We start from the raw sequence: 67,245 nt of genomic DNA, 5'->3' as shown, positions 1-67,245 counted from the left end.
CTGGGGGCTGACGGCCACCTGGTGAGGGGTCCCGGGCCGCGACCACCCACCGCAGCTGAGACCAGCCTCACCCACAAGCCGTCACCTGCTCGAAGCTCCTGACACTTTCCTGGCCTCTGGAAGTCCCTTCTTGTGTCCCACTTGGGGCTCGCCTCTCCTCTCTGAGGGCTGATAAATGACAAGGTCTTCCTGCCCTCCGCTGGCCCCACAGAAGGACAAAGGCCGGCGGTGCCAGTTCTAGAAGCACCCAGCCACGGGAGCCCAAGCCCAGACAGGTGCCGCCTTCCCCAGGTTGGGGACACGAGCCCCAGGGACCTCGAGGGGCAGCCCCTGGTCACCGTGGACTGCGGCTCCCCATGTCCAGGTGGGGGCCCTGAGACCTGCAAGGGGCAGCCTCTCGGGAGGTGGCCAGGCTGACAGAGCGTCGCCCTCGTCCTCGGGTCAGACTGGCCCAGGGCAGAGGCCCAGGGTGAGCACAGGCCCGATGCCCACAGGCAGCAGCTCAGGGCGGGGACGGAGACCACAGCCCGCCCAGTCCTGTGGGACAGGAGGCCGGGACAGGAGGCTCGGAGGACAGTGGGGGACTCCCAGGCGTAGCCCAGGTGGCCCAGGTGGCCCAGGTGTGGCCCAGGTGACCCAGGTGTGGCCCAGGTGGCCCAGGTGACCCAGGTGTGGCCCAGGTGTGGCCCAGGTGACCCAGGCGTGGCAGAGGTGATGGAGGTGGCCCCTCAGGGCAGCAGGGAGCGGCGGGAGCACTGGAGCGGGCAGGACGGGGGACAGGGGAGGGAGGACCGAGGGAGCAGGCCGTTGCCTGGACCCTGAACTCGGAGGCAGGGAGGCAGTGGAGCTGGACCCGAGATGGGGACAGGGCGGAAGAGCAGATGGGTGGACGGATGGGTGGACGGATGGGTGGACGGATGGGTGGACGGATGGGTGGACGGATGGGTGGATGGATGGGTGGATGGATGGGTGGACGGATGGGTGGACGGATGGGTGGATGGATGGGTGGATGGACAGGTGGGTGGGTGGACAGGTGGGTGGGTGGACGGATGGGTGGACGGATGGGTGGACGGATGGGTGGACGGATGGGTGGATGGATGGGTGGATGGACAGATGGGTGGGTGGACGGATGGGTGGACGGATGGGTGGATGGATGGGTGGACGGATGGGTGGACGGATGGGTGGATGGATGGATGGATGGATGGGTGGACGGATGGGTGGATGGATGGGTGGATGGATGGGTGGATGGACAGGTGGGTGGGTGGACAGGTGGGTGGGTGGACGGATGGGTGGACGGATGGGTGGACGGATGGGTGGACGGATGGGTGGATGGATGGGTGGATGGACGGATGGGTGGGTGGACGGATGGGTGGACGGATGGGTGGATGGATGGGTGGACGGATGGGTGGACGGATGGGTGGACGGATGGGTGGATGGATGGATGGATGGATGGGTGGACGGATGGGTGGATGGATGGGTGGATGGATGGGTGGATGGACAGGTGGGTGGGTGGACGGATGGGTGGACGGATGGGTGGATGGATGGGTGGACGGATGGGTGGATGGATGGGTGGATGGACAGGTGGGTGGGTGGACGGATGGGTGGATGGACAGGTGGATGAGTGGATGGATGGATGGGTGGATGGACAGGTGGGTGGATGGCTGGGTGGACAGATGGGTGGACAGATGGGTGGATGGATGGGTGGATGGACAGGTGGGTGGATAGACAGGTGGGTGGATGGCTGGGTGGACAGATGGGTGGACGGATGGGTGGATGGACAAGTGGGTGGATGGATGGGTGGACAGATGGGTGGACAGATGGGTGGATGGACAGGTGGATGAGTGGATGGATGGGTGGGTGGATGGACAGGTGGGTGGATGGCTGGGTGGACAGATGGGTGGATGGACGGGCGGGTGGCTGGGTGGGTGGTGGCGGCTCAGACAGTGGCATCCTCCCGTGTCCTTCAAGGCAAGGGGCCCAGCTCAGCCCTGGGGAGGCCCACTCCAGGACCAGGTAGAGGACTTTGAGGAGCTGACCCCTTCCTGCCTCCCCCGCCCAGTCCTGTCCCCTGCCGCCCGCCTGGCACCCGGCCCTGGGCCCACACAGGCTGAGCTCCGGGACCCACCGCAGACAAATCAGTGGAAAATTAAAGCGGTGCCTGTGCTCTGTGGCCGCCGCTGGCTTAATGACCCCTCTCTGCGGATTGTTCCCAGCTGGAGGCCGCTGGGGGCCGGGTCGCGCGGAGCCACCCACTCTGGTGGCCGGTCTCGGGGACAGGGGGCTCCGGGGTGGAGCAAGGTGGTGGCAGTCGGGGAGGGATTGGGCCAGGAGAACAGTGACCGCAGCTCTCGGGAGGGACACTGGGCCCTTGCCCCCGGTGGCTGCCGCCCGGGCCCTGGCCATGCAGTCCCCTCCCTGGGCAGCTGTCTCCCCTCAGGGCGCCCGTGGCTCCCGCCAGGCCTCGTCCTCAGGACGCCACCTCCACGGAGCCCTGCCCAGACGAGGCCACCCTCAGCGGCTCAGCGGTGCCCCGGCTCCCTGCGCGGTCCGCTCACCTGTGGGGGACAGTGACCCCGCCCCGGGGCCTGTGGCCTGCGGGTGGCTGGTGGTCACCGTGCTGGCCACTGGGACTAGTGCCCCCAGGAAGCCGTAGCGCTGGCCAGGCGTCCACCCCCTTCAGGGCGGGGTCACCGAGGCCCCAGGAGGGAGAGGAGCTGGTCTGGATGCTGGGCGCCTGCTGCCTGGTGCCGCGTCTGCTCCCCTGACCCCCGCGTCAGCCGCCAGGGGGCGCCGGTGGGCACCGTCCTCACCCATGGCCCCAGGTCCCGCCCTCCCCCAGCCCACAACCCGAGTGACCTGCGGGTCCCCTGCCTGCTCTCCCTCTCCCCCTCGCTCGCCTGCTTCAGTCACCCGGGTCCCTCGCTGCGTCCCCACAGGCCAGGCTCAGTCCTGCCCCAGGTCCTCTGTGGGAGCTGCCCCTCCCCAGTGGCCTGGCACCCGGACACCTGTCCAGTCCTGGGGAAGGCCATCCTCGGCTCTGGTGGCACCGGGGCCTGCTCCTCGTGTGACAGGGACGTGGGCTCCCTGTGAGCCCCGCGCACACAGTGGCCCGGAGGGGCTGCGACTTCTCTCCTCCTGTGGTCCCCAGCGCTCAGTCTCAGAGGGCGGGGTAGACCCTGGGCGCCAAATAAAGGAGCCCGTGAGGGGAGGACGGCTGACTCTCCGGGGACAGGCGTGTGGCCGTGGCTGGGCGGGGACCCGGCTCTCCAGGGCACTCGGGTGATGGAGAAACGCCGGCTCAGGCCCGAGTCTCAGGGCCCCGACTTGGAGAAAAGTCAGAGAGTCCGGCCCCAGAGAATCCCTGTCGCCGGCCGCGGCCCAGGCGGACCTCTGGGGCGCCTTCCGCTCAGCTGAGATGCAGCGGAACTGACGGGCGGGAGGCTGGGGCAGGAGGACGAGGTCAAAGCCAGCCTCGGCCACAGCGAGGCCCTGAGCAACTCCGTGAGGCCCTGTCCCTGATGAAATCTGCAACACGACGGGGTGGCCGGTGGTCAGGCGCCCCCACGTGCAGCCCCGGGCCCTAGACGTGTAGACTGTCCTGCGTCCCCCGACCAAGGCCCACGGCACTGGCTACCATTAACTGAGGTCACGTCAGCCTGGACTCCACCTCGAGTCTTCACTGAGTTTTGTCATGAGTTGAGCTTCTCCACCCGCGTCCCCTTGTGGCATTGACGTCCCCGCGGGCTCCTCTGGGCTGGGCCCGGGGACCGGGGTTTGGGAAGGGCACGTGGCGGGGGACGCCCTGCTCCTCACCCTGACCGCGGTGCCTGGCCCCCGGGCGCCCTGGGGACCTCAGGCCCTCCACTGCACAGCGGCTCTCGGCCTCTCTGTCCAGTAGGTCCCCGGTCAGCGCAGCCTGGAGGGCAGCATTCGAACCCCTGAAACCCGGGAGGGACGTCCCCCAGGGTCATCTGAAACCCCTGCTGAAGGGTCTTTTCCTGCTCTTTCCCGTTCCCTGCCCACGCCTACGGTCATGTGGCTCCGTGGACACTGGTGTCACCGTCCCACGCCGCCCTCTGTGCTCTGAGTTCCCAGCCGTGGGTACGAAAAGCCTAGCTTCTCCCCGGGGGACCCGTCTTCCCCCCGTCGGCATCACCAAAGGGCGAAGGGGCCAGCAGTGGACACGGTCCAGGGAGCCGGGCCTGAAAGGTCGAACTCCAAGCCCTGGAAGAAACCCCGGGGGGTGAGGGTGAGGAGGGAGGGGGCCTTGGTAGCCAGCGCAGAGCCCAACAGCCATAAGACAGGAAGGTCTGACCAGGGAAAGCCGGGCTTGTCTGTGAGGCAGAGGCCCAGACCCGGGGCGGACCTGAGAGGGGGATCGGGGATGTACTTGCAGATTTTTTTTTCTGGTCAGCAAATATGTAAAGATCGTCTACAAATCAACAAGAAAAGACCAACTGAAACGACTCAAAGGACATGAGCAAACCCTCCCAGAAAAGAAAGAAAAATGGTTTGAAAAAACTGAGAAACGGAGTCTGACTTTACCCACAGAAAAGGAAAGTCCGACTGGAGCTGCACCCTGCTGCCAAGGGCCGACGGCCTCTCCTGCACTGTGCTGGGGGCGGAGACCACTCCACCAGGATGACCGTGACCACACAGGGGACACTGGGTGGTGTCCAGGGGCATTGTCCAGGACACTTGGGGGGCTGCGGGTAGGGTGGGGCCAGGGACGCCGCCCTTGGTGAGGACAGTCGGCAGGCAGACCGTGGGGCCCCTCGTGGGCACCTGGTCTTTCTGAGTGAGTTGGTGACGATGGCCGCTCTTTGGCCTCAGCGGCGAGACCTTGGGTCCAGGCTGCGAGTGTGCAGGAGGCTCGGCTGGGCCTGTGGCGCGGGGACTGGGGAGGAGCAGGACGGCCATCCCGCGGAGCTGCTCAGGGCCTCGCTGTGGCTGAGGCTGGCTTTGAACTCAGTCCTCCTGCCTCGGCCTCCGGAGCTGCTGGGACGAAGGCGTGGCCACCCGCCTGGCTGGAGGGGGCTTTTAATTGGCCACCGTCCTGTGGTGGCCCACTGCAGCCCCAAGGTCTGGTCGCCGTGGACAGCCAGGCGTGATGCCTGTGGGCCCCACCAGAGGGCAGCGCGTGACCAGGAGATGGGCCTCCAGGCCCAGGGCTGCTTTCCCAAGTCACCTGTCACCTGTCCCTGGGCTCCCGGGCCCCTCGGGCCCCTCCAGCGTCACGCTGACTCCTGGAGAATCACTTCTCTGTCCCCGTGCGTGTGGCCAAGAGGGGCCCCGGCTCCCCTCCCAGGTGCGTCCTGGTGCCCGGCGCTGGCTCAGGAGCCCAGAGAACTGTCACCAGCCAGAGCCGTGAGGGCAGGAAGTGACGTCCCACTTCCCCAGCAGCCCCCCAGGCCCCTCGGGCTCCTACCCAGCCCAGGCCCGTCCCAAGCTCAGCTCGGCTTCCGCTCGGTGCCGGGAGGCAGGCCCCAGGTGCCCAGCTCCGCTCCCTCCAGGCCTGGGAGGCCCCTCGGGCGTGGTGCGAGGCCACTGGACAGGGGTGGGCGGACAGTGCCCATGATGCCCCTCCTGGAGCAGAACCAACTGGTCCTGTGGGGGACTGAGCCCATGAGCGCTTAGCCACCGAGCTGTGCCACTGGGCCCTTTTCATTTTTCATTTTAGGACAGGGTCTCATTAAGTTGCTGAGGCTGGCCTCAAACCTGCATCCTCCTGCCTCAGCCTCCCACCTGGGCCAGAGTGACTGGGATCCGATGTGGCTGCACCTGGCTGGACTGCGTTCCTCTGGACGCTGCCCAGTGTCCACGCAGCACCTCTGGCTGTGCATTTGTGTCTGGATTTCCCATTGAAGGCCAGGTCCTGTGGGGTCAGGGCCCACCCTAATGACCTTGCTTTAATGTGATGACCTCTGTAAAGACCCTGCCACGCTCTGAGGTCTCAGGGATTGGCACCCAAACACCGCATTGGTGGGGTACCACCACCCACACACCTGCTGGACCTGGAGGTGGCCCTTCTTCCTGGCTGAGTGATATTCCACCCATGAGCCACCTGGGTTTCCGTGCACTCCGTCCCCTCTGCAGCCTGGGAGTCACCTGTCCTCGGTCCCCTCTGTTGTGTGTGAGGTCACTGCTGTGGTTTGTGCGGCCACTGGGCCGAGGGCTCCTTGCTGCTGGCCTGGGGCTCCCCCGCGGTGCTGTGGCCTCACATCTGCTGGCCTGGGTGCGGGCCTGGGGCGGGACCCCCGTGTTGTGCCCTCTGGGGCCACTTCCCGGGCCTCTGGTGGTTCTGCTGGACTGGACCGAGGATGGCGTCCTCCCTGGGCCGCGGCCAGCCTCTGCCTCCCCAGCTCAGGGCCAGCTCCAGCCGCGCAGGCAGCAGCTCCGAGCTCCAGAGGCGTTTGGTGGCCGTGGTCACCCTCCTGCCAGATGCCGTGGGTGAGGCTGGACCCTCCCTCCACTGAGAAGGGAGACTGAGGCCCAGGCCACGTGCCAGGGGCTGCCCGAGCCAGGCCCACGTGCCAGGGGCTGCCCGAGCCAGGCTGGGGGCCGGGGGCTGGGACGGGGTGGCTGGCCGGTCGCTGGCCGCGGGACTAACGCGTCGGGGGAAGAGGTGGGCAGCTGGGTGGCAGGGCCCCGCGCATCCCCGACCTGGCTGCAGAGACGGGGGTGTCCACCCCACACAGCGCAGCTGCCCACGGCCGGTGGCAGGGCAGTTTCCGCCCCCGCTGCTCCACGCCACCCGGGACTGCTGCAGGGGGCCGGAGGGGAGCTGGTGTGGCCATCCTCGGTGGCCTTGTCCCCAGGCTCACAAATGCCAGCGTCACTCCAGGAGGGCCACCTTCAATCTCAGCTCTGGGGACCCCGGGCCTTGGTCTCCCCGGGGTTTGGGACAATGAACCCCTCTGGGGGCTGTTTCTCCAAGCAGTGGGGGCGCTGTCCCGCGGGCCACTCTCCCGCAGGCCACTCTCCCGCAGGCCACTCTCCCGCAGGCCACTCTCCCGAGGGCCACTCTCCCGAGGGCCACTCTCCCGAGGGCCACTCTCCCGCGGGCCACTCTCCCGCAGGTCACTCTCCCGAGGGCCACTCTCCCGAGGGCCACTCTCCCGAGGGCCACTCTCCTGCAGGTCACTCTCCCGAGGGCCACTCTCCCGCGGGCCACTCTCACGTCCCCACCCCTCCCTGGGTACGCTCCGGCCATCCTGGGGGTGGAGACCCGGTGGCACCTGTCCCTGCCTTGCCGGGATCCCAGGGAGGGAGACAGGGCACAAAGCAGGGTCACAGGGAGGAGCGGTGGGCACCAGGCGAGCGCTGCCACCCAGCCCCCGCCCAGCCCCTGCTGCCCACCCCGAGTGGCCCAGCCCTTTCCACTTGAGACAGGATCTCTCTAAGCTGCTGAGGCTGGCCTCCAACTTGCCATCCTCGGGCCTCAGCCTCCGGAGCGGCTGGCATCCCAGTGTGGCCACCGTGGCTCACTGGTCGCTCTTACCATCAGGATGGCCGGGTCTGACTCCCCACTGACAGTCTGTGGAGCCCTGATTCCAGCTCCTGAAGCCCAACCGCGGCATGCGATTACTGCACACCAACTGTGTACCAGACTCCAAACTCGTAGCCTCACAGACCCATTTCCCGGAGAGAGCCGAGGTCTGGAGCTGGCCTGCGGTGGTTAGCTGCTGGGGGGCCGAGGGCATTCTGCCAGCTGGTTCCCAGACTGACCCACCTGCCCCCGCCCAGCGGACGCCCTCTGAGCTGGATCCAGCCGGGGGTGGGGGCTGCGGCTGACAGGGAGGAGCCTCGGGGACCCAGGGCCCACTCAGGAGGACGCTTGGTCCTGGAGACCGCCTCTCCTTGTCCCACCTCTCTGGCCTTACCCCAGCGGTCACTCTGTAGTGGACCCGCCACTGGGACTGGGTGGGGGGCTCCAGAGGATGTGGGGTCTGCGACCAAGCCACCTGCAGCCCGGCCACCCCTGTGCCCACCAAGCAGGGCCTGGAGCCACGGCACAGGCCGAGTCCAGCTGCAGGCCGGGCTGACCCGGCTCCTGACCGGGGACCCGCAGGGCAGGGAGGCCCCCCATGCCCTGGCCCTGAGCCCAGTGTCCTCCTCCCCAAACTGAGGGCCTGGACCCACCCCCAGGTTGTGGGAAACAGCCCCAGGGGTGCTGCAGGGCCCGTGGGTCCCTGGGTGGTCCTGGGTGGGCTCTGGGTGGTCCTGGGTGGTCCTGGATGGGCTCCAGGTGGTCCTGGGTGGTCCTGGGTGGCCCCGGGTGGTCCTGGGTGGTCCTGGATGGGCTCCAGGTGGTCCTGGGTGGTCCTGGGTGGCCACAGGGTGGTCCTGGGTGGGCTCCAGGTGGTCCTGGGTGGTCCTGGGTGGGCTCCAGGTGGTCCTGGGTGGTCCTGGGTGGCCACAGGGTGGTCCTGGGTGGGCTCCAGGTGGTCCTGGGTGGCCACAGGGTGGTCCTGGGTGGGCTCCAGGTGGTCCTGGGTGGTCCTGGGTGGGCTCCGGGTGGTCCTGGGTGGTCCTGGGTGGGCTCCAGGTGGTCCTGGGTGGTCCCCGGGTGGTCGGGTGGTCCCGAGGCAGTCCTGGGGTGGTCCTGGGTGGGCCCCGGGTGGTCGCTGGGTGGTCCTGAGGCAGTCCAGAGTGGCCCTGGGTGGTCCTGGGTGATCTCAAGGTGGTCCTGGGTGGCCCTGGGTGGTCCCCAGGTGGTCGGGTGGTCCCGAGGCAGTCCTGGGTGGCCCTGGGTGGGCCCCGGGTGGTCGGGTGGTCCCGAGGCAGTCCTGGGTGGCCCTGGGTGGTCCCCGGGTGGCACACAGGGGAGGGCACCGTCGGCCTGCTCTGCCCCAGCCGCCTGCTGCTGCCCGAACTCCCAGCTGTGGTGCAGGGAGCCACCGACTCCGCCTCGGCCAGCGGCATGGCCCCTGGTGGCCCAAGGGTGACAACCTCGCTGTCACCAGCAGCGCTAGCCACCTGCCTCATCTCCTGTCAACAGTGTCCCCAAGTCCCAAGAGGGGCAGATGCACTGGTCCCTACAGAGCGCTGGGGACAGGCCCCGGGCAGGTCCGCAGAGGGGTGCAGATGCGCAGGACTGAGCCACGGGAGGTGGCCGTGCCGGTGCGACAGAGGCAGCGCCTGGCCCCTGTCCCCTCAGGGGCCGCAGAGGCGGGCGGTGGGGATGGTGGCGCCGGGGAGCGTCTGCTTCCCGGGACCGGTGTGGCACAGGGTGGCACCGGGTGGGGGTGGCACAGGGGCCAGACCCTCCCCCACTCACCCACGGCTGCCGGAAGTCCTGCCCCGTCTCCACCCGCAGGCGCTTCCTGTCCCGCGCCCCCAGCGTCCCCCACCCTCCTGCCGCCCCGCCCCGGAGGCAGAGCCCCTGTCCCCAGCCAGGCCCGTCCCCAGGGAGGGCCACCACCCCAGCTGCCCACTGGATGGCCTGTGTTGGTCCCCCTGCTGCGTGCCCAGCTGCCTGCTGCTGTCCCCACCCAGGCTGGGGTCCGGAGGGCAGGGGAAGGCCAGGAGACCCACTGTGCGCGGAGCCCTCGGCGCAGCCAGCAGGGTGGGGCTGCCCAGGGCGACTGCCCTGAAGGAGAACGAGGGGTGCAGGTCCCCAGGGTCCCTCACCAGCCGGGGTCACACAGCCGCCCAGGTGCCCGCCCAGGTGCCCGCCCAGGAGCCCGGCAGGGCATGACCCAGGGCACCCCTGCGGCAGGCGGGGAGTCACCATGCTGGCTGGGCCACAGGAGCTGGCAGAGGCCCAGGGCATGCCCGGCGCACAACCTGGGACTGGCACGCTGGCATGCCCGGGCAGTGCCACGGCCTGGCCCCGAGGGGGCCGCCAAGGAGGAAGAGCAGCTCGGCCGGGCACCAGGACCACTGACGGGTCCCCGCCAGGTGGCCGTGGGACGAAAGGCCCAGCTGGACGCGTCCCCGCCAACGGGAGGTCCCAGTGGGTCATAGCGCTCCCAGGACAAAGCGCGACGGGCCCAGAGACGGGCGAGGGTCGGTCCCCCGGCCCAGAGCTCCCTCCCCGACCCGCCTCCCTCCGCCTCGGTCCCCACCCGGTCGGGGCCAGGTCACGCCTGCACGTCCAGGGGGCGTCTCGATGGCCAGCTGCTGAGCACCTGCCGCGTGTGGGCGCCGAGGGCGAGGGTGGACGGCACCCAGGGGCACCGAGAAGCGCAGCCTCCAGCCTAGAGGACAGCCCCTGGCGTGCTGGGGCTGAGGCAGAGGAGAGGGGGCGGGAGGGGACAGGGGGGCCGGGCGGGGCCTGTGGCCACAGGGAGGGCGTCCGAGGGCAGCAGGAGGCCGGCAGGACAGGGATGTGAGCGGGTGGGAGCCAGCCTCGCCTCTGGAGCCCCGGCCTCCTCACAGGGGCCGTGAGGCCGCCTGGCAGGGGGCCGGGCTGAGGGAGGTGGCCAGGCTTGCCCCTGGTCCAGTCCAGGCGGCCTGGTCCCCTGCCCTCTGGCCTCCCGCTGCCTGTCCTCCCGCCGCCGCCAGAGGGCGCCTGGGAGCACCCACCAGCGCCGGCCTCCCTCCTGCCGCCTCCCTCCGTGGTCCCTCCGTGGTCCCGGGGGTCAGAGCCAGGTCCTCCCTGCAGCCCACAGGGCCCGGCCTGACCTGCCCGGCCCCTCGCTCTCCCCCGCTCCAGCCGCGGGCTCCTCGCTGGCCTCTGAGGCCAGGCTCCTCCTGCCCCAGGCCCTGCCTCCCAGAGCCCTGGGCCTCCCTGTCCTCCCTCAGTTCTGGCCACCACCCAGCACTGGGCCTCCACGCCCTGACCCCGTCCCCAGTGCCTGGCACGCAGCAGGTGCTCAATAAATGCTGACAAACAGCTTCACAAAAAGTCCCTCTGATTACCGAGGTCCCTGTCCCAGAGTTGCAGCGCAGGCCTCCCCCTCCCCCGCCCCTCCCGGGAGCCCGGGGCACTGCTCTTGCTGGGCCGGGGACAGAGGCCGAGCCCCAGAGGGGGAGACACAGTCGGTGGCACAGACTTGTGGGGCCCTGGTCCTCCCCGGCCCGAGGACAGGCCCAGGACCCTCCCGTTGGCTGGGCCTCTCCTGGCACCAGAGCCCAGCAGACGCCAGGGGGCAGGCCGTGAGCCGAGCCTCCAGGACCTCCCCGCCCGGGGCCTCCCCACGGGGAAACTGAGGCAAGGCGCGGGGCTGGGCGGGGCCGCCACCCTCTGCGGGTCCCGTCTGGCCACGTCAGGCTTGGCAGGGACCGCGGGGCGAGGTCGGGCGTGGGCCGCTGCCAGGCCATTCCTCCCGGGGGCGGGGGAGGGACAGCTGGGGGCAGGAAGGGGGCTGTGGGGCCTGGGCGGGGAGGGGAGGAGGGGAGGCCGGGAGGACAGGCCCCTGGACCCAACTCTGTGCTCCTAGAAGAGAGGGGCAGCCTCTTCCCTTGGAGGCCTGTGTGGAGGCCCAGCCTCTGCCTCGGGCCTCCACAGCTCCCCACCCAGTCAGGAGCCCCCCGGGACCAGGCTGTGGTCCCAGAGCTGAGGCCGAAGGTGCCCAGCCACCTCAGCCCGTCCTTGTTGAAACGCGGGTTTTCTGGGTGACTCTCCAGAGGCGGTGTCAGAGGTCTGCCCTCCCGAGCCGGTGGGCGCAGTGCCCGTCCAGCCTGGGCGAGGCCCGGGTTCCACCCCCAGCCACAAGACAACCATAAGAGTCAACAGTCTCGCCTCCCGAGGAGGCTGAGGCAGGAGGACGGCAAGGTCGAGGCCAGCCTGGGCCACCGAGGGAGACCCTGTGTCAAAGTGAGAAAGACTGGCGGTGCCACCCAGCGGGAGCAGCCTACACGACGATGACGATGACAGGACTTCCCTCAAGGGGAGCTCCAAGGGCACCCTCCCTGCGGATCCCGGATCCGCTTGTGCCAGCCCCATGCCAGGCGAGGGTTGGCAGATGCCCTGAGGAGACCCACCCCAGCCAGGCCAGAGCAGAGGCGGGGAGCAAGGATGTGCCCGATCGCCGAGCTCGGGAAACCCCACCCTCCTCCACTGGCTCCGGAAACTTCTGCTCCAACCGGGAAAGGCCTGCTGTTAGGCTCAGGCCACTGGGGCCTCCAGCTCCTCTTCTATAACACGGACACGGTGACGCTACTGCTGGCCTCCCAGGATCGGGACCAGTGGGGGTCACCAGGAAGCACCAGGTTGGTGGCAGCGGCTGGAGGACCCCCTGCCCCCATCCATCACAGTCGCTCCCGACAGAGGCCAGGAGGAGCAGAGCAGGAGAGCCACGTGCCAGCACCTGTGTGTCCTCGCTCCCACCCTTGTTTCCTCCTTGCCTCTTCTCTGGAGGTGGGACTGGAAGGTGAGGCCTCTGGGTTCAGAGAGAGACGAGCTCTGAGAGCCGACTCGCCCAGACCCAGGTCCCCGGCTGACCACCTCCTGTGTGGCACCGGCAAGTGTCTCAACCTCTCTGGGCCTCATCTTCCCTCTCTGGGTCTAGCACCTTCCCCAGGAGCCAGTGTCAGGCTCCGGCACAGGATCTGGCCCCGCCCTCCTGGTCTTCACCCAAGGGAGGCCACAGCTCGTGGCCCAGGAGGCTCCTACCAGACGCCCTGGCCTCTCCGTGCCCCAGGCTCCCAGAGGACAGTCCCCCAGGCAAGTGTGCCAAGGCTGGGCCTCCCGGAGGACAGCCCGGGAGGGCTGAGAACCGGGGCGCCCACCATCCTCGGAAGGTGAAGGACTCCGGCCGCAGACCCGCAGCGTGGACGTGACCGGCACTGAGGGGACAAGTTCTGGGGCCTGGCGCCACAGTCTCCAGAGAGAAGAAGTGACCGAGCGTCAGGGCACATGGCCCTCCTGCTGCTCCGCGTGGACCTGGCAGCCTGCACTGACCCACAGGGCCAGCAGCACACAGGACGGTCAGCAAGTGACCAGCAAGTGACCAGGTGCTGTGGGGCCCGTGGGGGCCGCCTCTGCAGATGAGGCCGAGCGCCTCCTCAGGGTGCCGGAGCGCCCTGGGGCGGCTCGCCGGGTCCCTCTGGGGCGAACGTCAGACTTGGCCTTTGGGGTCCTGGTTCCTCCGCGGCAGTGGCCACGGGAGCTGCCCTGGGGAGCACTTGTGTGGGACCCTTTAAAGGCAAAGGCGTCAAAGGCCACCACGTCTCCGTGCTCGGTCCCCAGGGTCCGGCGTCTGCGCCCAGGACACAAGGGGCCAGGCCACATCCACGTGCGTCTCCCTGGAAGTGAGGCTGGGGCCTGTGGCCGGGCACCGGTGCGAAGCCCTGGGCTCCATCCCCAGCACCCGGGAGGCCTCCTGGACGTGGCTGCCCTGGGCCTCGGCTCCTGGGCAGTTCTTACTGAGCACCTACTGTGTGCCCCAGAAAACCTGCTGAACGCTGCCCGCGGCCCTCTGCGGGGATCCCACCTGCTGCCTGCGGGACCCCAGCAGGACCCCTGCCCGGGGGCAGCTGCGCAGGAGCAAGACGCACCCTCCCCCCCACGGCCGCCGGGCTGGCCCACTGCCATCGTGAGGAGGTCACCCAGGGACCGGGCTCCAGGTGCTGGGCCGGTGACCCTGTGAGCCGACCTGGAAATGCGCTATGGGGAGATCAGGGCCCCCGACACCAACAGGTGGGCACCCCGAGTGCTGCTCCGGTCCTGCTGGCTCTCCCTGAGTGGCCAGCCCGGCTCGTCTCTCCTGGTGAGAAACAACGAGTCTCGATGCGCGTCGGGCCCAGGCCGGCCACCGCGCACTCCGTGGCCAGGCTGGGCCAGCTCTTGGCTGCCCTGAGGCCGGTGGCCCTGGCTGGTGAGCTTCCCACAGTGCACTTCTCCCTCCCTCCAGATGGGCTCCCGGTCAGCTGGGCTGGCCTTCAGCGGCTCCGTGAGGAGTGTCCAGGGAAGGGCTTCCGGGGCAGTGAGGAGAGGCTGGGTCCGAGGCCCGTGACTGGCCAGTGCTGGGGGCGTCGTCCGCTTTTCAAAGTGGCCGTGTGTGGAAGTCCTTTGGGCACCCACGACTCCGACGCGGACATCGGTGGACACTTTTAACGTGGGGCCAGTGAGAGGGGAGTAAGTGGAGGCCCCGCCGGGATCCCATTGCCCATCTTCTCGGCCTCTGGTGAGGCTGGGCCTCTCACGTTCCTGCTGACCGCCGCGCTCTGCCTTTTGTGACGAGCCTTTTCACATTTTGATGTTGTCTGCCCTCTCCTTATCGGACCTGCGCTGGTTTCTAAGGCTGTGACGACCCCCAGCACCACCCCGTGACCACAGCTCAGAGCTCTCTTAACAGGGTCAAAACTGACTCTTGGAGGTTTTTAAAAAAAAGTCCCTCTTAAGGCACAAAACACAGAGGGACATGGAGTGTCAACAGGAACACTGCGTCCGCGGCCCAGGTCTTCATAAGGCGTGGTCAGGTGACTGAAACAGCGCAGAGGGACCGTTTTCAGACAGAGAACACGGGTTCATTTCAATTTCTGAGAGTATATGACAATGAACATCTTTAGGGCATCCTTGCCTTTTCCAAGTTTAGGGAGCTGGACAGTGCTGCCTGGGCCTGCCTTTGCCTGTGCCACGCAAGTCAAACAGCTCTGCCAGCCCATGCCCACACTGACCTCTAAGCAGTTTTGAAAATGCCGGTTTCACCACATCCTCACCAGCATGGGGTTTGATCAGCTTAAACATCTTTGCTGACTTTGATGAGTGCCAGAGCACTCTGCGTTCTGAATCCTGTCCCTCTTTCTCCGGCTCTTGTAAGGCTGGACTTACACGTCGGCTGGTCATTTTGCCTCCTGGGAATATCCCAGGGTGGAAGAAGGGCGAACCCAGTGTAAGGACGAGGGGACTCCTCCTCCCATGCACGGACCCTGGGCATCTGTCTTTTGGGAACTGGCTCCCGTCCTCTTGCCCCTGGACGCCCAAGCTGGGGATGGCCCTGTCCCCTGAGCACAGAGCTGCAGTATTTGCAACCTGCTCACTCCTCCCACCGCCGGGCTGTCCCTGGGCTGGCCGGGGGCCCAACAGACCTTACACGGCACCCTGTACCGTCCCGTCTGGTGGCGAGGGAAAGATGCTTGGAACAGACTCGGTTCTTGTCCAATGTTTTCGATCCGTGGTAGGTTGGGCCCGCAGAGATGGGGGTCAGCTGCAGGGGCACAAGCGCAGCTGGCTGTGTCCCGCACCATGTGAGACAGAGCTGGTGACCAACCAGCTTGGACACTCACGTCCAAGGGTTGAAGGGGCAGCCTGGTTTCCTCCTCTGTCTCATGGAAGGTGGGTCCTGAGACAGGCAGGGAGACACAGGGGGTCAGTGGGAGGGAATGTCCCACGTTTTCTGGATCTCTGGTGAGGCTGGGCCTCTGTCATGGGCACGCTGACCATCTCGCCAGGTGCAGTGACCATGCCTGTCATACGAGCGGCTGGGGAGGCTGAGGCAGGAGGATCGCCAGGTCAAAGCCAGCCTCAGCGATGGAGAGGTGCTAAGCAGCTCAGCGAGGCCCTGTCTCTAACTACAAAACAGGGCTGGGCGGGGCGCGGCTGTCAGGCCCCAGGTTCCATCCTCAGTGCAAAAAACAAAAAAGGAAGAGGGAGAAACCAGGGCCTGATTTTGGGGGTGGAGGTGCAGATTCTGAGCCTATTCAGATCCCAGAGACGCCCCACCTGGTGCCCTCCGACCACCACTTCATGCTAGCTGACCTCGGGCAAGAGCCTGACCTCTCTGAGAGCCGGTCTCCGGGTCCCTGAGATGGGCACAGGGCGCTGAGCTGCCCAGCAGCTGAGGGCGTGAACTCACAGCAAGCACCCGGACGCTTGTCAGGCCCAAAGGTGACCTCATGGAGAAGGCAAGGGGACAGTCAGTGGAGGCCTGGGACCGGGGCTCTGTGTCCCCACGACTGCCCCATGGACCCGGAGCCCTGCCCCTGACAATTGGTCTTCCCTCCCCTCTGTCCGCTCTCCTCTTCCAGGTACCAAGTTCCACAGGCCAGACAGGGGGTCAGCGGAGGCCCTGGGGACAGCAGCGGCAGGGGTCTCCAGTGAGCAGTCCTGCCCCTGCCACCGCCAGCCAGAAACCAGGAGAAAGGTCAGGGCGAGGGTCCTCAGGTTCCTGGCGTTGGGGTCGCCCCCCCATGGGAGTTCACCTCTCAAGCCTCAGATATTCCTCCAGGAAAGGGGCAGAATGTCCAGGCGCCACGAGGACACCTCAGCGTCTCAAGAGCCGTCGTGGCCAGGGCTTCCTGGTGGATGGCTACTGACCACGTGGCCGATACTTATTGAGCAACTACTCGGTAGGCAGAGCTGCGGTCCGGCGCAGTGGCCCGACAGCGCCCAGCCCCCGAGCTGCCCCGCAGCCCCCGCTGCACCTAGGATCAACTTCCAGGAGTCCCCCGACTCCGCAAAGCTGTCGCCGGGCTGTCCGGGCCTGGTTCTCCTCCCGCCCCCCACCCTAGAGTCCCGCCAGGAGAGCAGGGAACTGCTTGCACAAAGGGTCCCCCCGAAACCGGAGCCCCAGGGGGGAACGGCTGGGGTCCTGGGTGGGCAGGGAAAGCCAGACCCGAGGGCGACTACGGCAGCCGCCCGTCCAGCTCTCGGCGGGAGCCGGACCCCACGCACCTCGCTCACTGCGCCAGACGCAGAGCTGGGGGAGGGGGCGGCGCCTGCTCTGCGGCTGCCCGAGGAGGGGGGGCTGCGGGAGAGCGCTGGGGGGGCGCTGCGGCAGCGCTTCCCGGCCCGCGGCGGCCCGCGCGGCAGGGGCGGGGTGCTGACCCTCCTCGGCCCGGCCCCGCCCCCGCTGCGGAGGCTTCGCCCTTAATCCTGACCCGGGAGGGGGCGCCCGCCCCCCCCACCCACAGGGCCGCGGCGCTCGCCCCCCGCCCCCGCCTGGAGACCCTGCGGGACCCCCAGGGGACCCCCGCCTCCAGGTCTGTCGCCCTTGGTGTCCAAGTCTGTCTGTGTCCCCGTCTGTCCCCGCCGTGCCTGTGTGTAACTGTGTATCCGGGACACCTGCGCTCCAGGGCCCGGGCAGCTGGGGGAGGGGTCTGGGGTCGGTGCGGGGGGTCAAGTCTAGGTCTGAGTGTCTCTGTGACTGTCAGTCTGTGAGTCCCTAGGTGACAACCCGCAGCCTGCGGGCGTGCGTCTGTTCGCGGAATCCTGTAGGAGGTGCGTGTCCGCGACATCCCGCGGGCTGTGAGCCCGGTCCCCGGTGTCTGGGTGACACCCTGGGCTGTGTATGTAACACGCTTCAGGCACCCAGTGCGCGGTGTGTGTCCGTGTCGGAGTCGCGGAGGCCAGCCGCGTGTGTCCCCGTCCCCCGCGAGTGTGTGTGTGAGCGAGCGCGCGCGCGCCGCGCGAAGGTGGATCCTCTCTCCGCAGCGAACCGGGCCGGGGCCCCACGACCCGCCGCGGCTGCCGCCGCTCGCTGGGCCTCCCTCGGCGCTGGCCGGGCCGGGCCCGGGATGCAGCCACAGCACCAGCCGCCACAGCCGGAGCCGGCGCGGGGAGCAGCCTGAGCGCGGGCGGCGCGCGGGACCGGGGGGAGGGCGGGCCGAGGGGAGGGTCCTGCGGGCCGGGGGGGACGGGCGCGGCGCGCCCCCTCCCTCGCGCGCTCGCGCCCTCCCCCGCGCGCCCTCCCTCGCCGCCTCCTCCCGCCGCCTCCGGCCCCCCCTCGCCGGGGACCGAGCGCGCTCGCTCCGGAGCCGGCCTCGCCTCCTCGCAGCAGCGCCATGGTACGTCGCCGCCCCCACTTTCGTTTTCGCCCGGGGACTTTTTGGGGTGGTGCGTGGGCTCCGGGCGAAAGTTGCAAGGTCTGGGGGGGCAGGAGGCAGGGGCCTCCCAGAAGAGCAGCTCGATGCGGGGACCCCCTCTCCGCTTGCCCGTCGCCACCGGACCCCCACCCGCCGATTCCCCCGCAGGGGGCGGAGCTGGCGCGCGGGGAGCAGCGGGGGACCCCAAGTGGGGGGCCCTTCGCGGGCGCCGCGGAGTTGGCGGGGAGGGCGGGGCTCCGGGGAGAAGGCCCCCCCCCCGCCGGCCCCCCGCCCGCTCCGCTCCCGGGCCAGACCCGAGGCGGAGGGCGCGGCCCTGGTGCACGACCCTCCAGTGCGCAGCCCGGGGGTAGCCGGGGCGGAGGAGGGGGTGCGGGTGCCGGCCGTGCGGGCCGGGGGTCGCGGCGGCCTCAGCGGGGTGCCCCGGCCCGGGCGAGCGCGGCGCGCCAGCTAGCGGAAAATGGCCGCTGCGGAGAGGGGCGGAGAGCGCGCCGCGGCCGCTGCCGGGCGCCTTGAACTTGGAGCCGGGCGGGCGGCCGTGCTCGGCGCCGCGCAGGGCCAGCCGCTGGGCCTGCCCTCGCGCCGCCCGGACCCCGCCCCCTGCTGACCCGGGTCCCGCTGGGGCGCGCGTGGGGTCCCAGCCCCGGGGGATCCCTAGGTCCCTGGCAAGCGCACCCCAGGCCGGGAGGGGCAGAGACTGCACTTGGGGATCCCCGTGTCCTGTCCGCGGGCTCCGTAGCGTTGCATCTCGAGGGGTGCCTGGGGGGCTCCTGGGCTTCTGAACCCGCCAGCCCGCGAATCCGTGGGAGCGTCCGCGGTCTGTGCGGCTGAGTGGTCCGGTACCTGTCCGTGGGTCCGCGGGTCGCGACGCGTCCTCTGTTTTATGCATCCATGTGTGCGTATCCACGTGTGTTTTGTGTTGCCTGTGTGTGTCACAGCTTTGTGTGGCTATGGGACAGCCTGTGCGTCTGGGTAACTCGGCGGCTGTGCTGGGCGTCCCAGCGGGATGGTCTTGTGAAACTGTGTGTGTCCCTGGGGCCCTGTGTCCCTGGGTGACCGTGGTGTGTCCGTGTGTGTGTGTGTGTGTGTGTGTGTGTGTGGCGGTTGTGGGATGGGAGTATTGTTGGTGAGTGGGAAACTGTCGTGTGGCTGCGTCCCAAGAGACTGTAGGGTGTCGCTGAGTGCGTGTGACTCGGGCGCTGAGTGTCCCTGGGGATGGCCCCCCTTCCCCAGTTCCTTTTTTCCTGGAGCCGGGGCTGCTGGGGGCGGGGCAGGCCCTTCCTCTGCCTTGGCAGAGTGCTTTCCCTCATCTCACCCCTTTACGACCCCTTAACCTCCCCCAGCCTCAGGGTCCCCCATCCGCTGGGCCCAAGGTGGTCCTGGCTTGAGGTTCCGGCGCGAGGTGGCGCCGGGACGCGATCACCCAGGGGCTGCGCGTGCGCGGGGACCTGCCCCGAGGGGGCGGGGCGGCGGGGTTTCCTCCCTCCCTCTGCGGCTGTGGAGGTCCCTGGGGGAGGGCGGTTGCCGAGGTGTGGGGCTAGGACAGGCCCCGGGGGTGGCCAAGGAGAGCCCTGAGACCCCTATGCTGGGGAGACCCGAGTGGCGCGGGGGCCGCCCCCAGGCCTGCCTGCACACTGGCCCCGGGTGGACCCGAAGCAGAGCGGTCGCTGAGTTCTTCCCCGCCTGGGGGAATCCGCCTGCCCCCACCGGCGCGTTTTTATATAATTTTCTAAATATAAAAGCCTCAAGGCCAGGCCAGAGTCTCAGCTTTTTTTCTTTGAAACCCCATCCCATTGGGGATGGGTTTGGGAAGGGGAGAAAACTAGCCCTGCCGTGGCCCACTGAGACACACACACACACACACACACACACACACAGGACAATTCCCAGCACTCAGGGTCGCCCCCCAGGGACTCCCGCAGAGCCAGACACACCCAGGCTGCACCCCCCTCCTGCCGTGTGTGTGTGTGTGTGTGTGTGTGTGTGTGTGTGTGTGTGTGTGTGTGTGTGTCACATTCAGAGCCCAGGTATGTCCCCCCCCCCGTGTGCACACACAGAGCTGCACACACGCAGGTACACACAGACTCCTGCTCACACCTGGAGATGGGTGCACACAGGCGCAGCACCCACACTTGTCCCCACCCTCGACCCCTCCCCTGCCCCTGGGTGTCCCTGCAAGGCCCAGGGGGAGGAGGTGGCTGTCATCCTGGGGGGGGCAGAGGTGTGTGCTGGTGAGGGTGTGACCTGCCACTGCCTGTGTGACACCACGGGGGTCCACGGTGGGGTGTGTGTGCTCACGGGAGTGTGTGGTCCTGTGGAGTGTGACTGTGGTGTGTGTCTGTGGCTGCTGGTGTGGTTGGGGGCAGTTCTGTCCCCCTGCGGTTGAGAAGAGCTGTGCTGTGAGGCCATGGTGTGCCTGTGTCCTGCGGGGACCTGGGGGGGAGGCCATGGTGTGCCTGTGTCCTGCGGGGACCTGGGGGGGCCTGTGGGGCTCTGCTCTGGGTGGGGTCTGAGGCCAGGTCTGGAGACCTTGCTCCCAGTGGGGGGGCTGTTCCTCTGTGAGTCTGTGTCTCCGCCTGACTGTGTCAGGTTGGGTCTCCTGTCTCTCTCTGAGCCTGTGACGTGTGTGTGTCGGCCCAGTGTCACGTCCCACCTGGACCTCTTGTGACTGAAGACCTTGACATTCCTCCTCTGAAAGACGCAACTCCCATGGACCCTTGCGGGGGGGGGGAGAGGTGGTGGGGTCAGCAGGTGCACACCTGGCAGGGTTTGCCCCGTGGGACCGCTGTGAGGGTCCCCAGGGTCTCTGTTTCTTTATTCCACGAGCCCTGGGAGTCGTCTGAAGAGGATCCCTAGTATCCAAAGTCAAGCTGGAGGTCTCTGTGTTAATGTCCCCAGGTTCAGACCCACCTGCCACCTCTGGGTGTGAGCAGTTGCCAGAGAGCAGGCCCAGGTCTCAGGAAGACCCCGTGAGGCTGGGGTGCTGGAGGGGAGCCCTAACCTAGAGCCAGGCCAGGTTCCACCAGCTTGGCAACGAGCCCAAGCCCACACGTGTGCATTCGTATAAATGGCACACGCATGTTCACTTCAAGGACACACCTGCATCCTCAGTGAAGGGGCCCTGGCATCTGCAGAAGGGACACACTTGTGTTGTCATAAAGGACCCTGTGCATTTGGTGGGCGTGTGCAGTGAAGAAGAAAAGATTCTCACTGAGGCTTGTGAGCTTCTTGCTGAGCCTGTAGCCGGGATGTCTCTGCCCCAGAGTGCACTTGACAATGTCTGGGGTCGGTTCTGGTGGTCCATCTGGGGAAGGGATGCTCCTGGCCTGGGCAGTGGCCAGGGATACTGCTCCATGCCCTGTGGCACCCAGAATGCCCCCCCACAAATGCCCGCAGTGCTGGGGACGTGAGGCTTTGGGCTGCTTCTTGGCTGGGCCCTGAGTGGCCCACGGAGGAGCCCTGCTCCCCACCGCTGCGTCCTGCCGCGGCCTCAGTGCCTCAGCAGAATCTCCAGAGACGGGCATGGAGGCCGAGCCTGATGTGGCTACGAGCACTACTGTTGGGGGTGACCTTCTTTGTGGGACAGTGACAGGAGAGTGCAGGGGTGGGGAGGGGGAGACGGCATTTTCGTTTTTCAACAGATGAGCCACATTCTGGTATCTCCTGTGCCCACTCCTGTCCCTCTACCAAGGTCCAGATCAGCCAGTTGCTTTCCTAGGAAACCACCACAGCCTGGGCACTGGCTGTGGGCACTGGCTGGTTTATCCCTAGCCCAGAGGGGCAGGAACGGTCATCACCCCATTTCACAGAGGAGACACTCATCAGGCAGCAGCGACCCTGCACCAACCCGAGTGGGCGAGTGGGCGAGGGAGGAGGTGGGCAGCTGTGGAGCCTCTCCCACCTGCAGCTGCCCCCACCCTGCGGGCAGGAGTATTAACATGTCTGCAGCAGTCCAGCCTGAGGTGTGTCCTGAGATGAGGAAGCTGAGGCTTCCCAAGGGCCATCTGTGTACCCCAAACTTTACCTTCAAAAGGAGCCCTCCTGCAGGAGGGGGACCAGGCTGCAGGGGTGCTGGGGGACTTCAGCTTCTGGGTGCCTTCGAGGGTTTACCTGGTATGTGCTTGCGGCACGTTTTAATAAAATAGGCCTTAGGTTGGCATTTGGATCCCCAGACACCCGTCCCCATCATCCTGGGGTTTTAAGTGCCACCCCCCTCCCCAGCTGCACAGTGAATTTTAAAAGAAAAGCATCTATGCAGTGCAGGATGGTTTGGGTAGTCGTCACCCCATGCAGTGGGGAGTCTCGGGGGGCCAGGGAAGCGGGGCTGTGGGGTCCTGCTACCTCCTGGCTCACAACCCTGAGCAGGTGCTGGTGTTCCCCGGGTTCCCCTGCCACAGGGAAGTGCTGCAGGCACCTGGCCCTGAGCTTGGGCAGCTGCCCCAGGCTGGGGAGAAGGTCCCGTCCAGCTCAGAATGCTGAGTCAAATGGGCAGGCTTTCCAGGGGGCTCTGAGTGGGCTTCTGAGAAGGTCCGGGCTGTCATGCTGTTTGTTCTTGTGCCAGGAGGACACCTGAGGTGGGGATGAGGGATGCAGCAGCCTCTAGACGGACTGGGAGAGTGTGAGCCTGGGGAGGACCCAGCTGGCCTTACACACCCTGGGGGCCTCCACTCTGGGGACGTGGCCTGTGCCTCTCTTGCACAGCGAGAGCTGCAGCGCTCTAAGAATGTGGATTCTGGGGCCAGGTGGCCTGGTTCCAAGTCCACATTCCCTGTGCCTCGTTTTCCCAGGCTGCAAAATGGGCCGTCCTTTTGGGCTGGAGCTGGGGAATGAGGCCTTGAGGGTTCATCTGGCAAGCCAGCCTCCTGCTTGGCCACCGTCATCCTGGGTCTGGGGAGAAATATGGGCGAGGCCAATTGCCCCCACCCCTTTGGCACTGACTGAGCCCGAACAGATTTCTGGAGGCCCCTCCATTAGTGGAAGCTCTTCTGGCCAAAGGAGGGGGCGTCGTTTCCAAGCCTCTCCAGCGCCGGAACTGCAGCCCGTGTCTGGATCTGGGGGCCGGAGGGAGAGAGGGTGTCCTGGGACGCCCCCCCTGCCGTGCGCCCTGCGGTGCGTCCTGTCGGTCGTACATCTTTAAGGCGAAAGACGCGCGCTCCCGCCGGCCTCTGCGCACGTCACTTCTTCATTCTTTCCCTCCCCCCTTGGCTCGTTCCTGCAACTTCCCGGCCAGCTCGGGGCGGGGGGAGTGGGGGGCGCTTGGACCTCCACCTCTGACACTCGGGGTCCACTACCAGCCCGGCCCCGACCTTCCCAGTTGACCCCGGTGGGCAGCCCCAGGGGACCCGCTGCGGTCGGGTCCGTGGGTCCCGGGCAGCGGTCCCAGACCCGGGGTGGGGACGGGTAATTCTAGCAACGCTGGGGGCTCGCGGGACGTGGGGGGGTCTTTCCTCGCTCGCGCTCTTTTTTCCCTCGTTTCTTTGAAAGTTGGATGTTGAGAAGTGGGAGGTTCGCGGTGGGAGGAGAGAGAAATTGGGGGGAGGGAGAGGACAGGCTGCCAGAGGGAGGGACAGAGACAGGGAGACAGGGGGGGGCAGGAAAGGAAGAGACGCGGACAGAGACGGGGAACCGAGGGAGGCGGCGCTGGAGAGAGGGAGCGAGGGAGGGAGGAGCGGCGGCCGCGGGAGGCGGCGAGCCGAGCGCGCCGCGGGGGGGGGGGGGCTGGAAAAATGACTCAGTAAGTTCCGCGCGCCCGCTCCGGCCGCCCTGCGCCTCCCGCCGCGCCCGGGATGTATTCGTCCCCGCTCTGCCTGACCCAGGTACGCGCCCCCCAGCCCGCGCCCCCGGCCCCGCGCCCCCGCGGCCCGGCCCGGGAGTTTGGAAGCTGGCGGCGGCGGGTCGAAAAAGGCGCGCGTCCCTCCCGCCACCCGGGCCGGTGCCCCCTCCTTGGGGCCCGGGTCCGGTGGAGGATCGGAGGATCCATTAGGCCGAGACCCCCACCCTGGACCCCAACTCGAGACCCCGGCCTCGCCCACCGCCCCCCGGGACCCCTCGCGCTCCTGGGCGCGGGTTTGGGGCTGCAGCCGCGTCCTCCCTGCACTCCACTCGGGGCGCACTGCCCCCGGGCGCTCGGGAAGGTCGGGAGGGGGAGCCCCCGGCGCGGCGGAGGCTGGGCTGTGCGCAAGGCGCCTGCCGCCTCCAGGAAGGAACCCAGGGGTCCCGGCTGGACGCTGGGCCTCCCCAGCTGTGCTGAGAAGAGCATCCCTCTGCCTGGTCCCCACCTCCCCCGGCCCAAGTGGTGACCCCCCACCGCAGCCCTCGGGCGCCTTTCCCCCCATTATTGGCCCACGTGTGCGTGGAGGGGGAGGGGGCGCGCGAAGTTGGAGCGCGGGGGCGGGGAGGGTGCTCTGACGTCCGGCTGCCCCGCCGCCCCACCCCCAGCACCCTCCCGGTATTTTCGCCGCATGGATTCTGAATTATTGAGCTGCCAGAGCGGAGCGGCCGGAGCAGCGGGGTCTGGCCTGGCACTGCGGAGCTGCGCGCCCTCGCCAGCCCGGCACCTGCCCCTGCCCCCTCCCGCAGCAGCTTCTCACCCCTGGCCGCACTCCCAGACTGCCCTGGGCTGAGCCTTCTGCAGTGACCCAGGGGGTGTGTGGGGAGGGGGTGGCTGCCCTGTCCCAGGCCACTGCCCAGGGGACTCCTGGCCCCCCACTGCCTGCCGAGGCCCCCAGGACCACGTGGTTTCCAGCTGGGCACCCCCCTCCAATTTTGCTGTGCGATTTTGGGCCAGTGGGTGCCAGCCTCAGTTTCCCCAGGTGTCAAGAGACTGAGGCAGGTGCAGCAGAGAGCCAGCACAGGCTGCAGGGGTCCCTGGAGGGAGCCTGGCTGCTCTCAGGTCCCTGCCCAGGTCCCCCAGGCATAAGCCTGGAGTCCCCATTCAGGGTGGTTCTCACTGGCCCTCCAGCTGCCACTCAGGTGTCCCCACAGTGAAGGGGGGAGCTGGGCCAGGGGGTGTCAGGCCTCCTGTGATCCCTGGTGACCTTGGTGAGCCCCTGCTCCTTTTCCTTTCTGAGCAGCTTTGGGGAGGAGGGCTGCCAGGGCAGGTGTCCCCTTGAAGCCCCCCGAGGAGGGCGGAGGGAGGGTTCCGAGGTGGGCCTGCTGTGTGGCCTTGGGCAGGCTTTGAAGCCTCTGCACCTAGTAGGTGGCCAGTGGTGCCCGCCCTCACCCTCTGCCTCCCCTCCCTGGCTCCCTGCAGGGGGTGGCTGCAGGGCCACCAGGGAGGCTGGTCCAGGGCCTGCTGCTGTGGAATTCCCCCACAGGCTGGTCCAGGGACAGGCCTGCGTCCACGCTGCCTTGGGGGAGGGGACCGCCTAGCCTTGCCCCAAAGAACTTGCTGTGCCGACTGTGCCTCAGTTTCCCCAGGAGCCGGGTGGGGTCAGCCAGGGGGACAGCTGAGGGGCTCGAGAGATCCAGGTCTGAGCGAAGACCCCGAGATGGGGCAGGGATGGGGAGACACAGGTGAGAGAGAGCCCGGGCCGGGGGTCCCCACTTCAGGGGCTCCCCTGAGACCCTCCCCTGGTCACCCTGCCAAGGAGCCTGGGACCCCTCTGGGTCCTCTGTGGCCCAGGTGCAGCCCTGCAGCCGGCTCCCTGCGGGTGGCTCAACCTGAGCCCCTCTGACCCCACTTCTGACTCCACTTCCTCTCCTGTCCCTCACAGTGGTCCCTCCCTGCCTCTGTCCCTCCTGGCCGCTGCCTCTCTCTCTCCACCAGGGTCCCTCTTCCCTCCTCCCTGTCCCCCTGTCCCTCCTGTCCTCTCTGGGTCTCCTACATGGCTAATTTCACAACCTGAGTCCAACCTAAAATAGCTCCCTTTTAGCTGATCCGGCCCGGATCCTTCTGGGGAGCCCAGGCCTGGGGGGGGGGCAGTGCCTGGTGCCAGCCCGCGCTGTGCCACTGGCTGGCCTGCGGGGGGGGGGGGGAGCGGGGCTGCCGCGGGCCGCCCTGGAGGATTCTGGGAGCCTGTCCGGTCGGTCGGCGGTGACTCAAGTGCCTTTTCACTTTTACTCTTAAGAGGAACTGCGGAGCCGTTATTTCCATAAATCCTGCTGGCGGGGAGGTGGCCTCCCGCCCGCCGCCACCGCCACGTTAGTTATTCCGGGTTTGGGGCCAAATCCCTGTTGGCTGCCCGGCCCAGCAAGAGGATTCCCTGGCCCCGCTGGGCCTGGGCCACCGCGGCCGCCGTCCCTCCCTCAATCATTCACCCTCCCTCACCCCCTCGGCCCCCACCTTTTGAGGCTGAGGGAGAGTGCCCGGCCTGTTGGGTTGGCCAAGCCTTCCTTACAGGCCCCTGCTGAGTGCCAGGGGAGATGGGGAGGCAGGAGGCCTGCGTCCAGCCCGGGGGCGGGCTCTGGAGGGGCATCAGGGGTCATGCAGGACCAGGGAGCCCCAGCATCTCGCAGCTGGGAGAGGGGCCAAGACTCAGAGAGGGTCAGGGCCCGCCCAGGGTGGCACAGCACGGCTGTGGGGCCAGGATCTGGGGCTGCTGCCCATCTGGCTGTTGGGCCTGGGCAGGTGGGGCTCACAGAGGCCAGCTCCCCCTGACCCCCCTCCTCCTGTGTCCCCCTGTCTCTGCGCCTCCCCACCTCCCCTCCCCTCTCTGCGGCGGGCGAGGTGCCTCGTGGAGCCAGGGCCGGCTCCCTGTAAATCACCGAGCTGGATTCTGGCGAGTCAGCGTTCTCCCCGCTCGCTCCCTCTTCCTGCCAGAGCCGCCTCCCTCCCTGTCCTGAACTAAATGGATGGGAAACACCGCTGTGTCCGCCGGCTGGAGGCCGCAGGCCCCGCGGGCTGCCCCCCACCCGGGCGCCCCGACCCGGCGCCCGCCCGCGGAGCAGCCGCCTCCCCCCACCGCATGCCCCGCCGCAGCCTCTGCAGCCCTGGTGCAGGACGCAGCCCTGGTGGGGGCGCGGGGCAGACCCGGTGTGTCCTTCAGATGCATGTGAAGGTCTTGCTCAGGATGCACGGAATCCACTTGTCCTTGTCCCCAGTTTTGCAACTCTGGGGACGTGACCTCAGGCCCCACCTGTCCCGGCCTGTTTCCCCGGCTGCCTCCACCGAAGGACAGCCTGCAGGGACACTGGAGGTGTTTGGTGCAGGGTCTGGCACACAGTCGGTGTTCCATAAATGCCTCTTGCATGAATGACAGACTCTGCGGGCTGGGGGCGGGTCTGGCCTTCCGGGGCCTGGGCACCCACTTCAAGTGGGACATGAGTCTCTCCCAGGTCTTCCCAGGACAGTGCTGGCATACAGCAGGTGCCACAGGAGAGCTGCAGCCCGGTCCTCCCCCCTCAGCACTGTCCGCCGCTCTGCTGTGCCGAGTGTGCACTCTGTCACTCTGCTCAGCGCTACCCCAGCTTTGGGCCCTGTGAGAGGGTCAGGGTGGCCCAGGGTGGTCCAGCACGGTTGTGGGGCCTGTGGTCTCTCTGTCAGACCCCCAGATGGACCCAGCCGTGCACTGGGCATGCAGAGGAGTGACAGGCAGACGATGGCGTGGGGTTCAGAGAGGACAGGGGCAGCCCGGGTGGCCGAAGCCATGGCCGAGGGACCGTGCGGTGTGCTCAGGGGCTCAGGAGTGAGGCTGGCGGTCAGGATAGGGAGACGGGTCCAGCCGGGCACCCTGTGGCTGTGGGATGCTGGGCGGAGACTTCAGCTCTGACACCCCAGCCTCCTCTTGTCCCCAGAGCTGACACCGCAGAGACTCCACCTCCCTGAGCCTCGGCTCAGCCTCGTGCTTCTCCAGGGACACTGAGGGGTGTTTTGGGGGACATCCAGGGCCACTTTGGCAGGGGTCTCCACTCTCTGGACTCACTCAGATTCTCCCCGGTTGACCCCGGAACCCTACACCACCCCCTGTCCCCTCCCACCTCCCTACTCCCCCTGCTGTGCCTCGGGGCTCAGTTGTGCCCCAGGGACTTTGCTTCCTCCACCTCAAAACCCCTCCCCCACTGCCATCCCTCAGGTCCTCATTCAAGGGTCCTCTTCTGCAAGAGACCTTCTGGGCTCCTCACCCCACCCCTCCCCTAGGGCTCCCTGCCGCCACTCCTCCAGATGCCCTCAGAGCGCTCTGCTCGGCCGGACATTGTCACCCACCTGCTCAGCATCCACCCCTGCCCCACGTCCGGATCCCAGTGAACGGGGTCACAGCCGTGCCCAGCACCACTCAGGGGCGGGCGCCCAGAGGCCCCCGTAACCGCAGCCCCATGCCTCCCTCCCTCGTGGGGTCCAGCGTCAGGAGCTGTGCTGCGCTGAGCTGGGGGAAGGGTTTGTCCAAGGCTGCAGATACGCAGACTGCCACTCGCCAGTGGCCTGCCCTTGAGCTGGCCGTCCACCTGGAGAAGAGGACATTGGAACTCGGGCTTTGACGGATGCATAGGAGTGTGGGATACGGGCTCAGCAGGCGTGGAGACAGGACACGAAGCCTCAAGTCCCAGTTTGCTGCTGGGGAATATGGGGGGGGGCTCAGCAAGGCCTGGACCCCAGTGACCCCCTCCCAGCATCTGTCCTCTGGCCAGCAAGTTCCAGCCACATTGGGGTTTCTGGGAACGGTCCATCCCTGTCCCTCCGCTGCCTGGCATCTCTGCTTCCAGAGCAAGGCAGGCGCCCATGCCCCGCCACGTCCCTGGCCTCTAGTTGTACAGAAGGAGAGACGGGCCCCTGTGGGTGGCCGTTTGCTCCTGGGTCACAGGGACAGGAGATGGAGCCAGCACCACCCGCCTCCCTCCCTGCCAGTGGGCGCCTTAGCCTGGGGACCCGGGTTTGGGGAGGGGGTGACAGGCTGGGCTGAGACCCCACCCGTGGGGCCCCCCGTGAGTGGAGGAGGCCTGGGCCAGCCGGTCACGCTGCCGGCGGAGGCCTGGGGACAGCGGCCAGGGCTGGTGGAGCACAGAGCCCCTCCGCTGCTGGCCCTGCTGTCTCCCTGCCCGGTGGCCTGTGGGCATCGGCGGTGCTGGGGACCAGACCCCTGGCGTGGCAGGTCGTGTGGGGCCGGGAGAGTGCCTGGCCCTGCTGCTCACCTGGTCTGACTCCCACAGAGGCCGAGGGAGGACCGGGCAGCGGTCCCTGACCCAGTTACAGCGTGTTTGTCTTCCTGACTCCATGGCCAGCTGGGGTCACCTGTGACGTGGGCCCCACCCCTGCCCGCCTCCCTGGCACCTCTCCCAGGAAGGTGGGGGGCTTCAACAGGGAGGGCAGCGCTGGACCTCAGGGAGGGGCTCAGGGGGAGAGGCTCCAGAGGGAAGGTCCAGGGACGGGACGCGGACCCCTACCCCAGCCAGCGGCCAGCGCGCCTCAGCAGGGCTCCAGTGAACACCGGGCTGGGGCGGAAGCCACTGCCTGCAGGGATGCTGCTGCCCGGGCCTCCTGCCCTCCTGGGCCTTCCATGGCCAGTGAGCGGGCCCCACAGTCTCCCGCCTCTTCTCTGCTAGGTGGCCTGGGCTCTGGTCCAGCTGTGTGCCCCTGACAAAGGGCTCCCCGTCTCTGGTCTCCGATGTCTCCTGCACCCAGACCCGGGAAACTCTGGGGGCGGATGGGGACAGGGTGGGTGGCCTCAGCTGGTCAGGTTGGGGGAGGAGAGGCAGTGGGAAAGGGCCCTGAGGTCCAGTCCCGGCCACAGCTGTCACGGTGACTCACACTTTAGGGGACATTGGAGGGGAGCTGAGCTGGTACCGGCCCGGCCCATCCTGCCCCGCCCTGGCCTCCCCAGGCCTCGGCTATTTCGGGAGACTCGGTGATAGGCAAGATCCCATGTCCCCTCCCTCCAGCACCCGTGGCCAGAGGCAGTCCCAGGGGACACGGAGCAGGCCGCAGGTGGACAGGGCCCAGCCAGCCCAGCTGGCCAAAAGCCTGGGGCCCAGAGGCTGTGACCACTCCTGTCTCCTGCCCTCGGGCCTCGGGTCCCATCAGCTCTGGGCAGGAGAGCTGGCCTTCCCCCCTCCTGAGGTCAGGCCGCGGGAACGACGGCAGTGCGCCCTCCGAGCAGCAAGACCACAGTGGCCAGCACGGAGGGGGTGCTCGGTGGCCCAGGGGGACGGTGGGATCGGTGGCCCAGAGAGGCGCCAGGAGGCAGTTCCCAGCTCCCTCGGGCCCTGCAAGGCCAGGCCCAGCGCGGGCACTCCCTGCGCTCAGTGTTTCTCTCTGAACAATGGGGAGTGGGCCCCTCCCACCGGCAGGGGTCAGTCCTGGAGGGCCACTGGGGCTGGGGCTATTTGCCCGGAAGGTCACAGGGCTGCAGGTGCCAGGGCCCTGCTCAGCGACCCGTCCAGATGGGGGGACAGGGCGACAGAGCACAAGCGCAGCTTCAGTGCAGGTCCCGGTGCCTCCTGGCCTCTGCTCCCCGTGGGCACGTGCGTGTGTGGGGCGGGCTGGGGGATGGTCAAGGCCTGCCCGGGGTCTACCCTTCTGTGTGTGACCTCTGTGGTCCTGGGCTGTCCTGGCCCCTGGCGTGGGGCTGTGCAGGAACCTCACCCTTCCATGGCCCCTCGGCCCGTGCCTCTGCCAGGCTCTCCGTCCTCAGTGCTCTTGTTGATGTCACAACTGGCAGAGAAGGTCCCCACCGGGCCTGCCCAGCAGGGGTCTGGGAGGCCAGGCGGAGCCTGGCTCCCTGCACCATTGAGCACCCGGTTTGCTTGGTCCTGCTCTGGGCAGTCTGGGGCAGGGGCTTGCAGACCAGAGCCCAGGACCAAGGCCCGGTGTCCACTTTTGTCAATGAAGCCCCACTGGACCACGGCCAGGCCCCTCGCCTAGATCTCACGTGTGGCTAATTTTGCGCAAAAATGCAGAGCGCTGGCCGCAGAGTCGGGGGCCTGGGCCGCGTTCCGGTGAGGCCTTTCCCATCGGGGCTGCAGCCCGGGTTGAGCAGAGGGAGGGCGGGTCCGGGGAGGCCTGGCTCCGTGGGTTCTGTGGCCCTGAGCCGGCGCGGCCCGCTGACCGGTGGCCTCTCCCACAGGATGAGTTCCACCCGTTCATCGAGGCGCTGCTGCCCCACGTGCGCGCCTTCGCCTACACCTGGTTCAACCTGCAGGCGCGGAAGCGCAAGTACTTCAAGAAGCACGAGAAGCGCATGTCCAAGGACGAGGAGCGCGCGGTGAAGGACGAGCTGCTGGGCGAGAAGGCCGAGGTGAAGCAGAAGTGGGCGTCGCGGCTGCTGGCCAAGCTGCGCAAGGACATCCGGCCCGAGTGCCGCGAGGACTTCGTGCTGGCCATCACCGGCAAGAAGGCGCCTGGCTGCGTGCTCTCCAACCCCGACCAGAAGGGCAAGATGCGGCGCATCGACTGCCTGCGCCAGGCCGACAAGGTGTGGCGGCTGGACCTGGTCATGGTGATCCTGTTCAAGGGCATCCCGCTGGAGAGCACGGACGGCGAGCGCCTGGTGAAGGCGGCGCAGTGCGGCCACCCGGTGCTCTGCGTGCAGCCGCACCACATCGGCGTGGCCGTCAAGGAGCTCGACCTCTACCTGGCCTACTTCGTGCGGGAGCGAGGTGAGCGGCGGCGCCTGCGGGTCGGGGGCGGGCGGGGTGGGGGGCGCCCGGGTCCAGGGGCGAGCTCCAGGGGCGGCGCCGGGGTCCAGGGGCGGGGTTTAGGAGGCGCGGAGTGTGGGGGGGGCGCTGGGGTCTCCAGGGCGACAGTGGCAGGGGTCCTAGCAGGAGGCGGCCTGCAGAGGGCATGGCCAGTGCCCTGGGGACCTGGGGGAGAGGTGGAGCAGGAGAGTCCCAGGGGTTGGCCGGGCACTGCCGGACCCGGAGGGGGCTGTGGATCTCAGCCTGAGGTCGGCAGCGGTGGTGGCCCAAGGTCTCTGATGACTGTGTCCTGGAGGGTCAGGGGCAGGTGTGCAGGAGGAGAGGCCACCTGGGGCCTCCGGAGAAGGCGGGGCATCCTGGGCCTGTCTTGGCCCCTGTTGTCCACTCAGGCGGCCCACAGCAGCCCTGGGGTCACCATCCCCGATGGGAGTGGGCAGCTGGGTGCCATGGCGCTGGCTGTGTGGCTCTGTGTGGCCGGTGCCTCCCGGCTCCACAGCAGATGCCCAGCCCAGGCCAGCGGAGTCTGCAAGACAGGGAGACGGTGGCCGCTTCCGGAGGAAGAGGTGTGGCTGAGCCAGGGCTGTGGGGTGGCCAGGCCCAGTGGACGCTGGGCGCCACGGTGGGCAGGCAGCCTGGGCAGAGGTGTGAGGGCGGGTGCAGGCCCGTCCCCAAGGGGCTGGGTCCCGCTGCTGCTGGTCACGAGCCTGTTTCCCTGGAGCTCTTCAGGGTGCCCAGCTCAGGGACGCCGCGGGGATCCACAGGACCCTGTGTGTGGCAGTCTGGGCACTGGCCTGCCTGGGGGTCAGCTGAGACTGTCCTCGTGTGGGGCTGAGTGCGCCGGGGCGGGCTGTGTGCCCTGGTGGTGAGCAGGGGCACAGGGACCCCGCCCAGGCCTGCGGTGCCATGGCCTCCCGGCATTGGCCTGCCCCGTCCCCGCCTTCCCCCTCCCCAACAGCAGGACACCCAGCTGTGTGGAGGCAGGGGGTGGACCAGGGGCGTCTGGTCGTCGGGGAGTGCAGTGGACAGACCAGGTCAGGGCTCCCCAGGGGTGACCTTGACCCCAGCCCCTGCCCAGCCTCCCCCACTGATCCGCCAGGAATTCCCTGGGGCCGGAAGTGAAGTGGGGTGGGGGCCGAGAGCCACTCGAGGTGGCCCCCTGTGGAGGGCCTGCGGGCGGCCTTGGCGGCCTCTCATGGCCGTGGGGTCCTGTCCCCCCACTCCCCCGCGGCCCGCCCCTCCTCCTCTGCGCTGAGCTGATAAAATGTCGAAGCCGGTTTTCTGCGGCGTCAGCACAATCTGGGCGCCTCCCCCGCGGCCCCCACCGGCAGCCAGCGGAGCCCGGCTCCAGACACCTGGTCCAGCGGCCACGCCTTGGCCGCCGTCTGGTCAGCCTCCCTCCCCTGAGGCTGCGGCAGGTCAAGGCTGTGCCCTCCCTGGTTCCCAGCCCGTCCCCCAGGGGAATCCCTGCCCAGTGGCCCAGCCTGCGCCCGGCTCCGGGGGTGAGAGGGGCCGGATCCTCTGGCTCAGCCGCCTGCAGGCTGCGTGACCTGGGGCCAGTCACCCTCCCTCTCTGGGCCTCATCTCCGTGGACAGAGGGGGCCGAGACAGACAGAGGCAGCGGGTACCAGGGTGGCCACTCAGCGAGACCCTCACGTGGCTGAGGACGGGCCGCAGGCTGTGCCCACTGGCCTCGGTCCCAGTGCCCTTTGCCACCTGGGCATCATGGTCTCCAGTCCTGTCCCTTGGCAGTCCCTCTGCCTGCGGAGCCCTCCCCGTAGAGAGCCTTTGGGTCAACGTCCAGGCCCTGGGTCCAGCTGCAGGTCCGGGGCTTTGACCAGGGAGCGCCTGGGCTCCCTGCCCCCCGGAGTCACCCTGGGCGCATTGTACAGAGAAGCGTGAGAGGCCCAAAGAAAGGGCCGTGTCCCGCGGCCATGGGCCAGGAGGGCGGCCCGGGCAGCCCCGCCTGTGCTGCCCACACCGGGTGCCTCACCCTCCACGGGGTGGCGTGGACGCTGGAGGGGGCATCTGGCCAGCGTGGCATGGCCCCTCCTGGCTGTGCTGTGCCGTCGGGCCACAGGCTGCCCTGCAGGAGCCACGCTGACCCAGCTCTCCACCTCTGTGCCAGGACCCCGTCCTCTGCCGGGCCAGCTTCAGTGACCGTCAGTCTGATGACAGGGGACAGCCACCACCTCCCTGCCCCAGTGCTGGAGGGGTCCCGCCTGGGCCGGAGCGTGGCGCCTGGCTCCTGTCCGTCCTGTGGTGGCCCTGGCCCAGGGGTGGGGGTGGGCGCAGGGCCTGGGCGGGCGGCTCTGGTCAGCTGCAGGCGGGAAAGTGGACCTGGGCCTTGGAGCCGCAGAGTGAGCGAGGACAGACAGACAGACAGGCGGGAGACTCGGTGAGGAGACGCTCTGGGGTTTCCGAGGGCGGGAGGTGGGCGGCCACGGGAAGCCCCTGGGCCCGATTCCCAGGGCTGGACGTGTGTGCCCAGGGCAGCTGAGCAGCTCTGGGGACTCTGCTGGGGCCATGAGAGAGGCACGTGGGGCCTGTGGGCGAAGGGTGCCCTTGAGGGGGCGGGGCGGCCGGGCGAGAAGCCAGCAACCCGACGGGCAAGAGGGAGAGAAGGTGGCGTTGGGCAAGGGCAGAACAGGGCAGGGAGGCTGCAGCCAGGCCACTCTGCCTGGGGAGGGCCTCCCAGGAGAGGCCACTCCTCACCCTCGGCCTGTAGGAAGTGAGGGAGCCAGTAGGAGGAGAGGGAGCCGGCGCAGCCCGTGCAAAGGCCCTGGGGCTGGGCCTGCCTGAGGCTGTGGCAGGGCCAGGACCTGCCCTGCCTGTGGGAGTCTGAGGAACCAGGACACAGAGGGAAGCCGCTGCCCAGGGCCCGCCGCCCAGCCGGGCCTCCCCGCCCCCTCTGGCAGCCCGAGAAACCCGAAGCGCGGGCGGGCACCGTGCCAGGGCGGGGGAGGGGCTGCCAGGCCCGCCCGCTCCGGCAGCTGCCAGCCCAGATGGTGCCCATCTGCTGACGCCGCCGTGGGCCGGCCTCCCGTTCCCGCCTCACACGGTGCCAAGCTCCCGCAGCCGGGCCGCAGTGGCGCTGTGGGCTGGCCAGGAAGCCCGGGCCGCGGGAGGGGCTGGGGCGCCCAGAGCGCGGGAGACGTGGGGAGGCCCAGCCCCGCCGGGCAGGAGTGCCAGGCGCGGGGACGTGCCCTCTGCGTGCCAGGCCGGGCCCAACACACCCTCCTCCTCCCTTCTTTTCCGTTCCTTGCCGTTTGGGGCCCAGAGCTCCGCGACGCCAGGCGGGCGCTGCCGCTGGGCCACCCCCGGCCCCTCCACGGTCCTGGCAGAAAGAGACTCTGATCTCCTCCTGTGTTCAGATACAAGGCAGAGGCCCAGAGAGGGGCAGCCACTTGCCCAAGGTCACACAGCTTCTAAGGGCAGAGCTGCACGGAGACCCCCGAGTCCTGTGGGGAGGGAGCGAAGCCCCTGGTTAAACACTCCTGAGGTCGTCCAGGGAGAGCCCCCCCCCCCCGTGGACGGGAGGTGGATACGTCGAGGACACGGCCTAGATGGGGCCTGCTGAGTGCCTCGTGACCAGCGTCAGGGACAGCCTGCCGTGAGGTGCGGCCTGGGGGGTGCAGGAGCAAGGGCCTCAGGAGGGACTAGGGGACCCGGTCGGCCACTGCCCCCCACGGCCTGCTCTGCCCCGGGAGCCTCCGTCTGCTGTCTGTGCAGTGGGCACTGGGAGCAGGGGCCCTGAGAAGCAACCAGAGGTGCTCAATAAGTGCTGGCTCCTCCTGGCTCTCTCCCTGGCCCCCGGAGCCGGGGAAGCCCAGCTCTGCACTGAGCCCAGGGAGGAAACGGACTCAGGTGACCACGGGCGGCCGTCACTGGCAGCCAGGTGTCCGGTGGCGGGGGCAGGGGCTCTGGCACCCTCCGGGCCGGCAGCCAGGTGGACGGCCACCCGCCTGCGCGGGGTGGTGGCTGCCGGCGCAGGGTCCAGACGCCAGCTGAGGGTGTATTTTAGGGACCGCGGGAGACCTGGGCTCCTGTCCTGGTGGAGGGCGGACGGTGGGCGCGCTGGGCGGCAAGTGGGCTGGGCTCCGGCTGCCCGCCCGAGGGGCCACTGACCCAGCCGTGCCCGAGGCCAGGGAGTGGGGAGCCGGACAGTGCCGCCCAGTGCCCAGGACTGCCCACGCCCACGTGTCCCGGCCAGTGGGGCAGCGGCCAGCCCCTGCCTGGCGAGCAGGCGCCACACACACCAGGAACAGGCCACACTCCACCACCATTTTGCCAATCAAGTTGCAAACAGTGATAGATAGTGACGTCCACGTGACGGTGACCACGTGTGTGCTGTGCTGGCGTGACAGCAGGAAGGACTGTCCGTGGCGACCACAGGATGGTCACTCACTCCTGCAGCACAGCCCCCAGCCCCCCGCGGCTCGGCTGTGCAGCGTCAGGAAGCGAGTGCACATCTCTGATCTCCGCTTCCTCATCAGTGACCTCCGGGGGGGAGGGACCCCTGTGCGCAGAGCAGGGCTGCCCTGGGGAGCAGCGTCCACCCGCTGGGCGGGGTGCTCTGCACCTGTGGCTGCCCCCAGCGTGGCGGGCTGCAGTTGCCACCCTGGCCCTGTGCCCGGGTGCTGGGGGTGGGGAGGCTGAGGGCAGCTGGGGACAGCTCTGTCCCCCTCTGCCGCTGCCAGGCCAGCCCCTCTCCCTCCTGCTGGGTCAGAATGGGTGAGGGGCAGAGGAGCGGGCACTCGGGGACACGGGTGTTTGGTCCGATGGGAAGGCTGTGGCCCAGGGTGGCCCCCTGGGTCCTGGCGGCTCCCAGCAGACTTGGAGGGGTGCCAGGGCACAGGGAGAGGGACAGGGACCGGCCTTCCCAGGCAGGGGACCCTGGAGTCCCCAGGCCAGAGTGCCTCCCAGGTCCTGTGGGGTGAACCCCGTGCCCTGGGCCGGTCCTGGGACCTCCTTGGCCCGGCCCTGACGGTGGCAGTCCCAGAACTCTCCAGGTGGCCCAGGGCAGCCGGTGCCCGTGGTCCAGCGTGCAGACCTCGGGGTGTCTGGGCGCTGCTGTCCCCGGCTCGCGGAGTCCCTGGCCTTCGCAGCGCGGGTCTCACGCGCATCTCCATTGGATGGGCCGCGCTCGAGGTGCCCAGAGCCGCAGGTGGCCCCTCGGCTGCGCTGGGCAGCGTGGAGCAGGGCGTGGGTGCCCGGGTGGGCTCTGGGGAGCGCGAGGGCAGATGTGGCCGCCGCGCCGGGCCGCGTTCTCAGCTCCCCGAGGTCCTGCCTGGGGCTGGGCGGGCCCGAGTGGGGCCAGGGCACCCTGCGCTCGGGGCCCAGGGAACGTGTGGCGAGCTGGGCCCCAGCATGGTCCTGCCTGTGGCGCGGGGACGCGGGAGGGGCGTCTCCCGTTTCCAGGCCACGCGATCGTGGCGCTCAGCCCCTCTTGGCCTGGGATCTTGGGTGCTGGGCTTCCTCCTGGTGGGCAGATCTGTGGAGGACTTCCCACCAGGCCCAGGGTCTCCTAGCCCTTCCCTGGAAGGCAGAGGTGGCGATCACTGGTGGTGACGCCCCGGGGCGGCCGTGTGTGCCAGGGGTGGGGTGCCCACCGGGTGTGGGGTGCCCACCGGGTGTGGGGTGCCCATGGGGGAGACCACGGCACTCTGGGCCCCCAGGGCGGGCCTGGGCCGCCTGAGCCCATCCCTGAGCCTGGGTCGTCACGAGCGGCACTTACAGAGGGGAAACTGAGGCCCAGAGAGGCACAGTCAGGGGCCCAGGTGGCCCAGCTGAGGGGAAGTCAGGATTGGAGTCCAGCGGTCAGGGAGACTCCGGGCCCGCTCTGCCCCAGGCCAGGGGAGCCTGGGGGACAGAGGACCTCCCAGAGTGCCCGGGTCCCCTCCTGCCTGTGGGCCTTGAGGCTTTGGTGCAGGTGACGGGCAACAGGTCCAGCTGGATCCAGGGGCACTGGGGGCCGCAGCCCCCCCGACCTGCCCGCCCCTGCGCCAGCCGCCCTCCTCCTCCGCTGCCCCGCGCCCTGCGGCCCTGGCCTTGCCAGCCGCCCTGCCCCCATGCCGCCCGTGGGCTGCCCCGAGGTGGCATGGGCAGCTGAATGGGCCCCTTGTTCCTGGCCACACCCTCTCCTTGGGGTCACCCTGGGACAGGCCAAAGTGGTGCTGCCTTAAAGGGCCAGCGCCCCAGGGAAGGGAGGAGGGCCACCCTCCCCAAAGCCACCCCCACGGCAGCAGCTGGCCTGGGAGGAGCCTCGTGGGCGAGGGGTGGACCGTCGGGGGCGGCCTGTGGGCGGGACGTCCTGGGCCTGGGTTCTGCCCAGGACGGTCCGGGCTGCCTGTGCCTCGGTTTCCCCGTCTAGAGCAGGGTCCCTCCCCGGGAGCTGGTGGCGGGCAGCTCCGGAGTGGGGACGTGGTACACAGTCGCCTTCCTCCGGGGCCCACTGTGCAGGGACGGCGCCTCCTGCGGCCGCGTCCTCGGGCTGCGTGGACGCGCGGCGGCCTGCGCCCAGGTCCAGCCCTCAGAGTGCAGAGGGGCAGCAGGCCTGGGCTGCAGCTGGGCCCCCCAGCAGCGGCGCTTATTGAGCACTGGCTGCATACCAGGCCCTGCCAGGAAGGGCCCCTGGAGGCGCCCTGTGCGGAGGGGCAGCGAAGGCCCAGGGCCAGCCCAGCGGGTGCAGCTCCAGCTGCCCACCTGCCCTCTCTGGGCCTCAGTTTCACCTTCGGAGCAAACGGACCGTCCGCCGCCCCCGCGGCTGGGCCCCTTCTCCCGCCTGCGGAGCCCCCAGCCCCAGGCCTCCCCGAGCGGGAGCCAGCGCAGAGGGCCGGAGCCCAGCGGCACGGGCCGCTCCACGAGGCGGCTCCCAGGCCCAGGCTGGCCACAGACAGCCTGGGACAGGTTGCTGCCGGTGGACAAGCCTGTCCTCGTCCTCGCCTCCTTATGTAACCGGGTCACCCGAGGGCAGCGGCCCACTTACATAAGGGAGGCGGGCCAGCGCCAGCTGGGCAGGGGGAGGCTCTTAAAGGGGCCGCGTCCTGCACCTCCCGGGCCTGGAGTGGCCTCTGCTCTCACCGCGGCCGTGGGCGTGGCCGGCGTGGCCACAGGACAGTGGGTCCGCCTGGCGGCCCAGAGCCCTGTGCTGGGCCAGGGGCTTGGCTGTGATGCCGACCCAGGAGGCGCTCGGCCAGCCTTGGCTCCCTGAGCCTCAGGGTCCCCTTGTAGGCAGTGGACATCAGGGCCTGCCCTTGCTGCTAGTTCACGTGTGACCTCAGGCAGGTGGCCTGCCGTCTGGGCCTCGGTCCCACCTGTGAGAGGCCCCTGCCTCGGGTCCAGCACTCGCCGGAGCCCTGAGAGGAGGAGGGACCAGCACCGAGGATCCAGGCTGCGCCAGCCAGGCAGAGAGCCCAGCTGTGCAAAGGCCCTGAGGCAGGCCAGGCCTGTGTGTTGGAGGCTCAGACAGGAGCCATGTGGCTGGAGCAAGGGAGAGCAGGAGGAGTCGGGAAGGGGATGGGGAGGGGACAGGGCAGCTGGTGTGTGGCCTTGTGGGCTGCAGGTTTGGGGTTCTGGGGTGGTGGGCGCCACGGGGAGCCGTGGGAAGAGGAGGAGGGCTCTGCTCAGCTTCCACAGGAGACTGTGTGCAGGGGAGCTGGGCCCCGGGGGTAAGCCTGGGTACAGCCAGGACCAGGGCAGCCGATGGACTCGGGGCGCGGAGGCCTCCATGGGAGGGCAGGGCCCGCTGGCCACCAGTCCTGCCCCGTCCTGGGCACACACAGGGCAGCAAGGGCGAGGCAGCAGCCGGAACCCCCCTGGTCAGGACCTGGTGGGGGTCAGCGGATGGCTGGAGGCCCGAGGCCCAGGGCTCCCACCAGCCTGGGCCCCAGCTGCAGGCCGCTCACGGCCGAGCCGCCATCTTCCGCCCACAGAGTGCTGACCTCCTCCTGCGCCGTGGCCTGGTGGCCGTGGGTAGGTGGCCGCCAGCACTCGGCAGGCCCCAGGCTCAGGACTGGAGGCTGAGGCAGGAGGCCCCCAGCCCCGGCACCACCTGTGCCCACGCTCGCGCCCAGGTGGCCCCGCGCCGGCCTCTCAGCCGCACCCAGCTCTGTGCTCCAGACGGGGTCACGGTCACCGGCAGCAGTGGCAGGTGACGGCTTTGGGGCTGAGGGCGTCACATCTGACCACGGGGAACCAAGGCCCAGGGGCCACCAGCATGTGGCGCAGTAGGACCTCAGCGAAGGGAGGGCGCGAGGACGAGGACGTGGCCCGAGCGGGGGGCCTGCGCTCACCTCCAGGCGCCTCCCCAGGAAGCCCCCAGCCCGGGCAGGGCCAGTGCCTCCCGGGTCCCTCCTGCCACAGCCCTGGGGTGCGCGGGTGGGGGCCGGGCCGTCCACAGACGTGGCCTCTGTGGGGCCTGGGGGAGCCGCGTGTCCCCCGCCCCGTGGCCCGGCCTGCCAGTGCCACGGCCCCCTCTGCCCGGGGTCCTGCAGCCTCAGCACGTGTCCTTTGTCCCCAAGCATCTGTGAGTGCCACAGGGCGGGCACTTGGTGAGCGGCTCGCAGGGCCCCCGGGGCACAGGGCCGCCCCTGCTCCCCAGCTGGCCGCAGCCCCACTCCGCCCCCTGCAGCTGGGAAACCCAGGCGCGTCCCCAGGCCGCCGTGGGGGGACAGGCCGAGGCCAGCCGAAGATGGAGCTGGGGTGGCGTCACCGCCTGTGTCCCCAGCTCCCGCCCGGCCCTGACCACGTGGCCACAGGAGCTTCCCGGGGGGAGAGCGGGTCAGCCCGGCCCCTCCCCCGGACACACTGACATTGAGGGACGGGAGCCTGGCAGGCGCCTGTGGGTATATTTAACCCTCGGTGTCACCTCCCAGGGCCACCCTGAGTTTGGTTGTGCAAGTGGCACCATGGCGCTGTGCTGGCACTGGGGCAGGTGACGAGGACACGGCACGGCAGCCCCCTGTCACCTGCTCAGCCCCGGGAGCCGCAGGGACTGGCAGGGGAGGCCGTGGGGCCTGGAGCCTGGCGGGCCACCCAAGCCGTGTCCTGCCTGGCCGGGGAGGGGAGCCCACGCCCCGGCCCCTCCTGGATGCACAAGATGGCCGCCCGGCCGGAGAAGCATCTGGAACAAAATGGCCGCTGGGCGGTGATGTCACGAGGAGGCCTGGCTCGGAGGCTCGGGTTGGGACGAGCCCCGGCCTGTCGCCTGGAGCAGGCTGCAGCCCCAGGTGGCCCCACGCGCAGCTCTGGGGTCCCTGGGCAGCGACGCCAATCCCAGGCCTCCGGGGACTGGGACGGGCCGGGGGCCAGGCGGGCGGTGGTGGCCTCTACCCTGACCCGCCAGCCTGAGGTGTCCAGGGTCGCCGCAGGACCGCGGCCAGCCCGGAGGGAGCGGAGCCAGGCCGGGGGCAGGGAGGCTCTGAGAGTGATTCCCCAGCAGGTTGGCGGCGGCCCAGGCGCCGGGCAGAGGGAGATGGAAACTGCGGTGCAGACTCCAGGAATCGGGGAGGCCGAGCCTGGAGGCTGGGCCGAGGCCCACGTCAGGGAGGACACCTGCCAGGTCCTGTCCAGGCCCCGCACTGTCCCTGGGGACCCTGGGTGCTGTGGACGACTGTGCCTGAGGAGGCTGGGCAGGGGCGCTGCCTCTTCTCTGCTAGGACAGGAAGGCCTTTGGGGACACGTGGCCCAGAGCCTGTGGGAGGCCGTGTCTAGGGACTCCTTGAGGCCACAGCAATTTGGGCCTGGTCTTGTCACATTACCAGGGAAGCTGGCTTCCGTCTAGCTGCAGCCTCCCCCGCGGCTCCATCCCTGGCCCCAGGATGTGACCTCGGGGGCATTAGCTTCTGCTCTGTTGTCTGCTGTGACACAGCGCCTGGGACGGGGTAGACAGTGGGCACTCAAGGGGCGCTGAACCCAAGAATCCCGGGTTCTTACACGCCAGCTTGTGAAGGGAGGAGGGCCCAGGGACTGCCCAGAAGGGGGCAGGGAGCTGGCCCTGGAGGGGCCCCGAGAGGCCGGGCCTGGTGGGCGATGGGGGACACGGAGCCACCGACAGGGACTCGAGTCGCGTCAGGGAGCAGCGGGGTGTGTGGGGAGGGCACCACTGTGCCAAGGCCCTGGGGTGGAGAGCCCGTTGGCTGGAGCCGTGGGGGCAGCAGGCGGGGAGGGCCCCGTGGCCAGGAGGGGACTCGCTCTGACCCGAGGAGGTGGGCAGGGCTCCCCCCAGGAGGCTGCTGTTCATAGACCCCGACTCCCCGGGTGGTGGGACCAGGAGGGGCCAGGGCCAGGGCGCGAGCTGGTGGGGACAAGGGCCTGGGGGCCTGGAGGTGCAGGTCGGGGGAGGCCCCGGGGACGCCTGCAGGACGGGGAGGCTGGACGGGGGCCGGCCAGGGCCTGGGCGCGGGCAACACCGGCCACCGGGACTCCAGGGCCTGGCTCTGCCTCAGGGGGACGTGGCCGGGCAAGGCCAGCCGCTGAGGGACGCGGTGGAGGTTGGAGAATGGACGGGGCGGCTCGCCCGACAGCCTAGGTCAGCAGATCAGCTGCGTGTCCACTCCCAGGCCACCCCCTGGCCGGGGGCCACCCCTGGGCCGGCTGCCCGTGGCTCCTCTGCGTCCTGCCCTGGGCGGCCGGGGTTCCCTGGGCAGCGGGCAGGAGGAGGACCCTCAGTGGGGTGGAGCCAGTGTCCGTGGCCCAGGGCGGGCTCAGGGCCCGGGCTCCGCAGTGGCCGCCACCTCGTGTGCCCGCCCTCCCAGCCCCACGCCATCCTGCTGTCCCCTCCGGGGCTCTGACTTCAGGGGCTCCAGGGTGGCCCTGCCGCGTGTCCTGCTACGCCTGGCTCAGGTCCTGGCACTGGGTCCCCAGGTCCACGCACACGCATGTCCCCTCGCTCCTCCTCGTGGCTGAGTGACCTCCAGGTGTGGGTGGCCCACGCCGGGCGTCCCCCCCTGCACTGGGTCTGTTGTGCACCTGTCCTTGACTCATGTCAGGTCCCAGAGGCCCCCGCGCCGAGGGACAGGTGGGTCAGAGGCTGACGCTCAGCTGTCCGTCTCCAGCAGGGGTTGCCCCGTCCAGGCCCGAGTGCTGCTCCTGCCTCCTGTCCCCCAGGCCCTCTGGCCGCAGGGTCTCCTCCTGCCCCAGGGCCTTGGGCCCTGCCTGACCCCTCGCCCAGGGAAGCCGTCTCTGCTCAGAGCCCTTCCCTCGCGGCGCCTGGCCGGTGGCAGGTGGTGACCGTCCCTCGGGTGGAAGCTGGGGCTGCCCACTGGCCGCCCAGCTGCCGGAGCGGAAGCGCCGTCTCCGACACTCAGGGTGTTGTCCCCGCAGAGGAAGGGCAGGGCCGCGGCCACCGGCAGCCCTTTGTCCTGAGCTGGGACTCGCCAAATTTGGGCTCAGGGCCATGGACAGGAAAGGACAGCCTGTACCCTCCGCGGAGGGCGTTGACACCGCCGTCCCGCGGTCACGTGCTTGTTTGAGCAAGGCTGCGGGGGGTGGTGACGTCCCTGGCTGCACACAGAGGCCACATGGACCTGGGCAGCAAGAGTGGTCCCCAGCCAGCAGAGGGTGTCGCTGAGACAGCTGCTGCGCACACGAGGGTCTCGCGGCACGAGGCGCCGAGCGTGGTCAGCTATGCGCCAGGCGTGGTCTCTGCGAGGTCTGAGGATGGAGCCATGAGGGCTTGTGCAGAGGGCATGCTGTGCAAAGGCCTTGGGGCAGGAGGAGCCCCTGGGGCAGGAGGAGCCCCTGGGGCGGAGCAGAGGGGAGGGGAGGGTGGACAGGGCAGGGCGGGCAGGTCCTGCGGAGGACTGTGGCCCAGGGAGGTGGGCCCTGGAGGCTGGGCAGAGCCAGGACCTGCTCCTGTGACCCTGGGATGTGACCATGCGTCAGGGGTGCTGCGGGTGCTGGTGGCTGGCCCTCGCCTCCCTGGGCCCTCTGAGCCCACAGAGGACCTGAAGCAGGTCAGTGGCGAATGCCCACCTGCAGGCGGCGACACCGGGGCTGGGGCGTGGCCAGGGCTGCGGTGCTCACCCAGGGCTCGGCAGATGGGCCTGCCCGGTACAGTGGGGACCTGCGCCTTCCAAGTCCCCGGGGTGGCCTGTGGGCGGTGGGAGCCAGGCCGTGTGCCGGGACCCGGGCACCACCAGAAGAGTCCCAGTGCGTCTTAAGGCTCCGAGAAGTCCCGCCATCACCCCGAGCCGCGCACAGGACCCGGACGCTGGACGAGCCGTGCTGAGGCCGCCCCGGGCAGCCCCCGGCCGGCCTCTCCCGCTGCGATGGCAAGAGGACAGGGGTGTGTTTTTGTGGTGTGACCCAGAACAGTGCAGCTGGGAGTGGTGGCACGTGCCCGTGACCCCAGCTCCCCCTGGTGCCAGGACTTCAGGCCAGTCTGGGCGGCAGAGCCGGACCCCGGCCCAGAAACCAGACAGGCACAGGGCAGAGCGTGTCCCGAGCCCCAGGACGGCACCCGCTGCCGAGGTGGCCGTGGGAGCCTGCGGGTGACGCTCCTCCCCGGACTGGGCTCCAGAGGGGCAGAAGCGGGTGCTGTCCACTGCCACCTCTGCGGAGTGGCCTGGGGTAACGGACGTGCCTCTCTGGGTCTCCAGGGGTGGCCCGGCTCACCAAGGACCCGCGTGGGGCCCGAGATGGGCCAGTGCCCAGTGCACAGCTCGGCATCTGGAGCCTGGCCAGCCCCAGGTGACCGTCACCACCCTCCCCCAGTGGCCGAGGCTGGTGCTCTGAGAGCCCCGGTGGGAGGGCTGAGCAGGACCACGGCCCCCCCGCCCCGCCCGCCTTGGTCCCCAGCGCCACTGTCAGCCATATGGACGCGGGAGGAGCTCGGGAGGTGGGTCCCCAGCTGGGGACTCTATTAACTGACCAGAGAAGGGATCCAAGGGCCAGGAGTCGCCCCACACCCCACACTGCAGACGGCGTCCTGGGGAGGGGGCGGAGACCCCACAGGCCCCGCCCCTGCCCGAGCTCAGGGAGGGGCTGCGGGGGAGGGGCTGGGTACAGACCCCCGGCCGCTGGCCGCTGACCCTCTGCGTGCTGGACCCTGTTCTGCCCGTCTCGTGCCTCAGTCTCCCCACCTAGGTAGGTGTCCCCTAGAGGGACTCAGAGACCCTTGAGTCCGTGGTGGTGACACTGCAGCTCCACCTGGCCAGAGGGTCACTGGCTAAGCGCAGGGCAGCTCTGTCCAGCCCTCCTGGGCCGGGCTGGCCCTCGCCTGCAGGACTGCTGCTCATGCCCCCAGTGCAGGGCCCTCCAGACCCAGAGCAGTGTCCATCCGTTATGGTCACTGCTGTCCCCCCAGGATGGCTCCAGGAAGCCCTCAGTGATCCGTGCTGGCAGTCCCCGGAAAGAGCTAACGTTTCTCAGCCCCAGTTTATGAATGAGAGCAAGGCTCAGAGACGTCAAACTACTTGCCCAAGGACACACAGCCAGAAGTCAGCAAGCCTTTTCAGGGAAGGCCTCACGGTGGACATTGCAGCTCTGACCAGGTGGCTTGTGGCCTCTGCCACTTGGTCCTTCTTTCTGTGCCAACTTTGAGTTCATGGGCTGCAAAATAGGTGACCCCACACAGTGAGCCGTGGTGGGCTGACCTGACCTGAGCCCCACATCCCGATTCCAGAGCTGCCTGGTCCCCCAGCCCCTCCCACCCCAACCCTGTGAAGCCAGCTTTGGACGCTGGTGCCCACCTCCCGGCTCCTGCCACACTGAGTCTGCTTCTTGCCCCTGCCCACGGCTCATTCCATCCATGAAGCTCAGAGATGGGTAGCATTCCCCTGAGACCACACAGCAAGAGGGGAGCAGGCAGGTGGGAACCAGCCCACTGCCCCCAGCGAACCTGCACGTAAAGTCCTCAAAACAGACCACAGGAACCCACCCGGGCCGGCGAACAGACCACAGGAACCCACAGGGGCCGGCCTCCGTGGCCCAGCACGGGAGGGGCCCTGGGGTCAGAAAATAAATGAGCAGATAAAGGTGTTGTGTCAACTACCACAAACAAACAAACAAAGAGGACCCAGGCCCTCCAGGCGGGGCGGGGTGGCCCTGCTGCCCCTGGGCAGAGTCTCTGAGCCTGCTGAATGCCTGCTGTATACTGGCGCAGGGCTGGGTGCTGTTCCCCAGGCTTCTCCCCAGGACCGCCCCAAAGACCCCTTGCAAGCCTTTTGCGCCCCAGTGGGGGGCACAGGCGTGCCACCCGCCCCCCCTCCCCCCCGCCGAGCCAGCTCTGCCACCCTCCTGCCTCTGCCTCCAGAGCTGGCCTCACCTCCACCAAGGTGGACGCAGCAGCCTGGGCCCCAGATGCTGTGCACCCTGGGCCGGGTCCTTGTCCCCTGGTGTCCTGGGCACTGTGGGGCACTGGGCTTCGTCCCTGCCTCCGCTCTGCTGGCTGGGCATCCGCCGTGATGCCACGCGTGCCCGGACGCGGCCCCCACAACAGCTCCCGTGGGCGGACCGGCGGCCGTGACCCTGGGCGGCTGGGCAGGCGCCCTCTGCCCTGAGCTGGGCTCCACCCTGGAGCGGTGGCTGGGGTCGGCGACGCGCGGGGCCTCCTCCAGTTCAGTGGGACACTAGCCGGACCTGCACTGCCACTCGGCGTCTGTGGCGGCCAAGGAGGCCCCGGCGCCCGTGTCTGAGGGTGGGCGCGTCTGGGCCTCCTGGTGACCTTCGGTCGCCTGCCACAGCGGCCTGGACGTGCGGGTCCCGCTGACGACCTGGACACTTCCCTGTTTGTTAAAGAATGTTCCTGGTCGTGGGTGGACAGTCCTCATCCTGTTTGTCCCCTGTACATGCTGCTGGGGACGGAGCGGGGCCTCCCGCCTGCGAGGCGAGCCCGGCCCTGGACCCCGACTTCACGTCAGTTTAACTTACATTTGAGGGGTCACTGCGGCCAGGGGCGCCCGGGGTGGACGGGTCTGCACGTGGGACTCTCAGGAGCCCAGCAACGGACTGCGGTCAGCAAGTGGCCGAGCGCCTCCCGCGCTTCCCAGAGGGTCCAGGGTGGGAGGGCAGAAGATGAGGGGCACTCTGACCCTGCTGCAGGGGACGGGCCTGAGGACACAGTGCTCAGTGACACCAGAAGACACAGGCACACGCCGTGGTCCGTGCCAGGAGTCTCTGGAGTCTCAGCCACCGAGAGGGAGGCAGCCTATGGGACTGGCCGGGCTGGGAGTCTGGAGGGGACAGGCTTCGTCCTGGGGACACGAGAGTCCTGGAGCCGGTGGTGGGGACGGCCGTGTCACCCGCATGTGCCCCGGGCCCTGGGCGGGGTGCTCAGGTTTCAAACAGTAAAAGGTGGACACGAGAAGGAGCGGCCAGGCCGGGCACCAGGTCCCCAACCCGCGTTTAAAAACAAACCTCCAGGGACAACTGAGAAACAAGTCACCATGGACTCCCCAGGGCCAGGCGCAGCGGCCACCGTCACACGGCCCTCAGGAGCAGGCACAGGCCGCCGGGCAGCATAGGGCCTGTCACGCGGCCAAGGAAGAGGGGCTGGGCGCTCAAGGCACAGCGGCCTGGGTCCCCGTCCCCACCACCGAGACACCGGGGAAGCCAGACCACGGCCACCGCCACACGGCCACTGCGCGTCCCTCCGCAGGCCCAGGCAGCGCTGCAGCGCAGGGACGCTCCGAGCCTGGATGCTGGCCAGGGCAGGTCTGCAGGACGCAAGCCGCTGGCCTCGGGACGGGCTGCGGACACGACGGTCCGCGGTGGCTCCTGAGGCCACGCTGGGGCCGGTCCACCTGTGGGCAGCGCCCTTGGCTTGCTGTTCCTGGACTTGGTGGCCCCAGGACACTGGATGGTGGGTCGTGCCGTGGCCCCCCTCCCAGGCAGGGAATCGAGGCCGGTGTGCCTGGCCCAGGTCAGGGGGCACACCTCTGGCCCAGGTCAGGGGTCACTTGGTGGAGGTCCACATGGAGTGGCCGAGTGCTGTACTCTCAGGACACAGCCATGGCCACGCAGGGCCCCCAGGGCGGCGTGCCTGGGCGCGTGGTCACAGGGGCCTCCTGTCCCCTGGGAGGGCAAGGGGGGGAGCCTGTGGCCTGCGCCCTGCACCATGGGGTCTGGCATGGGCGCGGGGCCCAGCTTGGCGCCTGGTAGGTTGGAGGAATGGCCCCCTTCCTGGGAGCAGGGCTGGGGTGGACGACCCGCCTGGGAGAGGCTCAGCTGCCGCCGGACTGGGCCCTTCCCTGCAGCGTGGCCACCTGTGCTGGCCTCCAGGCAGTCCAAGCAGGACTGGCCAGCTCCAAGGGCCGCTGGCTGCCCAGCCTGGGAGCCCTGGGCACACGCTGCCGGGCACTGCGCGCTCCTGGGCCCGGGCGGCGTGGGTCCTGACGCAGAGCCCGGGGTGTCGTTTCCCACCTTCACCACGGGCCCTGGGACAGTGCCCATGTGATCCCGAGGGCCACCAGAGGACCGCGCCCCAGTGCAGGGACACTGCGTCCTTGCCCCCTGGCAGCCGCTCGCCCAGGGGAAGCGGGACCGAGGCTCGGCCTCCCTGGGCCACACAGCCGGAGTCCTCCGTCCGTCCCGTCTGTGTCCGGGCCCACCGGCCTCCGGCCTCCCAGTGCCTCCCGCCACCCTCTTGGCCTGGGGAGGTGGGGCCCCTTCCCTCCATCCCGCTGCCCAGCCGATGGCGCTGAGCTCAGCGTCTGCGCGGCCGTCACCCTCCCTCATCTGCCAAGGGGCCACTGATTTCAGATAAGTGGGAGAAGCCAGCAGAGGGGCCCCCAAGCCAGGTGGGCAGGTGGGGCATGGCACCACAGAGGGCACCCCTCAGCCCTGTGGGTCCAGAACCACCGGGCTCCAGGACTCGCCCCCGCGGCCCTCAGCTTCCCTGTCTGTAAAACGGGCAGGACGACGGGGCAGGTTGGGAGTTTTCATATCACAGATGAGGTTCAGAGAGGGCAGGAGACTTGCCCAGGGGCACACAGTATGGAAGGGCAGAGCGGGGAGTCCAGCCCTCCACGGAGCCAGCCCTGCAGACGGGCCTCACTCCTGCTTGTGCACACTGGGCCTGGGGCTGGGCTGGGGGCTGCAGGGCTCCTGGCCACACGTCATGATCCTCCAGGGCCAATGAGAGGGACCCGGCACGTTCTGGACCAGCCCAGCCTCAGACGGCACCGAGGTGGGCACTGCGGCTCCCGAGGCCACAACCCCTCCCCCTCTCTTTGCAGACGCGGAGCAGAGCAGCAGCCCCCGGGCAGGGATGGGGTCCGACCAGGAGGACAGCAAGCCCATCACGTTGGGTGAGTCGGCGCAGTGGGCAGGCGGGGGCCACCCAGCCCTGTCCTTCCTCCGGGGGCCGTGTGGTCCTCCAGCAGTGGCCAGGCAGCGCGCTGCCGCTCCACTTCGCGGCTGGGCGAGCGAGGGCCCGGGGACTCGGGCAGGCGGAGGAAAGTCGGCCCGGGGGCGCAGAGTCTAGGAGCAGGAAGGGGCCGCAGGCCAAGGTGGCCCCGGGACCCTCCCGCCCCTCGGCCTCCTGCCCACCAGCGCCTTGGCACAGCCTGTCCCTCCGCCTGGTCAGCTGACCGCTCTCCGGGCCCCCAGGTCCCGTCAGGGACGTCTTCCTGAGCCCCTTCAGCCCTGCTGGCCCGGGCTGCTCCTGGCCACAGCCCTGTGCCTTCTGTCCTTCCTGCTGACCCCTCGCCTCGTGAGCTGGGGACGGAGCAGGGCCTGCACGTCCAGGCGAGCCCACACCGAGCCCCACCGGCCCTGGAGGTTGTTTGAGCCGGGCCTTGCTCGGTCCCCAGCTGAACCTGCCGTCCTCCTGCCTGGGCCTCCGGAGGCGCTGGGCTCACGGGCGCGGCCAGGTGTCCCCCAGGGCCCCCCTGCCCCGAGCGTACTCGGGCCGCAGTGTCCAGAACAGGACCTGGCACACAGTGGGTCTCTTAAGTGTCGGGGAGGAGGAGTGACAGGGGAAGGACACAGGACAGCTACGGAGCGGGGCCTGGTGGACGTGGACGGCAGGAAGCGGCCAGGGCCTCCCGGCGGCAGACGGCTGCGGGTCCAGGAAGCCTCAGGCCCGGCCGCTCCTCCCGGCAGCCTCAACCTCCTGGGCCTCCCTGCAGGCCAGGAGGCGCTGGCCTGCTCCCGGGGGACCCTGGGATCTGGGGAGGAAACCTTGTCCTCCCGCCTGCCCGGGAGTCCCCGCGCCCGCCCGCCCGCCGCAGCTGCGCGGCGCTGCACAAACAGGAAGCCGGGAGGGGAGGGCGGGGGCACTGACACGGCGGCCAGCTGGGTCGGCAGGAAACGGCTGCGGCCGCTTCCCCTGGACACCACTCAGCGGCCACCACCCGTCCTCCCGGAGACGTGTCCCTGAGGCTCCCAGCAGGGCACCAGGCACAGAGTACCTGCTCCACGAATGGCAGGCACGAACGTCACGCCAGGCCCGGGGTCCTGGCTGCCAGGGCTGGGTCCTGGACACGGCTGGGTGCTGGGCACCGGCATGAGCTCCCTGCAGCCCTGCTGCCCCCTGGGGGCTGGGAGAGGAAGTCCCACCACCTCCAGGGCTGAGGGCCCCCTCCCTGGCTCCTCCTGCCCCGCGCTGCTGGTGCCCCTCTTGCCCAGTGTGTGCCAACTGGGCACCCTGCACGGGCTGCTCCTGCTGCCTGGCACACGGCAGCCCTCAGGGAGGTGGCCAGGCACTGTGCTGAATCGTCCTGACCCTGGTAGTTTGGCTCCGAGGGTGTCACCGGGCATGTTCCTGGCACCTGGCAAATCTTAACAGACCCCCTCTCGCCCCCCACGGGGAGATCCGTACCCGACTCTGCACCCGGGGTTGGCTCCAAGCGCCAGCCTCCACCTGCCCGGCCTCCGCACCCGGGGCACCCGCACCCCTGCCAGGCAGCTCTCCTACCCGTGCCCTCACGGCCTTTCAGAGTGGAGTCGGCTCACTGAGCACGTCCACAGTGCTGTGCCACCAGCACCCCGACCCCTTCCAGAACCTTCTCCTCACCCCAGACAGCCCCGGCCCTCCCCGGCCCTGCCCCACAGGTCCTCGTCCCGTCTCTGCTCTCCTGGACTCTCCTGTCACTGGGTCACACACTGTGGACTGTGTCTGGCTCTTGCTGAGCACGAGGTCCTCAGGTCCCTCCATGCTGCCAGTGTGTCACCTCGCTCCCGCCTGGCTGAGGACGCTGCGGGTGAATGGGCCACTGTGTCCACGTACCCACTCACGGACGCTGGGTGGTTTTCCGGTTTTGGCCACTGTGAGCCATGGGACATGGAGTCCCATGTGGCCCGCCACTCCCGCCTCTCTTGTCCACACTTGGGCACCCCTTCCACACGGAGAGCGTGGCCAGGGGCGGTGGGCGGGGCTGGCCCACGGCTGACCCTGGCTTTCCTGTGACCACATCAGAGTGCTCACCCCTCCGGCTCTGAGAACAGGACCTGGAACTCTGGGGTGGGGTGTGACGCCCCTGGTCACCCACCAGGGAGCCGGACCTCGCTGACCAGGGCAGCCTGAGCCACGCCCCGGCTCCCCACCCGCCGCAGGGGCTCTGGCTCAGGCCAGCCATGGGGGGAGCAGACAGGCCTGCTTGGCCCACCGCCTGCTGACCCCACCATCTCCCTGTTCCAGACACAACTGACTTCCAGGAGAGCTTTGTCACCTCCGGCGTGTTCAGTGTCACCGAGCTCATCCAAGTGTCCCGGAGTGAGTGTCCCCGTGGGCCCTGAGATGGGACCTGGAGAGGGAAGGGGCATCAGAGAAGAGCCCTCCACCCTCCTCTGCTCCCTGTCACCACCCTAAGACTCCCAGAGCCCAAGATCCTGGTGACAGGCCCCTTCCCAGGAGCCAGAACCCCAAGGCCAGGCAGAGGATCTAAAGAAACTCCACGGCAGGAGGCCCCAGAGGCCCAGCCCTGTCCCCTGCCTTCCCAGTGGGCCTGCTGGACACCCCCATTTTGATCTTAGCGCTGGCCAGTGCCCCCCCACCAGATCCGCAGAGCCTGGCCTCCAGCCCCAGCTACTCCTCTGCCTCCCAGGCGGCCTTGGCCTCCGCCCATGGCCTCGGTTTGCTGGTGCACAGAAGGCAGACTCTGGCCGAGCTGATGGCCAAGCCAATAGGGGAAGGAGTCCCCCTGGGGCTGGCCACTGGGTGGTGCCCGCCCTGCAGGGCAAACGGTTCCCTCCCTCCCTCACTCTCCTCTCTGTTGCCCTGGGCAGCACCTGTGGTGACCGGGACAGGACCCAACTTCTCTCTGGGAGAGCTGCAGGGGCACCTGGCCTACGACCTGAATCCCGCCAGCACGGGCATGAGAAGGACGCTGCCCAGCACCTCGTCCAGCGGGTGAGCGCCCAGGCCCTCCCCAGCGGGGTTCCCGGGCCCGCAGTCCCGGCCCCCACACTCCGCTCGGCCACACAAACTCCTACTCATCCCTCAAAACCCCCCCGGGGCCCGAGATGGGACGTGCCCCATCTGCAAAGTGGGGCTGGGTACTAGGGGGCGGGCTGCCTGCCAGGAGGAGCCGAGCCGCCCCGTCGCCCCAGGCGGCCCCGCCACTCGCAGGCAGGTCGGAGCAGGTGTCCGCGGCGCTCGGCGCCGGCCGGCTCCTGTGAAGTCTCGCGATAGCACCTCCCGCGCCCCGCCCCTTCAAGCCGGAAAGAGCCGTCTGCCGCAGCCTCCCTGCGTCTCCATGGTAACTGGCCTCCCTTTCCCTCGCCCTTAGGAGTAAGCGACACAAATCGGGCTCAATGGAGGAGGACGTGGACACGAGCCCCGGCGGCGACTACTACACTTCACCCAGCTCTCCTACGAGTAGCAGCCGCAACTGGACGGAGGACATGGAAGGAGGTAGGGCTGGAGACGGGGACGGAGCCGGCCTTCCGGTCGGGTGACAGCGGCCAGGACTACGTATCCCGGCAGGCACTGCGCGCGCGCCGGGTCAGGAAGTCGACCCGGGCCCGCGGAGCCTCCTGGGAGTTGTGGTCGCGCCGGCAGCGTGCTTTAGAAGTAAATCCGGGTTCACGTGTGCCTGCAGCTGTGGGGTTCCCTGCTGTCCCGGAAGGACCGGCACTGCCGCTCTCTGGGCTCCCCTGTGGTGCAGAGAGCCCTGCGCCCTGGGGTCCTCCGCGGGACTCGGGCCGTCGGGGCTGTTGTCCTGCACGGGCCTCCGTTCCCGTGGCGTCCCTTCCCGAAGCGAGCCCTGTGGGCGGGGGCCTCCTAGGGCCCTCCCCAGGGCACGTTTCTCGTGGGACTGGGCAGCGGCTCCTTGGGGTCACTTGGCTGCCTCCGAGGTCCCCTTCTGGGTCCCTGCCCCCGCAGCCCTCGTCTAGAGGCCCGTTGCTGGAAGGTTCCCTCGTGGGCTGGCCTCTGGCCTCGCGGCTGGCGCGCCCCAGACCCTCAGCTGACCCACCCCACGGTGGTCTCGGGCCGGAGCTCCAGGTCCTCCCGGTGTGGGAGGGACCCGGGGGGACCCCCGGCCTGCCACCGCCCGGCCTCAGTGCCGCCTGCCCGGGGTGGGCCTGCGGAGAACGGGAGGAGGTGGGCGAGGTGCCCTGCGCTGGCTGGTGTCTTGCTGGGATCAGCCCAGGGTCTCTACCTGCGGGTCTCTAAATGCATCGGGGCTGCCGTCTGGGGCCCTGAGGCCCTCCTGTCACCGTGTGGACGACTGCAGCCCCAGGGAGCCCTGTCTTTCTGGTCCTAGGGTTTGGTTCAGTGTCTGGGTCCCTGTCTGTCAGGCTGGGTTCTAGAAAGGCCCTGTGTTTAATAAGCTTAGGTTTGCTTGGAAGAGAGAGCAAACCCAAAGGACAGTCCGTTTCTCTCTCAGGTAAATGTCCAGCTGTTGGCATACCTGGGCAAGAGTGACAAGGGACTCAGGCTCCTGCCTGGGATTCTACTAAGCATAGTTTTCATTTCCACCTCATGGTCCAAGATCACTACTGGAGCTCCAGCCATCAGGAGTGCACTCCAGCTAGGTGTGGTAGTGCAGGCCTACGATCCCAGTGACTCAGGAGGCTGAGACAGGAGGATCACAAGTGTGAAGCCAGCCTCAGCAACTTAGCCAGGCCCTGTCTCAAAAAATAAAAGAGGCTGGGGGCGTAGATCAAGGGAGAGGCACCCCTGGGTTTGATCCCCGATACCAAAAAAAAAAAAAAAGAGAGAGAAAGCTGCTCTTTTCAGAAGTGGCGTTGAGCCTCTTCCTGCTGTCCCCGTGCCCAGGAGGCATTCAGGTGCCATTCTTAGCTTCCAGGGGAGCCAGGGAGGCTTGCTGTGGGCATTCTGTGCCTCAGGCTTCTCTCACGGGGGCAGCGGAGGCAGACCTGGGCGAGCACTCTCGCTGCTCACTGGCTCCCTTTCACTGGCCACACCCCTCATATCCCTGCCCGAAACCCCCCCTGTGAGGTGGTGCTGGCCGGGCCCAGGAGTCCCCATGGTGGGGGACCGAGGTCCTGCCCCCCGGGTCTCTCAGTCGACGTGCCTGGGGCCGTGGACAGGAGCCTGCTCTGTGCCGTCTTCAGGCTCCCATGGTCACCTCTTCCGGAGCGGGACCTTAAACGGAGCCTGCCGCAGGTCACACCCCCCAGGCCAGAGCCTGGGGTGGGGGTGCAGCTTCCCCAGGCCCCCCACTCCCAGCTCAGGTGGGCCGGGTAGAGGTAGGGGAGCCTGCCCGCTGCCCCCGTGTCCCTCGTCCCTCAGGGAGGCACAGAGCGAGCACCAGCCAGAGGGCAGTCGGAGGAGGGGAGCCCCACAGGGCTGCTGCGTGGGCGTCCAGACAGGAAGGGAGAGAGCCACCACCAGAAAGGCCACCTGGGTGACACTGTCCCCAGGGGCCTGGCCATGTCTGGGGACATGTTGGCAGCAGTTGGGGAGCGCCTGGCCTGGGGACCCTGCCCAGCACCTGCAGTGCCTGGGTGCCCCCGAGAATCGCCCAGTGCCAGGCCCGAGGGCCACGATGGGCGGGGTCCGAGCCCTGCCAGGAGTGGGGTGCTGGCCCCCTGCAGCAGGGCCAGGTGCCGTCTGGTCGCCGTGCGCCACCCACGTCCCTGCCTGCCTGGTCCTGGGCCTGTGTGGACCCACAGGCCTGGCAGCAAGCAGACCGGCCGGCCACGGGGCAGACAGGCGCGGCCTCTTTAGTAAAGGGACCCAGTGGCATCCCATGGGGACGCTGGCACACGAACTCCCATTACACACCAGGGTCCGTGGCGGCGTGTCCACCCAGAGTGTCTGGGCTGAGGGGTGCGGTGGGGTCTGTTGGACAGCCGGTGCTGCCCAGGCTGCGGGGCACGCAGTGGCTTGGTGAGTGGGCCCTGCCAGCCTGTGGGTCCCGGGGCAGCTGCCGGGATGGGGCGCCCGACGCGTGTTGGGCAGGCGGGGGATGCCGGGCAGTGCCGTCACCCTCTGGAGGCCGCGGGGCAGGGCCGTCCACACCTCCGTCCATGCCCTGCCGTCCTGGGGAGCCCCGAGCACCTGGCCAGCCTCGTCCTGCAGGCCCCTGCCCGTGCCCTCTGGGCCCCCCGGCCACTCCTGGCCCTGGGAGAGCCCGGGCCCTGCTCCCAGCCGCCCTCGGCTGGTATCCCTTGTGGTGTCCAGGTGGGCAGAGGGCTTCTTGGGGGGTCCATCCTGCAGGCGTCCATTGCTGGGCCTCCTAGGAGCCTCCGTTGAGGCCATGGCCCCCCTACCCCACAGGCGCGGGCTCCGCCTGTCCCCTGGCTCTGCCACCTACCACCAGGCTCACGGCAGTATTGTGGCCACCAGGGGCAGCGGGGCAGGTGCGCTGTGGCCGCGAGAGCAGAGACCAGGAGGCGTCCTGGCCAGCGGGTGCCCTGAGCCTGGAGCCCGCCTGTCAGACCCTCCCCTGTCTCTGCTTTGCCCCCTGGTGAGACCCCGGGTGGGGGTCCTGCGCTCCTTTGCCCGCTGCTCCCGTGTCCGCCACGCCTGGTCACTCTGGTGTGAGCGGGCTCCGCTGTGCACAGTTAGTGGCTGCAGAGTGTTCCCCACTGGCTCGGGGGTCGTGCGGGGCTCCACCTGTGGGCATCCAGCTGCCCGCCCACAGCCTCAGACCCTGGGGCCTCCTACCCTGCGCCCAGCCTCCGCTCCACCATGAAGTGGGCTTCCCGGCCCCGGGACAGGAAGTGGCACGACACGCTGAGCCTGTGGGCGCTGGCACTCGGGAGGTCTGGGGTCCTGGGAGCATGACCCCTGGACCTGTCATCCCTGTCCCTACAGGCATCTCGTCCCCGGTGAAGAAGACAGAGATGGACAAGTCGCCCTTCAACAGCCCGTCCCCCCAGGACTCACCCCGACTGTCCAGCTTCACCCAGCACCACCGGCCTGTCATCGCCGTGCACAGCGGTGAGTGTCTTGGGCCCCAGCAGGGAGGGGTGCTGGGCCCTCTGCTCAGAGCCATCGGCCCCGGGGAAGTCCCACAAGACGTCTGACCAGGAGCCACATTGCTGTGGCCTTCCAGCCAGGAGAACACAGAGGTAGTGAACAGTGTGCAGGGCTGCGTTCCCGCTCTGCCAAGAGGACTCAGCCTGGGGCTCTCCCCACTGTGCCCCCAGGGCCCTGCATGGTCCTGTCCCTGTGTCCCCCAGACACGCTGGCTCACCGGGCAGAATCAGAAGCTGCCACCAGGCCAGAGTGCTGTGGAGCGGGCTGTGTGCGGCCTTCTCAGGGACTTGAGAGGGAGGCCAAGGCCAGGCCGGGCCCTGCCTGGGCACACCGTCCCCCCAGGAGAGGGGTCACAGAAGGACGTGCACCGCAGTGGCACAGGCCAGCAGCTGGTCACCATGCCGGCCCACTCCCTTGCGCACTGGTGGGGGGATTAGTGGCCACACAGCTTGTCCCCGCAGGAGCCTAGGACAGGCTCAGGGCTCCCCCAGCACCAGCCCCTGCCACACACCTGGCCAGGCGGCCACGGGCCACCTCAGGAGGAGACACAGGTCAGGACCCGCGTGCTGGGGCCAGGAGTTGGCCAGGGAGGCCCGGCCGACCGCTCCTGTCCGTGACGTGTGGTGGGCAGGTGGCCTAGACCCCTCGCCCTGGGGCTGGGAGCAGGGCAGCCAGGGACACACAGGAAAGCCACTCTATGGGGCGGGTGACAGCGGCACAGCAGGTGCTCAGGGCACGGAGCTGTGTAGGGACGCGCACCCGGAGGTCCTCCGCCCCACCTGCAGTAGCGAGGTGGCAGCTGCAGCTCAGTGAGAGCCAGACACCCAGGCCACCAGATGTGACCCAGTGACAGGAGAGTCCAGGACAGCAGAGTCCAGAGATGGGACGTGGACCCGCAGGGGCAGGATTAGGAGGGCCAGGGCTTCCTTAGGGGTGACGGAATGTCCTAGAATCCGTGGTGACGTTTGCAGTTTCGCCAGGGTACCGAACAGCACTGAATTGCAGGCTGTTCCAGGGGACAGGGGACTTCACGGTGCCCTCGGGGGACTGTTTCTCAGACCTCAGAGAGCCAGAGCCCACGGGTGCCCTGTCCCCCGTGGGGAGGGTGGTGCAGAGCCTGCTCGGCCTCCATGGACCTCAGGGGTCTCCAGGCGTGAGCGCACCCGTGGGGCCGGCTCATCCTGTGTGGAGACGGCGGCGAGCCGCCCGTGCTCAGGACGGTGCCACCTTGCCCAGGTTCCCCCTCCGGGGGTCCAGCCGAGGGTGAGAGCCCCAGGCCCCAGGCTGTACTATTAGCTGCAGGTGGATGCGGGGCCTTTGCCTTGGGAGCCGAGGATGGCACCCAGGGCCCCTCGTGGGTGCAGGGAGCCCCGGCCCCGACTCCGCGTCAGTTCTAACAAGATCTATCCTCTGGCCCTTTTGGAAAGGCCCACGTCAGGTGGACAAGGGACCAGGCGGCCTGGGCTCCAACCCCGGGGTGGCCACCTGCTTGCTGGTGGCCACAGGCAGGTGACCCGTCTTCCAGGTCACGCTGACACCCTCTGTTTCGAACAGACGGGAGCCGGGCGCCGGAGCCGCTGGTCATCCCGGCTGCTCAGGAGCCGAGGCGGAAGGACAGCCGGCTGCAGGCCAGAGTCAGCCATCAGTGGCGTTCTGCCCCCACATAAAAGGGCGCAGCGGGTGGCGGGGGACTCACAGACGTGCGCAGGGCTTGGGTCCCATCCCAGCCCTGCAAAAAAAATAAGTTGGGGACAAGACAAGACGCCTCTGGGCTCCCAGGGGCCGTGAACTTGAGGATGCAGCTGGGTGGCCCGGGGCCGGTGCTGCCTGGCCCTGTGGTATCGCGGCCTGTCATCGAGCACCAGGAAGCAGGTGGGGCCCATGCCCACGGCCCAGCAGCCCCGCCCGTGACCCCTGCCTCCTGCTGTCTCCACAGGGATCGCCAGGAGTCCCCACCCGTCCTCGGCCCTGCACTTCCCCACCACGTCCATCCTGCCGCAGACGGCCTCCACCTACTTCCCCCACACGGCCATCCGCTACCCGCCTCATCTCAACCCCCAGGACCCCCTCAAAGATCTCGTCTCGCTGGCCTGCGACCCAGCCAGCCAGCAGCCTGGACCGGTGAGTGGTGGGCGTGGCTTCGGGGTGGCCACCGGCGACCCTGGCGCCTGGCGGCCGCAGCACCTCCACTTCCATCGGCTTTACCAACGCAAGGGTGGCATTCCCCGCGTCCGTTGGGCTGGGCCCAGTGGGTGGTCCACGGGCACCGCCGGGCCCACAGCACCGCCAGCCCAGTGCGCGGGGAACTGCATTTGGGCAGCGGCCGGCGGTCCGGCTCTGGCAGTGCGGAGACTGCACAGACCTTGGCCCTGGGAGTCGGTGGGTCCTCATGGTAAGGTCACCGCCATGGGTCGTGTCTGGAACAAGTTAGGAGAGCGCCGGCCGCGTCTGGCATGAGGTGACAGGGCTCAGAGGGGGAGTGAGGGTCTGCGGGTGGCACACGGAGGAGGCCACACGGGTACCCCAGCGCGCCCGGGCTCAGGCGCTGTTGAGCGCTGTCCCCGGGGCTCTCCCTGGCCTGCTCGCAGACCCACCACCCACCACGCCGCCTGGCCGTGGACCGGGCGGGGCTCTCAGCTCCAGCATGGCCCGGCCGCAGGGACACCCGTCCCCTAACCACGTGTTCCCCTGTCCCCCAGTTAAACGGAAGTGGCCAAGCTGCGGCTGCTGCCCTCCCACACAGGTGCTGCTGCCCCGGCCGCCCCCCACCTCCGCCGCGCCCCACCCCTGTCCTAGCGAGCGCCCGGGGCTGGCTGTCCAGGGCCCTGGCCCCCGCCTGCCCAGCAGAGCTCAGCTAGCTGATGGCCTGCGTGGACCAGGGTGGCCCCAGGACAGCAGCAGTGAGCCACAGCCCGGGCCACAGTTCTAGGTCCACTTACCGCACCACGTGGCCAGGGGGACCCGCGAGCCCATCTGGGGCTCAGAAGCCCTGCTGTGCCCGGGGCTCCTAGCACAGACATGCTGTCACCCGGGCCTCCCAGGGCCACCGGCCCGTCTTCTGTGGAAGGTGGACACCACGGCTGCCGTCGGAAGCCGGGCTTTCACCTAAGACCCAGAGCCGGCCGCCAGCGGGGGGGCTGGACACAGGGCCTGTTCCACACCTAGCGACAACCGTCCCCACCTGCCAGGCGACCCAAGCACATCCTCTGGCCCTTCCTGAGCGCTGGAGTACAGCCGGCCAGTCCTGGACTGCTCCAGGCCACTCCTGTCCCTGTCCTGGGCTCACGGTGGCCCCCATGGGGCCTCCCCTGCCACAACGGCACCTGCCAGGGCCGTGCACCCCCTCTGGGCTGCAGGCCCCCCGTAGGCCCAGGCCCTAGTGCCCGGTCTCCATCAAGGCCAAGTGCAACCCTGGGGCCGTCCTGCCCGCCAGCCGCCCGCCCTGTCTCTGTACTTTCTGTCCCGGAGTGGAGCCCAGTCCCCAGCCCGTGGGTGTTCTGTATAAGGAGGGTCTCACGGGGTCACCGAGGCCGGCTTTGAACTCGTGTCCTCGGCCTCAGCCTCCCGCGCTGCTGGGGCCACAGGCCTGGCCCCGCCCACTGCCCCTCCTGCCTTTCAGGCACTGGTCCTTCCCTCCCGGGCCAGGCTCCTCACGGCAGGGGCCAGCTCACCCGCCCATCGCCACCCGCCCCCAGGGTGGGCCGTGGCCCCGGCTGCGTGTCAAAGCTGCACTTCAGCTCGCGCCCGGGTGACCTCAGGGACGCCACTGGGCGTGGCCTCAGCCCGCTCAGCCACAGGGGTTGGTCACGGTGCTAACTGGGGGACTGCGGGGAGCAGGCTGTGACGTGGGTCAGAAGGACGCTCGGTGTGGTGGTGGGAGTGGGGTCGCCCCTGCGCCCTGCAGTTCTGGCCGCCCGTCTGTCAAAGGGTGGGCATGGCGTTTGCTGGGGACTGCACTGGGCGGGGCATACCTCAGTGAGGGTGTGGTCAGCAGCGCAAGCCCGGGGTCCACCCCAGCACTGCAGAAAGGGGCAAAAGCTGGACCACCCTGGGTCCCTGCAGCCACCGCGTCACAGATGGGGACCACAGGGCCCTCCCTCCCTGCCTCCCACTGTGCACCCCCGCCTTCCCCACCTCCCTCCACCAGGGAAGCCGCCCTGGACCTCCCAGGTCCGGCCTCAGCGGCCACCGCCTGGCCCACAGCCGTAGGGGCGAGTCCTTTGTGCAGTGACAGGACCCACCAGGGAGTTACATAGACCAGGGAGCCGCCGCCCACCGCGCCCTCCAGCAGGGAGTGGTCCTCAGTCGCTCATGGCTCCGGCCGCCGCCCACCGGCACAGGCTGCGCCCGAGAGGGACACCGAGTAACTCACGGCCTCCCTCTGCCCTGCTGGTCCCTTGGCCGGGACCCCTGGCCCTTGAGTCAGGACCCTCGGCTCTCCAGGGTCCAGATCAGCCAGGGGCCAGCGGCTCGGAGCCCGGGAGCCGGGTACACAGACACCCTCTCTGCCACCCGCGCCCCCTCGCTAACGGGCTCTCGGTCTCTCTCCTCCCTGCAGCCTACTCTACGCCCGACACGTCCCCTGCAAACCGTTCCTTTGTGGGATTAGGACCAAGGGATCCGCGGGCGTGTATCAGGCACAGGTAGGGGCCGAAGGCCGGCGGGGGGCGGGGGGCTCAGGGAGAGGCCGCCTGCTGGGCCTGCACCTTCACTGTGGCGCAGGGCCAGCCTCCCGCAGCCCACCAGGGCCTTGAGCCCGCTACTGGCTTCTTGGGACACCAGGCAAGGCTGGACTTCCCACCTCGGCCTCCGAGGGCACACCACGCCCAGGTGTGAAGCAGCCCTCAACTGCCCACCGCTTCCTAGTGGCATCTCCTGCCCCAGAGACAGAGACTAAGGGTCCATTTGTCTAGAGGGGAAACCAAAGCCCAGAGAGGCAGGCCATTTGCCCGAGGTCACACAGCTCAGCACCAGAGCCTTCACCCCAGCCCTCATCCCTCCCATGCTCTGGCCAGGGAGAGGCAGGGAGTTGGCTGCCAGGGCATTCCATGGTGGGGGTGGACCTTCCAGAACAGCCACCCGGCCCTACCAGGTCCAGCAGGTGGTGGAGCCGGTGCGGGCTGTGAGGAGGGGCTTCCTTGCAGGTCAGCAGGACCGGGGACAGGGTCGGGCAGGGCACAGTTGTCCTCCCAGGTGGAGTGTGTGCCAGGCGGTCGGCAGGGAGTAGGACGGCGAGGAGCAAGTGCCCTGGCAAGGCCTCAGCCCCAGGCCCAAGCACCCTGCACCTGCCCTCCGCTCGGGGCCTGGTCTGCTGCTGGTGCAGGCTGGACCCAGAAGCCCGCTACCTGGCCTGAGGAGGCCACAGGATTTGTGGCTAAGAGCAGTGGTGGCCACAGCCGGCCTCGCAGGCCCGGCCACAGAGAGCCAGCTCAGGGCAGCGCAGCTCTGCAGAGCTGGTCGTGTGCAGACCCCGTGCCCAGACCCACAGCCACCCGAGCCCCCAGGCAGGGGCCGGGGAGGCCACGGAGTTGAGTCCCCAGCTGGGACAGGAGCGTCCCTCTACCCCGGTCACCTGGGCCCTGTGTGACTGGGGCCTCGTGTGGAGGCAGGTGCCCCGCCCCGCTCCAGCTGTGCCCCTGGGGCCTCCCCAGCCTCCACCCAGCCTCTCCCAGGGAACCAGCAGAGGGGGAGGCACGCAGGTGCTGAGGGCGGCAGGCGGCACGCAGGTGCTGAGGGGTGGTGGGGACCGCAATCTCTTCCTCTGGCCTTCAGCACCTCCCAGAGAGCCGTTAAGGGACAAAGAGCAGGACCTCCCCACACTTCCTCCGGCCCGAGAGCAGGTCGCCCCCTGCGCCCAGTGCCGACGGAGCCTGGCATCCCCTGGCTGTGTCACCTAGCGCCCTGCCCCCAGGAGCCTGGGGATGTCCCCCCTGCTTCAGAAATGAAAGCTGATGAGGAGGGGGCGGCCCGGCCTCCACGGTCAGCCTCTGCCTTCCACGAAGCTTTCTGACCGACTGCCTCTGGGCAGCGCCACCTGCAGCCTCACCGCCTGAGCCCTGAGCTGGGAGGGAGGCCGAGGAGGGCCGGGTGGTGCCTGGGCTCTCCCCTGTCCATCCTCTCCTGCCGGCTGGACCCTGGGAGGACCTGGAGAGGGCGGGACAGGGCTGGCAGTGCCCGGGGTGGCTGGCAGTGGAGGCGAGGGGAGGCGGGCAGCACGGGTTTGGGGAGACGCCGTGAACGAGGGGCCGCCGGGGCCGAGCCGGCCAGAGGCAGCGTGGGCTTCACCTGGGGCGTGGGGAGCCCTGGAGGACGCTAGTGGGCGGCCAGCCGGGTCAGGGTCGGAGGAAGGCGGCGGGCACTGAGGGGAAGCCGCGTGGCTGGGAGACCTTGGGGGGTAGAGGGCCCTCGTGTGTCCTGGGAGCAGCGCTGCCCGAGCTGGCCAGTCCCCAGGGGAGCAGCCTGGAGCCAGACCTGGGGGTGGGGGTGGGGAGGGCCGTCGTGCAGGGTCAGCGCTCCCCTGCTGGCCACTCCAGGAGGCTGCGCCCTCCACCCCTCCCACATGCCTGGCCCTCGCTCAGCCGCCCCCTCCTCCACCCCCGGAGGACTGCAGAGCCCCTCAGCGGCTCCCCACACCCTGCTGGGCGGAGGAGCAGCTGGGGTCGGAGGGCCAAGCCACAGACCCAAGCCACAGTGGCCGCCACAGCCAGGCTGCAGTGGGAGGGGCAGAGGCGAGGTCACCCCGTCCTGTCCAGAGCTGGAGCCAGGCAGAGCCAGAGGGGTGGGAGGAGGGAGGGAGGGAGGCGTCACCACGGAGGGTCACGCCCAGAGCCTGTCTGGTTGCCAACGGAAACCAGACATGAGGTAATGGCCGAGATGAACTTGAACTTGGCTGGAGGTGGGGGCCAGAGCCCCGGGTGCGGGTTCAGGAGAGGCCGGCTGCCTGCTGGAGGGGCTGGGACTCCCGTGGGGCACCCGCCCAGCCTCAGGGGGAGGGAGGGCCCGGGCCCTGAGGGAGAGCTGCCCACAGGGCCAGAGCCTGTTCCTGGGCCGGGGTCTGTGCTGCCTCCTGTGGGGACAGGGAGCTGTCTGCAGTGCCCACCGCCCCGGGCGGTGCAGGGGGCTCCTCAGGCAAGCTGTCCAGGACAGTGAGCCCGACCCAGGGCCCTGCAGCCTGAGTCCCCTGCCCAGCCACCTCACGTGGTCACCTGGGCAGGACAGCTGATTCGCTTGGGCCCCACTCTGTGGACGGGCAGGGAAGAGCCCTGTGCCTGGAGGTCTCGGGGTCACTGAATGGGAAAGACGGCCTGGGCCGGCCGCTCCTCTGCGCTGGAGGGTGGGGGCCAGGAGGAGCCCCGTCCCTTCCTGCTGCTCCAGGCTGAGGTCACGGGAGCGAGCAATCAGAGCGCAGGGCAGCTTGGACCCAGGTGACAGGGCACTGGGGACACTCTCGCTCCACCCCACGTGCATGGGCTGTGCTGGCGCTGTCCCCGTGAGCGCGAGTCCGCCTTGGCTGGAACCGTCTCTGGCAGCTGGTGCAGAGGCCGGGCAGGTGCCCGGGGCATGCAGGGGGCTGCAGGGGCTGGGGGCAGGCGTGGACGGGCAGGCCAGGCCAGGAGGACCTGACCCTCTCTCTCTCTCTCTCTCCCCGCGCTGCCCAGTCCTGGTACCTGGGATAACAGAGGTCTCTTCCCGCCTCTCCTCCATCATCCTGGGGACCCGGGGCACCGGCCCCCACCCGCGTTCTCTGTGGAAAATCAGAGCGAGCAAGACTGCCCCTGCCGACTCCCAGCTTGGCCGAAAGACGGCACCAACGGGCGCAGGAGGACGAGGGAGGAGGACGAGAGACACACCGTGCCCTCCCGATGCCCCGCGGCCCGCGGGAGGCCGCAACAGGGTCTCCCTAAGTTATTCATCTCCTTCCCACGGCCACCCGCTGCCCCGTGGCACCAGCGCTGCCCAGAGACCAGGTGAGCACAACCTGGCGCCTGTGGCCAGGGCCAACGGACGGGCAACGCCCAGCAAGGCCACCTCCCCCTGGGCCTGCGCCACCGCCGCCAGCGTGGGGACCCCGGCCAGTCTCCCTCTGTGGATGGTGATTGCCAAAGAGGGGAGGCAGGTGCTGGCGGGAAGGGGTCAGCCAGGACCCCAGCCTCGGCCAGCAGAGACCTTGACAGAGGGCGCGGTGGGCGGACGAGTGGGGAGGGCTGCAGAGCAGAGTGGGGAGGCCCTGGACGTGGCAGGGGTCCATCGCCGGCACTCACCAAGGAAGGACGCCAGGCGGGCACTGGGGGAGCCCAGGCGGGCCCTGAGGCTGGCCACGCCCTCCCAGACCCCCGAGGACCTGCCTGGCCCTGCTGTGCTGGGGACTTGCCTTCGGCCCTCGGGAGGAGAAGTCTCTATGCAATTAGACCCCAGCCCGCCCGGCGCCGCCCGCCGCCCGCCTGGCACCCAGGGAGGAGCCCGCGCACAGCAGGAGACGCGCTTTCTGAGGACGGGGTGGGCCAGACTGAGTGGAGGGCAGCAGAGCCTCCCTGTCCCCAGGCGGAGGCCAGAGAGTGGTTTAAGTGCCTGATCCCCACCGGCCGCCCCGTGTCCAGCTGGGACAGTGTGGCCGGGCTCCCACCCCCGCTCCCAGCCGCCTCCACTCACAGGCCCCTCATTGCTGTGTCCCCAGAGCTAGAGAGATGGGACCCCAGGGCTGCGCTGGGCGTGCCCCAGGCACCCCGGGCTGGGCTCTGGGCAGGCCCGCCTCCTCGCCAGTGCCTTACACCTGGAGCAGCCCGTGCCTGCGCCCCCAGGGACCCCTGTGCACTTTCACGTCCCGCGAGGGGAGGTGCAGAGCCACCTGGAAGGGGAGCAGGCCTGGGCGGAGGGCTCTGGGGACAGGCCTGGGCGTCCACCTGTAGCCCAAGGACCTCTCATCGCTATGCGTTTCCGTTGAGCTGCTCCAAAACACTAAGCTGGGCACCGGGGACCCTGACCCTGGCCCAGCCGTCCCACCGTCCCCTCCTAGGATTGCTGTCGTGGGGCCCCGATGGCGGTGCTGTGTGTTTGGGGGCCACTGAGCCCCAGCGCAAGGACCCCTTCTGGCCCACACATCCCAACTGACATCCTTCATGCCTGGCGCTGGGGACAACCCCGAGACCCGCCCCGCCCCGGGCCAAAGCCATCATGCAGGACAGGGCCTCCAGGCCCGTCCGCCCCACGCTGCCCCGACCGTCTCCCCCCCACCCCAGCTTCCAGACTCTCCTCCCAAATTGGCCCCGGGGCCTTGGCCAACCTGCTGGTCACTTGGAGAAAGACCCTTCTGCTGCCCCCCCCCGCCCCTTTGCCCAGAGGGTCCTGCCATCCTCAGCCTCGAACCCTTGGTCCCTCTGTCTGTCCGTCCGTCCATCCTCAGGGCCCCTCCACTGGGTGACCGTTTGGGGACCAAAGCGTGGGCCACTCTCGGGGAAAGCAGAGGCATCTGGAAGCGTCTCAGCCAGGGTGGGGGTGGGGAGGGGCCGCTCGGGGGACCTGGGGTCGGGGCGCACAGAACCAGCTCTTTACCTACTTTGCATGGTGCTTAGGACCCCGCGGCCCGGCTCCGGCGTCGCCCACGGTGGCGCCTGCATGGCAGATATACCTGGCTCTGTCCCTCCGCCTCCCGGCCCCCTCTTGAAAAAATCAAAAAACCCTTTAAAAAGTTCCATGTTTCCTAATTTGCACGAAGTTTCTACCACATGATGTGCCTTGCCTCGGAGAATAAGTATTACTCTACAGTCTCGGCTCTCAGCTGCATGTGTGCACGCGTAGTCAGGCCACGGGACGGGTACAGTCCACGGGGTGTACTTCTATTTGTAAAAAAACAAAAAAACAAAAAAAAAATAAGAAGAAGAAGATTTTTTAAAGAAGAGAAGCTCTGAACAGGCCCGCAGCTGTCCCTCGGTCTGCGCCCTGCCCGCCCGCCCGCCCGGCCGGCTCCTCGGCTCCGCTGCACCGGGGCTCCCTGGTGCTCACCTCTGCCACCCCAGCCCAGGCCCAGGCTCCACGAGGGTCGTCTGAGTCCCTGCCCTGGCCCAGGGAGGACTTCCCACACGGGGCACAGGCCAGCCACGCCTGCAGCCTGCAGGTGGGCCCTCCCGCCCCCGATGCACACCTGGTCAGGGTCGGACTGCTGCCCCACCCAGGGCACCTCCCCTTCCCCACCTGCACCCCACCTTCTCACCAAAGGACCAGCCTCGGGGGCACTGCCCAGCTCCGTCTTCCAGCTGTGAGCAGGAGGGTGCCGGCCGCAGCGCACAGAAAGGCAACTCTATGCAACACCCGTCCCCGGTCAGCTGGCCCGGCCAGGGCTGCAGGGCACTGCAGCCACCAGGGCACCGAGTCACGAGCCTCAATCGGCCCCGGTGGTCACCAGGTTGTCACTTGTCCCTGACCTGCGTTCTCTGTCCTCTTTCTCTCCCCCTCCCCTCTCCCCCTCCCTCCCCCCCTCCTTAATTACAGTTCCTTTTGCTCTTTCTTGACCAAAGTTAAGACAGTAGCCAGGTGGTCAGTGGGCAGCCCCCCACTCCCCCCCAGGCCCCAGGCATCCCACACAGGTCACCAGGCGGAGGGTCCCAAGGGTCCTGCCTTCAGGACCCAGGATTGGCCCCGGAGCACTGCATGACGCATCCTGCGTTTCCTCCAGAAAGCCACCTGTGCTCCAGGACGCAGCCAAGGCCCCCAGCCTGGCCGTGGGCTGCCCTGGGGGACCATCCCAGGCCTGGGCTCATGGGTGACCTGGCTGTCTCTGGCTTTTCATTGTGCTCCTCCTGAGTGTCACCTGGAGGCAGGGGCAGCCGGAGTGGGTGGCTTGGTCCCCGGGACCGCCTTGCCCTCCCCGTGGCCGCGAGCCTCAGCACACCCCTCAGGAAGACAGCCGCGGGCACCGCCCTGGCCCAGGCCACAGACGGCTCTCAGGCCCTCAGAGGGTGGCAGGAGGGTCCTTGCCAGGCAGCGCACTGTCCTGGGGCCACCAGGTTCTCAGACTGCCCTGCTTCTCAGAAAAGCCACAGTGGCTGGCCCCCGCACACTGAGAGCCAGCGTCCCTGCTGGCCTTGGCGGGCACAGGGTGGGTGTCTTTGTCCTGTGGGGGCTGGGGGGTGTTTTCTCTTTCCTGCATGAGACTGGCATCTCCCAGACAGGTCCTCTCCCAAGCCCACTGTCCCCCCACAGCCACAGCCAGGCCAGGCCCCTCAGGCGGCCCTGGGGGCCCACTCACCCAGTTGCCCCACCCCTTTCCCCAGGTGGAGCCCTCGCTACCCGGCTGGCCAGGCCACAAGGGGGTGGCCTGGTCCCCTGGGTCTGGGGGAGAGGCATGCAGGGGCCCATTGCCCAGGTTGGGTCCAGAGCCACACGCAGGCTGGACAATCAGATCCCAAAGGAATGCCCACGGGAACAGGGAGGACCTGGGGCCGAAGGACCGCCACCTTGGGTGATAGCTCCCCGGCAGGTGGTGGCAGCCTCTGCCACCACACTGTTCCCGGCGGGGGACCTGCACACATCCCCACCACACCACGGCCACTGCACACTGTCTCCCGAAGGTCTGGGGGACAGCATGCCAGCCCTCCCCGCTCCGGCCTCTCAGGCGCCTGAGGTCTTCTGGC

The 67,245-nt window shown here is 68.8% G+C and overlaps 1 protein-coding gene across 5 annotated transcripts; it reads left to right on the top strand.

Moving 5' to 3' along the window:
* Positions 1 to 17,608: 17,608 nt before the first annotated feature.
* Positions 17,609 to 65,268, top strand: Nfic (nuclear factor I C). Of its 5 annotated transcripts, none has more exons than XM_026404267.2 (10): positions 17,609 to 17,676; positions 30,711 to 31,242; positions 48,459 to 48,530; positions 50,864 to 50,938; positions 51,451 to 51,574; positions 51,954 to 52,078; positions 55,454 to 55,579; positions 57,555 to 57,739; positions 60,177 to 60,261; positions 63,277 to 65,268. In XM_026404267.2, the coding sequence occupies exons 1-9, from the start codon at positions 17,674 to 17,676 to the stop codon at positions 60,225 to 60,227; spliced, it is 1,293 nt and encodes a 430-aa protein (XP_026260052.1). In that variant the 5' UTR covers positions 17,609 to 17,673; the 3' UTR covers positions 60,228 to 60,261; positions 63,277 to 65,268. The 5 variants fall into 5 exon arrangements, with proteins under 5 accessions (XP_026260052.1, XP_026260051.1, XP_026260053.1 ...); XM_026404266.2 differs by lacking the exon at positions 17,609 to 17,676 and adding an exon at positions 23,360 to 23,528; XM_026404269.2 differs by lacking the exon at positions 17,609 to 17,676 and adding an exon at positions 29,495 to 29,704.
* The last annotated feature ends 1,977 nt before the right edge of the window (positions 65,269 to 67,245 follow it).

This window comes from Urocitellus parryii, chromosome 3, assembly GCF_045843805.1.
Source record: "Urocitellus parryii isolate mUroPar1 chromosome 3, mUroPar1.hap1, whole genome shotgun sequence".
NCBI lineage: Eukaryota > Metazoa > Chordata > Mammalia > Rodentia > Sciuridae > Urocitellus > Urocitellus parryii.
This window is presented reverse-complemented; position numbering and strand designations above follow the sequence as displayed.

Excerpts from the sequence above, each read along its gene's own strand:
- Nfic (XM_026404269.2), top strand. The coding sequence starts at position 29,510 with ATGTCCCCTCCCTCCAGCACCCGTGGCCAGAGGCAGTCCCAGGGGACA. Across the intron at positions 48,531-50,863 it reads CAGCAAGCCCATCACGTTGG|ACACAACTGACTTCCAGGAG; the intron begins GTGAGTCGGCGC and ends TCCCTGTTCCAG. Across the intron at positions 57,740-60,176 it reads CCAGCCAGCAGCCTGGACCG|CCTACTCTACGCCCGACACG; the intron begins GTGAGTGGTGGG and ends TCCTCCCTGCAG.